The sequence below is a fragment of the Diplotaxodon limnothrissa genome, linkage group LG8 (genome assembly GCF_057381915.1).
Source record: "Diplotaxodon limnothrissa isolate DT_005_m linkage group LG8, D_limnothrissa_male_GT1.1, whole genome shotgun sequence".
Classification (NCBI taxonomy): domain Eukaryota; kingdom Metazoa; phylum Chordata; class Actinopteri; order Cichliformes; family Cichlidae; genus Diplotaxodon; species Diplotaxodon limnothrissa.
The window spans coordinates 5587270-5659358 of record NC_140603.1 but is presented as its reverse complement, the minus strand read 5'-3'; the positions used below and the strand labels follow the sequence as shown (position 1 = coordinate 5659358).

Below are 72089 nucleotides of genomic sequence, written 5' to 3'. Positions count from 1 at the left end.
GTTCATTGCTGTGACCATGGTGACAATGTTAAAGGGTCAAATTAAAAAAAAAAAAAAAAAACTTTCCTTACTTAGTTTTGTATGTCTAAAAAAAATGTAAAACAAGATGTAAACTGTATATAAGATTGACACAGCCAAAATTATGTCACTCTATAAGAGCCATTTCGCCACTGTACAGAAATCTGTCTATTAAGGCTGATTACTCATGAAATAGGGGCAATCAAATAAATCGCTAATTACCATATTGTGTTTTTTTCCCCATATAGTAAATCTTAATTCAAGTCTGGTTGGAAAATATCAACCACAAGAGCCCCTCCATAGTATGGAAGGGCTGTTTGGTCCAGGTGATCCACCCCGTTGGCCCTGATTGGCCCTGACATTTTCTTTGCATTTACATTTCTCCTGTTCATTCTGTTAAAGGGGTAAATCAGTGGTTTCCTGAAATCAAAGTTTGGATCAAATTGTAGATTCAAGCAACTGTTGTCAGTTTAATGAGTTTATTGAAGGCGGCAGATTGTAATCTGGCAACAGTTCATCATGGGAGTGCACACAAGAGCACTCCTGTGGGAGAGGGGTAAGGGTGTTAACTGCGTTCCAGGCAAAAGAAAACTGTTGTGAAGTTTAGCAACATTAGGATTATTTTTATTTTGGGGGGGACAAATTGAGGTTTAGGGGGAGCAGCAGGGAGATGCAGTCTTCTTCAGAGATGTCTTCTTTAGATAGTTTTCAATCGTCAGTGTATCTCTTGTGTTCGGCACTGATACTGTGAGTGTCTTTAATACCCCTGCCCCTGTGCAGTCAGTGTGAGAGCTCACAGTATGATCACTTACATGTACATACATAACCCACAGACTGCATAGAAAAGATGGACACTTTCATGTCTGATCATTGAAGCAATGCAGGAAGTTAAAAATGCATTCTTTTTAAAACTTTCCTGGTGATCTTTTCTTAGTCATTTCAAGTCTTATTGATTATAGGATATTCACTTGTATGGACCCCAGTGGTGTCAAGACAGGGTGTGCTTTAGGGCCATCCTACCTTGTGACTGACAAATCACTTTCTTAGTAAAATATTTGTCCAATAGCTGACATTTAGTAGCCAATAATATTAAATATCAGCCATGTATATCTCTGATATTTATAAAGAAAAATATCTAGGTAAGATATTCCAGAAAGAACCTCTCAGCAGTTGAAATGGTTGAATGGTGTGAGTGTAGCATGCTGTTACATTGAAACACAGTAAGGGAAGTCATAATGCTATGAAACTGTGCTAGCAAAATAGGACTTTAACTTGGTGGTGGCTTCTGAAACGTTAATTAGTCCAAGTTGTCAAACTTCTGACAAAGTTTTATTGGATTTAACTGGTGATTCAACAAATTTTTTATGTCTCAGTTACTATTAAAATTCAAGTTATAGTTCATTTCCTTATTTATTTAGATAAGGACTTCAAGATGGCTTTCAAGTTGTGAGATTTGCTTCTCAGTTGTGAAACTTGTATACCATGGTGCCATCAAGTATAGCCTAGCAAAACAGCAAAAAGTAATAACTCAGGGGGAGAAATGCAACCAAAAACTCTTCGGGAAGGAAGTCCTGTGGTATATGCTACTCCCAACCCACCTGCTCAACATTATCTTTTTTCACACAAGATGTAAAACTGAAAACTAATGCCTGGCGAGTACTTGGTGTGTTCAAATTTGATGTGAGTGACCAATAAACAACAACTTGCGAGTGAGAATTCATTAATGAACTATCCTCTGTTTGACAAGTTTATCTGGAATCACTGAGTATTAATTAATTGCTAAAAATGTAAAACCTAAATTTAGCTGTGTATTCAATATACAGATATGACACTAATATAAATTTTTTTCTGATAAATGGGAAGTTAAAAAAAATATTTTGCTGTAAATGCTGAACGCCTCCCCTTTGACAGAGAAATCTTGTGCATTAACCACATATATGTATGTTTGGACAACATGTGTGCCATCTCCCAGGCGTCAAAACTATTTATTAGGTACATCAATGATTTACATAATGGGTAGGATTTACTGAAGTTTGAGTAAATTGCTAATGATACTAATTTCTTGGGTTTGCATGAGAATTTACAGTAACAAAATTAATAAAATAAAGAAATGGTTTGACAAAATTAGTTATCACGAATTTTGAATGAGGCAATCATAATCAGGAAATCGCTTTTAATCATAAAAGAAAATCAAGTACAGGTACAAAGAACAAGTCATAGGGTATTAGGGGACATAGGACGTGCATGAAATTACATTCCTTGAGCAACATATTTAGCCACATGTTCTCCTTAAAATGCTAGCTGTCTCTATGGTGTCCAACTGTGCAGCTGTGTTCCCCAGGTGTGTATGCTCTGCTCTTTCTTGTTCTGTGTATAAAAGCCCTTCTTTGGGTAAATGCTGTGTTCTCCCTCTTGTTTCCTGTATGTTTGGTGTTTCCTGTGTAGTTGGGAAAGTCCAAGTATCTCCCTAGTTTACGCTCTCTGTATCTGGTTTTCTGTAAGTCCAGCAATAAACCTGTATTTTGAGTTCAGCTCTGCTTCTGAGTCCTGCATTTGGGTCCACACTTTGCCTGCCACACACAGTGTCACATGACATTGTGAGGAATCTTGTTAATATTTCTGACCAGGATATGTTTTTCAATGCCAATGTTAAATAAGTAGGGCTGTTTCTTTGTGTTTGCCCAGTATCTCTAAAATTAGAAATTAGGGATGGGTATCGTTTAGGTTTTATCCGATACCGGTGCCAAACCGGTACTTTTGAAACGGTGCCAGTGCTTAAACGGTGCTCAAACTGGTGCTTAAAGAATGAAGAACACAAACTTTGTCCAAAAACCTCTCATGTTTAGCTGTTTTTTGTTTTTTTTTTGTAAAAAGATAACAATGTTAGTCTTCTCTGCAGCTATGGGGCATATATGGTATCACTCTTGGCTGGAAGCAGTGCTTAATCAATGGAAAAACACAAACTTTGTCCTAAAACCTCTCAGCTTTTATCCAGTTTTTCTTTGGTCATTTTAGCCTTTTTGGCCAGGGTGAAGGAAGTATCTGCCATCAAACAAGAAGACAGCCGCATGTAGCTATGATGATGTTTGCTAGTTCACCTTACATGCATTAATGTAATAACGTGGTTAGCCTAGTCAGCGTAAATTACACACGAACAACATTAAGCTACTCACGCAGAGAAGAACGGCTGCTGCTGCCATCATCATCCGTCATCATTTCTGCTTCACTGGCAGGGCTAGGGGCCAGGACTCTGCTCTTCGGGTTCATGTTGCTAACTCTGGGTCAGATAACAGGCACCACACCCGCAGTAGATGTGCTCGGTGTGAGGTCTTGCAGCAAGCTATCAAATACGGCGCTTTTCTAGGCTTTTAAAAAAACGCTATGCGTCGCCAGGTGTTTCATCAGATTTGAGGTGTTACCTCCTTTGCACAGTATCACAGTATCAGCTTAAAGCACTTGTTGCAGGCTGCTGAGTTTGCATCTTTTGCTGTGAAGTACAGCCAGACCTTGACTGCTTTGCCTTGGGCGTTTTTAATCTGTAGCTCTGCTCTAAAAGAACGTACGTACCTGGGCCCGCCTACTACGCTTGCAAAGGTAAAATGATTGGCTAGAATCCAAAGTGTGTGACATCTCAGGGGAAAAAAAGCACCGAAATAAAGCACCGAAATAAAGCACCGAAATGCGCGCTGCTTTTCGGTCTGGTTACTACCGTTTACGTCAGAACCGGTGCCATTATGGCACCGGATACCGGTACCCATCCCTATTAGAAACAGAGTGATGCTGAAAAATTTGCTCATGTTCCCCACAGATTTCAGTTTCATGTGATGGAACAGTTTGTAATAATGCAGTTCGACTTTGGATTTGCACTCCACCTGGATTTTAATCCTCACAACCCTTTGTATGAGTTCAGTTCATTTCAGTTTCTTTTTTTGTTCTATATAGTGCCAAATTACAACAGCAGTTGCCTCAAGACACTTTATATTGCAAGGTAAAGACCTACAACAATACAGTATCAGAAGAGATATCTCTTAAATTAAAGGCATATTGATTCTCCTGCAGTCTCCTCATTTATCTGAAATGCCTTGCTGTTCTCAGAGAGAAACACATTCATAAAACTTGACCTTACACTGTCTTGGTTAACAGGCCTACCACTCGCTTTCTCATATTCCTCAGGTCCACTGATTTTTGAGCCTCTAATTTGCTGCTATCAGTAGTTTTCTGGTTAGTACTGAAGTGAACTGGCTGTACCTTTAGAAGATCACCCTGCAGTTATGGATGGCATCACAATAATTTGCTGCAATTAGGTGGGTGGATGGATGGATGGATGGATGGATGGATGGATGGATGGATGGATGGTCTTTACCTTACAACATAAAGCACTTTGAGATGACAGTTGTGGTTTTGCATCATAAGAATAGAATAGAATAGAATTAAACTAAATTAAACTGACGTTCTAAAGAAGTATAAACACAGTCGCCCACTGCAGATAATGTTGAAAAACCCTCAAAAACATCTACAAGGCAAGAAACAACTTATTGACAGGGTATAATTTTTTAAAATACAGTTTTTTCTAATGGAAAAGAGCCTCAGTAATGAACTTCCTAGTGATGCTCTGACAGCTCTTCAATGTAGGGCGATCCGATCAAAATCATGCAACACCATGAAATTTGGTCATCTATATTTTACGATAAGATCAGGCTGAAATTCTTGTCATGTTCCTGTAAGAGATGTAATTAACAGAAGTCCTGAATTAATGCAGAGATTAAAAACAAATTGCTTTGGAGAAAATGACACATACGACGTGTTTTCTCATTTCACCGAGTCCCATTCTCCTCACACAAACCCAAATGCCGTGATGACCTTGAAAGGACAGTTTGGCCATAAGACTTGTTTCTCTTTTTTTCTCCTCCACTTCATCTTCCTCTGTTCCCTCCCTCCCTATCCCTCTTTTATTCCTCCTCATGCTTTTGCAGACTGATTTATATGACCAGGGTGAAGACTATACCACTCAGAGAGGAGGGTAGAGGTGGAGGCAGAGAGATGCCGTTGACGTCACTACTTTCCGTGTCAGTTTTCCAGGGCTGTGTTAAAGTGGATATAGGAGATGGCTGACAGTTAAAAACAGCTTGTTGGGCAGATCTCTTTGGACAACAGCAGATCGGACATGACCTTTGACTTCAGAGAGAGATGTTGAATGTATACTGTGTGTAAATGCAGTAGGTGGGAAGCATACACTGAGTAAAAATGTAAGTAAATGTCTTTACTAATGTTCAGGTGGTGCTGATCAGTATTTGTAATGGGACAGACTAATGTGAAAGTTGGCATTCATAGTTATGACTGCAAAGAGAATCATTCATCTCTTCAGTGTAGCCTAGCCCTGGAGTGCTTTTAAGAAGCATCTTTCAGCTCATTGTCTTGGTTCTCTACCCTGCAAGATTACTGTTATGGTTCTCACTCAGTGATGCCATCAGCCTCAGTACAGGCAGTTGAAAAACTCTTTTTATATGTATGATCTAAATATTTTATGTATAACGTTTAAACTGGCAGTGAAAGTGTTGAATCCAAAATTAACTGTCAAATGAATATTGTAGTTATTTTCTTAGGTCAACAGAATTTTCAAGCATCTTTCAGCTCAATGTTTTGACAGTGTCAGGTGACGTGGGGTCGAGACAGAGTGAAGTCCCTCCTGGCCGCCCCTCATCATCACAGCTGAGAGGGGGTAAAAGATCTTAACATCCAGCCTTATGTGACTAAAATTGATCAGAGTGCTAAAACAGAGCCTTTGTCTATTTTCTAATAATAAAGGGTTTTTATTTTTAAATCAAAGGTATACCAAAGTTTGATCAATATATAAATAAGAATTGTAGTTTTAATAGTAAAAATTATTGTTCTGATGTCTGAATTTTGTGTGTGTGTGTGTGTGTGTGTGTGTGTGTGTGTGTGTGTGTGTGTGTGTGTGTGAGAGAGAGATCCAGCTTCAACCTTGGTAGTTTAGTGTATGACTGACTGGAGGAATGTGAGAAGAACCATCATTATACATGCTTTTAAATGAAGTAGGGGGTTTTAATGGGTGAACACAGAACCCAACACCATAGTTCATATGTGATTTTGCTGATAGTTAATTACTATACTGATCAAAATGAGTAGGTGTAAGTTTTACTCATCTAATAAATAAGAAAATATCATCTATGCAATGATTCTAATAACAGGCCCCGCTGAGAGCTGTACAGTCTGACCTTGGTGTGTGTGTGTGTGTGTGTGTGTGTGTGTGTGTGTGTGTGTGTGTGTGTGTGTGTGTGTGCCGCTGATTTCCGGGTATCTGTATTATAAAATATTTGATTTATAAGAATAAGTTGTATTAAATAAATAAACAAACCTAAATAAAAGTTAAGTGAAGAAGAGATACAGTGTTATAAATACATATCTATATTTTTGTCTTTTCTCCCATTTTAGAGAATTCAGGAGGATTTTGGTTTACATCAGCTGCTTTCATATTCCTTTCAATCGCTTTCAATTTCCTACAATTTAAGTCTTAAGTATTTAATTGTGGACATCAACTTTTTAACCTTTTGCAAAATAGTAAAGGTAATATTCTGAGTATTATTTTTTTATAAGTGCAAATAGCTCTTACAGGTTACTCTCGCACTTTAATTACAACATTCCCTTGGGGTCTACTGTCCAGGCCTCTAAAATTAAGCCCAGAAATTACAAGTGCTGTGATCAGTGGGGGAGCTACCATTAACAGGTGGGACTGATTTGACCTGATTTGACCGGGCGAGTCCCCTTGCCCACATCAGCTCCATTTGAACTCTGCATTACCTGCTGGGTAAGATTCATAGGACCAGAGGTTTGGAGTATCAGAGAGCTGATACATTCCTGTATACAAGTCGTGGACCCTGCAGATCGACAGAAACAATAAGCTCAGCTTACATTTCAGCAACCAGTGTGCTTATGTGTAGCCCTAACAACTCGAGCTACGCTGATATAAGAACCAAAGGGAACAGGATAAGCTTTGTCAGACCATATTATAAAAGAGAGACATGACAATTGTGACATCACCAATTGGTTTGTGAATTCCCATGCTGATGTCTCTGGTGTGTTTTGGGCTTTCAACCACATGTGGAAAAAAAAAAATTGCTTTGCAGCATCAGAGGTGCACTCCTTTATCTCCTTTTTTGAAATCAGACTATATGCCATGTTATTGTTTGCAAGCTTCTGATAGGTCAGGATTTCTATGCATTTAGGGTGATATCCTTACCTGACATTGTTTTTTACATTTCCTTGTGGACGGAGATATTTTTTAAAACAAAAACAGAAAATTCACGTCTTAAAAAATAGCCATGTACGTGTGGATGTAGCCTAAATGGTGAGGGGAAGGTCTGACTGTGGCACCACATGCTCATCAACTAATGGCTTTTCTTTTTTTTATGACTCAAACTTTATTCGATTTTAATATTTAAAAAACAAACAAACAAAACAGAAGATAACAGAATGGACATTCCCAGTCACAACAACAAAACAAATTGAGAATCAATACATATTCTCATCCAAAAAAACAAAATCCAAAATAACGTAAATACACACTGATGCCAATATTTCACATAGACCCAATTACAGGTATCATATTCAGTCCAACCTTAACTACTTTAGCCGGATACGTCACTAACCTGTATATGAAAGGTAATTGGCCCATTTATCATTATAATCATCCAGTCTATTTAGCAGCCTATATGATAATCTTTCGTAAGCTGCCACTTGTCCCAAAGAAATGTACCATTGAGAGAAGGTAGGAGTCGATGAGGCCTTCCACTCTTTCACCAACAGCTTCCTCCCCAGCATAATAGCGGATTGTACCCAATGAGCAAGAGGAATGGGTAAATGACTTGGCCTTGGCCTACAACCTTCTCTACTACAGTGTGAATATGAATCCAATAATCTTGGACTTTGGAGCACCACCAAAGCAAATGTAAAAGTGTACCACTATCCTGCTGGCACTTCCAGCATGCATAGTCAGTCACTAGACCCACCCTGTGCAACTGTGAGGGTGTCCAGTAAACTCTATTTAAAATCTTAAATTGAACCAATCTTGAACACAGTCCACGTGACATTTTTTTCAGATTCCTGAGGATGCCATTCCTCCACTGTAAAGCTGAGCTTTAAGTCCATTTCCCACGTTCTTTTGAGGGACAGTGTGTTAGGATCAGAAGCTAATAAAAGCATTTTGTAATAAGCTGATGCCTCTTGTCCACGCCTGAAGATTGTTTTGATTTCCTCCAGAAAGTCGCAGATTAAAGGGAGCTTTGTGGATGAGCCAAATGTGTTTACCATCAAATGTCTTAATTGCAGGTATTTCCAAAATTCCTGCCAAGGTAAATCAAATTCTTCTGCAAGTTTTCTAAATGATTTAAATATACTGTTTTCGTAAAGATCTCCCAGCACTATGATTCCTCTCTGGAACCAGAGCTTCCAAAAAAAGGGTAATTTGGCGACAGAAAGTTTGGGATTATACCAAATACCAGCAGATTGGTTGAGATGTGGGTCAAATTTGAATAACTTGGACATTCTTTTCCATACTTCTTTCAAATGAGAAAATACCGGATGTGATTGGATGTGGGGAGACAGATTAGTTGATAAGCTATATAATGGTGTGAATGGCGAGCAGGCAGTACTTTCAATGGAGAACCAAGGAGGCGCTTTCTCAGGGGGTAAAAACCAATGTGCCAAATGCCGTTGAGAAAAAGCATAATGATATAAAAGTAGATTGGGCATCCCTAACCCACCTCTGTCCACTGGTTTCTGCAATTTTCTCAAATTCAGTCTAGGCTTTTTATTACTCCATATAAATGCTTTGCAAAGCTGGTCAAATTGTTTGATGTATTTCAAAGGAACATGAATTGGTAGAGCCTGCATCAAATAATTGAACTTAGGTGTACATACCATTTTAATTACATTTACCTTTCCCCACATTGAGAGATACATCTGAGACCAACGATCAACATTAATTCTCATATCGCTGAGTAAAGGTTCAAAATGTATCTTTATCAGGTCTGACAGATGAGGCGTGAAGGTAATGCCTAAATACTTAATGCCCTTCTGAGGCCAGGAAAACATACCGGTTTGAAAAATGACCTAGGACACAACTAGTTAACGGAAGAGCCTCTGATTTGGTCCAATTCACCTTGTAACCAGAAATAGCTGAGAACGTATTTATTATTACCTGCAAGGACTTTAACGACTTTTCTGGGTCTGATATAAAAAGCAAAATATCATCGGCATACAACAACAGTTTATGACAGTCTCTCCCTATACTAACACCTGGATAATTGGGCTCCCTACGAATAGTCACTGCGAGCGGCTCAAGGGCCAGAGCAAAAAGGAGTGGGGAGAGGGGATCCCCCTGTCTGGTTCCTCTATCTAGTTCAAAAGAAGGCCCCATTATTCCATTTGTAAGTACTGATGCCTTGGGGTGTACATATATAAGCTGTATCCAGTTAATAAAGCTTTCAACTAATTGCTTTTCAATTACACGTGACAGTATGATTATGTGTTAGCACACAAAGTATCCTGCAATGCTGGGCACTGGTTAGTGGGTTTTCTGTGGGGGTTTTTTCATCTACTGAGTCCAGGAGGAGCTGTGCGGCAATTCCTCCCTCTGAGGTCGAGTCACACTTAGCTGTCCAACCCAGTATCAGTGTGCAAGAGACACCCACGTCCCAACCAGTCCACTGTGTCAATTTCATGCTCTGCCTCTTTAAAGCGTGATATGTGCATGCATGCAAAAGTTGCATTGACAATATGTTTAAAGCCAAGGAGTCAGTAAGGAGAGCATTAAATGTATGAAGTACATTCCAGGGTCCTTATTCGCCAGAAACAATTGAGCTAGGCGGCTAATATGTAATTACATGTAAATGTGTTAATAATGTCTGTTTCAAAACCTTCCTGTGATTAATTTCATGTTGGCTTGAAATAAAACATCTCCATCTGCTGTTACTGCAAATTACTGCAACTTCTGCAACCACCTCACACATTTCTCTATAATGCTGAATGATGCCAAGTATTGAATATAACTTCAGTTTAACTGTCATATAAGGAAAAGACAGTGAAGTGAAATTTAAAAAAAACACCTGTGGAAAAAATACTAATAACTACTTTATACAACTACAAACTAAAGAAGTACATAGTCCAAATTTCCCATGATCAAAGAGTGCTTTTTCCACAGACAGAATGTGATTCAGCTGTCAGTCGTACTGCTGGCTGCTGAGTTGAAAGAACAAAAATGTTAGAACTCATTAATCTACTTTTGTCTTTTTGAGCTCAAGAGTTTCACCGAGAGCACAATATTACCAAGAATGGAGGATTTGACTTTAGGATTAGTTTAATCTCCACATCCACCAGGTCAAAGACTCACATTTTGTCTTTCAGTGGAAGGTTGTCACTGACTGCGCATGTTAAGTTTATTTAGCTTCAACTTAGAATACATAGTGGTCACGCAATAGATGATAGGCTTTAAGAACAGTGTAAGAATTTAATAGAATCCAAGTGCATCGTGTGGGGAGAAAAAAATGTGTGTGTTCACATGTGTGGGTGACCGCGTATTTGTGAGAGTGGGTTGAAAGAAGAGCTCCACATTGAGCCCCTCAGGGATAAACAGGTAAGAAAAGTAACTGCTCTCCTGAAACACACTATCAGTTTTAATGCAGCCTTCCAATTTTGTACCCCAGGTGGGGAAAAGATACCGCCTCAGATTTGAAACCCCCTGCTTCATCGACTCCACATCCCTCAGTGGCTAAAGCCGTGTAAACATTTAATGAAATTACTCTGTTTAATCCCCCAAGTTCCTCAAAAGTCAAATGGCTCCCTTTTTACATTCCCAACAGGTGATGAGAAGCAGAAACGAAGCATGCTTGATCGAGGAGGAAGACAATAGAGGAGAATGTAATAGAGAGCTGGGTGCTTTTTGGGAAGCTGGATGGGTGGGCGTGTGGGGGGGGGATTGACTGTTTAAACGCTCACAGACACCCATGCATGTCGAGACTCCAATCCTCTGGGAAATCAGGGCCCGGGAAGCCGTCAGCCTTCCTGGAAAGATCCCCATTTCTAAGCACAGAGAGCTGACATTTTGAAATGTGAAGCAGCCAAACCACCTGCCACATCCAGAGGCTCAGATGAGACAGACAGGAATGGCAAATGGCTCCCATTTGTTACAGTTTTAGATCTCATTGCTGCCTTTGATGTCCTCCTTCTTCTTCTCTGTCAGCCTTCATCTCGTGATAATTGAGGCAGTAGAAGAAATTACTGATACACTGGATAAAAATAAATATGCAGTTGGTATTTTTGTTGACCTCAAAAAGGCCTTCGACACAATCAATCACTCAATTTTACTGGATAAATTGGAAAGATATGGTATTCGAGGGAAAGCTGGTAACTGGTTAAAAAGTTACCTAACAGGTCGGGAACAATATGTTAGCATAGGGCATTACCATTCAGAGAAACTTGGTATTACATGTGGTGTTCCCCAAGGGTCAGTGTTGGGACCAAAACTTTTCAATGTATACATAAATGATATTTTTGATGTTTCTCAAGTACTTAAACTCATACTGTTCGCAGATGACACCAACATATTTTTCAGTAGCGATGATTATACTGATCTTGTAATGACTGTAAACAGGGAGCTAAAATTAATAAAAAAATGGATGGACATAAATAAATTATCATTAAATATAAATAAAACTAAAGCAATGTTTTTTGGTAATTTAAAATATAATATAGAATTACCAATTATCATTGAAGGTGTACCAATTGATAATGTGAGTGAAAACAAATTTTTGGGAGTTATAATTGATAACAAAATTTCATGGAAACCCCACGTCAGACACATAAAAACCAAAATTTCCAGAAGCCTCGCAGTTTTGAACAAAGTGAAACAATTCCTTGATAAAGATGCACTTCGTACTCTGTACTGTACCCTGGTTCTTCCATATCTTACATATTGTGTGGAAGTGTGGGGAAATACATATAAAAATACAACTAATCCATTAGTCACAGTACAGAAACGAACACTGCGTATTATTCACAAGGCTGGTTATCTAGAACATACTCACAAATTCTTTCTTCAGGCAAAGTTACTTAAATTCCAGGATCTGGTTAATTACAATACATCCATAATTTTGTATAAAGCTTTTACTAAACTTTTACCGGCAAATTTACAAACTAGATTTGAAATTCGAGAAAAGGTTTATAATGTGAGAGGCTTTGGAGAATTCAAATTACCCAGAACTCGAACAACCCGTAAAGGCTTTTGTGTGTCTGTATGTGGTGTGAAAATCTGGAACAGTCTGAGTTTACAATTGAAACAATGCAAAAATATTCATAGATTTAAATTTCTCTACAAACAGTTGGTCTGGTCACAGTATACTCAATGATGGGTTTTAGTGTGCTCTGTAATGTCTGTCCTCTTACCATTGCTGGTATGGATTCCAAAATAAAAAATAAAAAATAAAGTGTGCGTATGTATGTACATATATGTACTTGTGTGTGTAGATATATATGTATGTATATGTATGTGTGTCTGTTACTTGTAGTTATTACTGCCTGTTACCTGTGGTAATGCAATTTATAATTTATATATTCTGTATTCAGTTATGAAGGCTCTAATTGTTGGTTGCGAGCTGCCGCTTAGATGCTTGTATCTGCCCGGGGCTGTTGATGGGTCTGTATGCAATGATGGGCGTAGCTGCGGGAAGTTTATTGGTTTTTTTTGTTGATGAGTGAGTATAGGGGTGGGATTTAATAAGTTTTCTTCGTCCCACTCCTTTTTCAGGCAAGTTTTGTTTTTTGTTTTGTGTATTTTATGTTCAATATAGGTATTTGTTGTGCCTGAAAATGAATAAATAAATGAATGAAAAAATGAAATGAATGAATCTCCAGATTCTTCATCACTGAGCTATAACTTTCGGAAGCAGCTGGGTGACAATAGCCCCCTTGATATTATTGATCTACGTCCTCAATTACCTTCCAACTTTCAATTATTTAATACCGGTCCAGCTACTTTACTTCCAGAAGTCGTTCAAAGAGAGAAAAAGCTTTAACTCTCCAATCACACCGTGTCACACATAAAGTATTTATGTGCTACACATCTTTCCTGATTGGTTTTACACTATAATTCAATCACAACAGTGTTGGTTTGTAAAGCATGTACCTCATCCTCCGCTCGGTGTACCCCTTGCATACTCACGACAAACTAAGAGAACTTTCGAGACAACAACATCAATCAAATTGTTTCACATCAAAGTGGAATGTGAGCATGTTGCTCTTTACACAGCTTTTATGCAGAGTGGAGAAAAACAAGTTCAGGCTGTTTTCACTCTCGCAGGAATTATTTTTAAAGATTCTTATTTTCTTGTTTTCATCTCTTTTGACTACCCTGGGGTTTGCCAGTCAAAAGACCGTTTTTTTTTTTCTTGTACTTGCTCTTTAAAATCAGTGTTTTTTATTTGTATTGATCTGACTCGTATTCATGTGTACCAGTAAAATTACACTTTACAGATATTTCCTTTTACATAAACTGCAAATAAAATCACATGAAGAGACTCAGTGACTGACCAACTGGAAGAAATGTAGCTTACTAAATATATTTTTTTCATCAGTGTATTGTATAGATACTGCACAAATGCATGTAAACAGCGGTGTCAGGGTATAACACCACTTCCTAATGTGGTGTCTGAATCAGCTTTACTACTAATTTATGTTTCACTAAATGTGTTTGTGTGTTTTTGTCAGTGTTTGTTAAATGTTATAAGCGCATGTCTTTGTTTTCTTATTTATTTATATTCTTATCTTTTATCCATGTTTGGATGGTTTTGTATCCAAGTCCAAGCAAGAAGCAAGAGTTATGTGCTAGCTAATTTACTGATAACTTTAACTTTTCATGAGTGCCTGAACATGATTCACATTATTGAATCATTGACTCAAAGTACTTGTTACCAACACACCTCATTTACCCAATCACACACACATTCATGCAAGTTGGAGTTTTTTGTATGTTTGCTTTTCTACACTTCAGCACCTTGTCTAACATTTAGACACACACTCATACTCTGATAGATGCATTGGCTACAGGGCCTGGGCACCTTGAAGTCACTGAGTTGACCATGAATTCCTCTGTATCCCACCATTTTCTAGAGTCAAATGTAAGCCCTTGGTGGAAACAGGTCATGCAGCAGGACAATAATGCCAAAACGCAAGCAAAGACTTTCAGTCCAGACCTCAAAGTGACTGAAATGGTGTGATGGGATGTTAAGAGAGTTGTATATAAACAAATTCCTGACATAAGTAGTCATTTTAAATACTGGTCACTGTTTTTTTTTATTGCCATATGACAACTGGGATAGCCTCCAGAATCCCGGCAATGCAGTGGAAGCGGATGGATGGATGGAAAACCGTGCATACACTGCTTCTCATTTCACTAAATTTGTTTTTGTTGTTGTTGTTTTTTTACAATTCTGACAGATTTTCTTTTTGGAAGAACAACCTGCTGTTAGCACCCAGTAAATTAGCAAAAATAACATTTACTGAATAAAGTCTGACCTGCAAAGTCTAATTTTTTGAACCTTTATTTAATGAGAGAGTGAAGTTCCTCAGATTGTGAGAATGTCCTTGGTGAAGTCAGGCAACATTAACCAAGCATGTCGTTTGTTTGTAAAGGAATAATTCACGCAAGGATTTTTGGACACTTTCAGCACATTTTATATGTGAAACATGCAGAAGGAGCCACTCTGCTATGAGACAGTGCTAACCACTGAGCTACTGTGTTTTATTCTTAAGCTAACAGCTATGCATCATCAGATAGCTGCTAACACTGTCCGGTCTTTTTTTTGTACTGAAAAAGGAAAGTGCAAGATCTGTACAGGCTCCTGCTGCAGCATCACTCCAGTGGAAGGAGAGCAGAGATTTCAGACATCCTGTGATTTTGAGGTACTGGTGATATAAAAATCATGACAAGTGAAGCTTTAAATAATTACATGTCTTTAACTTCTCATATGATAACAAATGTCAAATATTTATCACCATATGCTAACTAATAATTGAAGAAATTCTGACCTGCTCCATCTCACCGACGTTATCTGGCAGTACGTTATTCCAGAGGCCACTGCACTGCAGTGCATTCACGCAGACTTAAAAATGTAATCTTAGGAACATATTTTGATGTGTCTCCACATGTGCAGTACCATGTTTTCTCTGTAGCTCCACCTTTTTAGGCTTTTTAGGCAGCTCAGAATCAATGATCTAAAGTACTAATTTGTACATATCTTCATCTGCATGCACCCTGATGTGCAACCTTTGCATCGCATGTGCAAGAATTAATTTTCTATTTACTTCAAAGTCATTTCATTTTAAATTTCCTTGTAAAAATTGTCACTTTTCCAGATCTTTTACTTTGGCACTGCTGATTGGTCTTTGCAGTCTGCCTCCATTGCAGTGCTTCATGTAGGTGCGCCTGTGATTTGAAGATGACTGGTGCCCTCTAGCAGCTGGATTTATATATACAGAGACGCATGAAATAGGGGGGATTTTCTCTACATGTCCTCTGTGTCAGTCTTACTCTTACTCACTGTCAGTATACACTCATAAACATACAGCCCTGCCTACTAAGCAGGTTAGACTGTAACTGCAATCACCTGCAAGCTGTTAGGAAAACAACATGATCAGCCCCTTTTCACTCCTATGCTCGTGTAATTTTCTCTAGCAGATGCTTTGCATATGGCAAAGGAATTATTTTGAGCCATGAAGGACTTCACTGAAGGAAATCCATGTAATGTGCTGCGCCTCTCAGTTAATCAGGGAGCTTAATAATTCATGAAATCATTCATAGTGTGACTAGGTTGCAGTTTCAATGAGCCCAACCCAAAGAACAGCAGAGGGGTCTGGGGTCTACTGAGGAGGAGAATATTTATACCTTCAAGCACTGCGTGAAGTATTGGGGCAAAATGACTGCGCACAGTTTATCCAGAAAAGAGATGAAATACAACCAAAGAAGTAAAGAGGATTTTATGTTATTGTTGTTTCATGTGGCATTTCAGACCTCACTCACAGCGTTTTCCTTGATTAGCACTCAGTAGCTTCAGTAATAGGAAATGCCTGCACAGCAAAGTAAAACTGACTTCTTCATTTTAATATTTAAAGTGAGGTTTGGTCCCTGCATTATGCAGCCTGTACTATCCTTAATGTGATGTTAAAAGGACACAAATGTGGTGTACTCCAAAATGTTATAATACTCCACCCATTCAGTGGAAAAGATTGGGGAAAAGCACAAAATACTCACTTTTCTTTTATTACTACCTCTGAGGTGCCCTTTAGCAAAGCCTTTAATGTCACCCAGACATCACACCCCACCCCAGCGGCTTCAGTGGAGCTGCTCAATGACCAGTAGGGTCAAACTGGGGTTGAGTTCACATTTTCCTTTACTTTTTATTTCTATGTTTTATCTTTCTATTTCATTTTAAGTTATTTGTCAGTAGGGCTGTGCGATATGACCAAAATCTCATATCCCGATATAAGAATTCGATCGTCCCGATAACGATATAAATCACAAAAATGTAACATTTTCTGTAAATTCTGTGAATCTCGGGCAGCTCGTCTTGCCTGAAGTGTTTCCAGCTGCGCGTCATCTGGAGTCCAGTGTTTTAACTGATGCATGAAACTATACATTTTTAGACATAAGTTGTAAAGGCCGCCGTTTTCTTTGTGAGTATTTATCACATGGCGTGCTGCGGGGAAAAGCCTGTTCTAACGTTTGAGTCTAAGGTTTATTTTTTAGCACCTGGCGGCTCTTTTTAATTCTCATCCGTAAATAATCTGCTCTTTCACGTGATTTAGTTTATTTTGAAAAGTCACAACAGCATCTTGAGCTTTATTGTGAAAGGTTTATGTGGAACATAAACAAGCGGACACGCGATGGTGTTACCGTAGTTGTTGCTAATGACAACGCATAAAAACAGGCACTTGTCCGTCTGTAGTGTGGTTATATAAAATGTAAGAGAAAGAGAGAACTTTAAGAAATTAATATAGCCACTGCATTGACCATCAAAACGATGAAAAAATATTGTCTTAAACAGTTTATTTTGTGACACCACGAAACAAATGATAGCGTAAAATGAAACGATAGACGTTTTTATATCGTCATCTGATATATATCGTTATATCGAACAGCCCTATTTGTCAGCATTTATTAAAGGTTTGGTTTTGATCAGACTTCTCAGCGATCACTTTGAACTACACTATATGAAAAGTGTAGATTTGTTAACATTAAGTCACCAACTTTTGATATTGAGCTCATTATGATAAGATTTTTCAAAGCTAATACAGCATAATGCATTTAACTTTAACTAACACATGTTTCTTCCTAAAAAAAAAAACATTATTTTGTGTATAATTCACACAGAAACATTCTCAAATCAAACCTGAGATATGTTGCACTCTACAAATATGTTGCTGTACACAAGAAAGCATATTTTATTTAAAACATGATTTTTGTCTCCTAGGGCAGCGGTCCCCAACCTTTTTTGCGCCACGAACCGGTTTATGCCCGACAATATTTTCACGAACCGGCCTTTAAGGTGTCGAGGATAAATACAACAAGATTAAACTATACCGATACCGAAAAAAAGATTTATTCATAACACACGTGAAAAGACCCAGGAAAACCGAGTTAACGATAAAAACGATAACAAAATAACCTGAAAACCGATAAAAACCCTGAAAACCATACATTTCACACCTGAGCCTCAACTCTCGCGGCCCGGTAACGACTCACGGACCGGTACTGGTCCGAGGCCCGGGGGTTGGTGACTGTCCTAGGGCAATAAAAATCAGTGAATATGACATATTTCAGAGCTTTAATGCTTAGATAACTATTTTTTTATATTAATAAGACGTTTCAAATCAGATGACGGTGGTGTTACACAATTAAATTGTGCAGATAACACACCAGACTAAACGTGCACAACATAAATAATGAAACACACAGATACAAAAAATATGTTTTATAAATCTAAGCAGCAGCGTGTTCAGGTTAAATCCACCTGACAATCACTGGACAGCTGAACTTGCAGCTTGGATGAAATGACCCTTTCATCCCGATGTAGGTCTTATTTCCATTGTCTCCAGACGACCAGGTATGGAAATTTACACTGTGCATCTAAAAGTGGCATTAAGCACAAGCTACGCTTTCGAGTCAGTGACGTGGAATCAGGGCGGGGTTTGCGCAGTTGATCACCGCACAGGTGTAAGAGTGTGGAAATGTGCGTGCTGAAGAACAAGTTGTTTGAGTTACTCTGCGCCCGGTTCTTGACTCTGCTCTGGGATGGATCGCAGCTTCGTGGGGAACTGCCCGCCGTTATTCTTCCTCGCCCTCATTTTTGACGTTATTGGTCTGATTGTACTGTTGGTCGGGATTTTCGGAAACCTTAAGCTGGACGGCCGCTTCTATGGAGATTTCCTCATCTACACGGGCTCACTCATCATTTTTCTCAGCTTAGTGTGGTGGGTACTGTGGTACACGGGAAACGTACAGCTTTACTCGGCTGACAGGACAAACTCCATCAACTTAAGGTACTGGGCCAGGAAACTGTCCGAGAGGCTGTCCGTGAGCGGCAAGAAGCCCATGGAAGCAGATGACTTCAAGAAGAAAAGCATGGGGAACGGGAAAGAGATGAGCGGCACTGTGCGTGCGTCTGCGCCGCCTCGGGTTATGTGGGAAGGTGGCAACTTAGTCTTGTCCGGCCATGACAACAAAGGCTTTGATGGAGGGACTGAGTGCGCATCCCTAGCATACAAAAACATGGAGCTGGGGGTGCTGAGGAGCTCAGATGTGGGTCTGCAGGCACAGGATTGCAAACCAGAGAGGCTGCTCTGACAGATCATGGTGCGTATTTCACCCAACAGCAAACCAGAGGCCTTATTCGCGTCCTTTCTGTCTTGAGTCTATTATTGGAACTTGTTCAGTGTTGCGGAGACTTTGAAAACTCATTCGCTCCCTCCCTAACCTACTGAATCTCCTGACACTGTAACCTGTTACATTCTGTAAAAGTTAAAGCAAACTGAAAAATGAATGATCCCCAGACTGTGTGGAACCCAAAAACAATTCTAATTGAAAGTCATAAATATTCAGCACGTTGCCCTGCTTTCACCCTTCCTGCCACTTTGCTGTTGTTTTGCTTGCTGTTAGCTGCTCACTGCCACAACATTAACTCTTTCATCAGTGATGTTGGCATCCACATTGTCTTACATAATGACATGGCAACCCACTCGAACTGCCGTCACCCCAGTTATAATTATCAGATATTTTACATCACACTACCCTCAGATGTCACCCACAGGGAAAGGGGAGGAATGGGTGCCCTCAGATTAGAGCTCTGCCAAAGAGTGGAGCTCAACACCAGCTCCTCCAAAGAGTAGCTTTCCAGGACCTTTCTCAGCACTCAGCGCATGAATAACTGTAATAATAGATTGAGGGGTTTTTTCTTTTCTTTTCCTAGCTGCTGTAAAAAAGATCTTCAGTGGCCTGTGGCAGCTTTTAATTAATGAGCCTGACCATTTCTACTCACCTTCACAGTTATTATTTTAGCTGTCAGTTTGCTTGTAACTGGCTGGCAAGCCAGACCTTTGGGCCAAAACGAGCAATTGCATTTTAATGGAACAAAGCAGCACTTTTGATCCAGTGAAATGGAGTGCGGTAGATCGGTGGGTGGGTGGTTGTAGGTATGGTTGGGCACCCGGCCACAGAAAACGAGCAGGGATCATATACGAATCTGCCTTTGCCCATCCAGTAGTTCCATGTAGTTAACTCTAATGGCTCCTAGCCAGAGTCCTACATTACCTAACTTGACTAATGATCTTGAGATATGGAAATGTGACAAATGCTGTGGTCACAAAAGCAAACACTATATTCGCAACAATAAGGCTGTGTTCTGTACTCTGACTTTACTGCGTTTGATGTAAGACAAGCAAGCACTGAGACACTAAACTAAGGTCACGTCCCATGTTTCTGGAAATTCAACACAAGAGTCAGTATACCTCCACTGGAGTTTATATTTTTCTACATTTACAAGGTTTCTGGTACTAAATCTTAAAGCAGTTTTTCCATACATGGATTAAACCTAGCCCAGGCCCAGAAAAGAAAAATTCAATGAAGAAAAGTTTGTTTAGTCAGTGAGGCTCAGCTCCCAAAACATAGACTGAGCCCACATAAGCATAAACTTTTTTTCAATAAAAGTCTTCTATTTTATCCAACATTTATACAATGACATAAAAAGGGTTTTACAGTTTATTTAAAAATGTAAAAGCCAGGAAGCTGACAATTTTAAAAATCAAGACTTGATGTTTATTAAATTAGACTTTTGATAAATAAGATATTTACTCTTTAGAAAAGTATTTTTCAGACAAACATCCAGCTGTAATTGGGGGGGAAAAGACCAGCCATCACAGGTTAATTATAAATCATAGCTACTGAAAACTATGTTACTCCCTCACTAAACTGCAGTCAGTTATGTTTAGATAATATTCTTTTAATTTGACATGCTTCATTGCATGTCTTTATTGCATTTTAAATTTCATTCATCTAAATCTATTCTTTTTGTAATTAAACCAAGCCCCCTTTAATCGTACACTTGTCTTTTTACTTCAGTATACTGAACTTTTAGTTCAGTATACTGAACTGTACATTCCTCCAGTGATCACACACCTCCACCTAAGGATAACATTGCTTTTGTAGCAGCCACCTATTCTTTATATAATGAGTCAGCGTGTAATGTGTTTATCAGTTAGATTTGATATTACACTGTGGACCTTAAACTGCAAACAAGATATTTCATAACATACATTAATCCTGCCATTAGCAGTTAGGATCAGGATTTGGTGTTGAGCCGTGCATGTACTTGTTGCTATAGTAGGCTAATAATGCTGAATGGATTCACTGTTTGTTTGTTTCTTTTGTTTCTTTGTTTGTAGTAAACATCTAGTTCTTTCAAAGGTTAATGTATTTTTATGTATTTTTCGTTTCTTTTCTTGGGGGTTAAATAGCAGATAATAATCAGTTATTTATGTTAGTTTATTATTTAAAATTTATATTCACATTCCGATCATGAAAAAAATATTTATACAATTAACTTGGCTCTTAGTTAAATAATGGTAATATCCTATTACCATGTTCTGAAAGTCAGTTGCAATTGATACTTTAATTTAATCTGGTTCTCAACTCGGCCAGTAAATAAAAGCCTCATCTCCTCTTCTTCTTTACAGGTGATGACCGACTTTCCCATTGTTTTGAAGGGTGGTTCTCGCTCCTTCACCGTGCCTGAGCCACGTTCCGAAAACTCCAACAAACTGAAAAACCTGAGCCGATGTCATTTTTAAAAAATATATTATTAAATAGGGGAGACAGTTTCTTAATCAGGGAAGAGCCCCACATCCACATTAAGGAGACGGGCTGTGCACATTGGAAGAAAAAGTCTTGGACATAGTCTTTTTTTTTTTTCTTTCTTTTTTTTTTGTGCTCTGTTTTCATGACAGATGTCAATTATTTTTTCAATAAAGTGTATTTGAACGTAGTCATTGCCTGGTTATCTTCATGGATGACTGCTTATGTCTGATCCTCTCCTTTTTTTGAGTTCACCTTCTGTTCTGTATGTCTATTTTTTTCTCTCATCATTGTTGGACGCTGCCTGGTGTTTTTCTTTGTTGCTGTCTCCTGGATGCAGTAGGCTTTGTCCTCTTCTTCTTTGGCATTTTCACTCCCCTCGACTTCTGGGATTTCTTTGTCTTCTCTGGGCCACTTCTCATGTTCCTCAGCCTGGTGTTGTGGATCTTCTGGTATCTTGGAAACCTAGAGGTACCAGTGGAAGACCTATTACATCACTGAGATTCTCCATTTGTGTCATAATTAGAAGCACAAAGCAGATTTCTGGATGGTGATGTTGGACCATGGAATCGGCGCTAAAGCTTCAGGTGCAGATCTTCACATTTAAAGCATTATGTAGTCGAGAATAATTTTCCTTTAATAAACATCTCTATATTCTGTAGGGTGAAAATTCTGAGCTTCATCACAATCTCATAGGTGGATATTTGATTCACCAACAAAAGAGATGGAACCTTGACCTGAAATGCTCCCTGTATGCTGAGCACCTTAAACTCAGCAGCTGCACATCAGCATGTAAGACATTCCCAAAGTAACATTAGCAAGAGAGAAGAGACTAAAAGAAAAGTGCAAATCACAATGCTGTATGCTTTATTGTTGTGGTTGGTTAATACTTCCTTGTGTTGCTTGTTTTACTTTACCTAACTTTGTTCTCATTTTGGTTCTTGTGATTTTGCATGTTTGTTTGGGGTTTTTTTGTTTTTGTTTTTTACGCTGTTTGGTTTCTTACATTAAGACAGTGACATGGTAACGTCTTATCACCTTCTGATCAGGGACATGTCCAGAGGGGGATCACTTCGGTCCCCCACCCTCAATCCAGTCCCAATACCAGCAGGCTTAAACTACTACAGAAGAACAACTAGCAGCCAGTGTCAGAATGTACTTTACTGAAATATAGTTATAATGTACTTCAGCTTTATTTTTGTGTTGTGGCGATTTCTACTTTAACCAATTTTTTTTAATCCGTTAGTGCTCTATATCATTAACTTTAAAGGTTTAGATTATCATTTTGCAGATTTTAAAATATAAATCCATTAATTGATGATAATGTGTTATTACAGATCAAACTATCCAGAAGAATCAAAGTAAATCAAATCCAGCTTAAAGTTTGATAAGTGTTACTCAATCAGTAATTATGATCCAGTAATCTAATATATATGATTCTGCATAAATAGTATTTTTAAATATTTTTGATCATAAAATTTTTGTACTATTACTAATTAGGGACAATGGATTTGTTTCCAACAGTTATTCAATACATACTATGTTCAAACTCTTTATCAGTGCCACTTTTTGTGTCGTGCATCTAAATGTGGGCACAGAGCCTGAAATTCATGCCCAGTGTTTTTGACACTATATTCATCTCTGATTAAATATTCAGATTTCTTGTGGGCCCTTGAATGCCATGTTTTTAGACCCCTGGAAAAATCCTGCAAGTAAGTGTTTGGGTGCACTGTGGTTGTGCTTATTCTAGCTCTTCTCTGATTCTCCAGCGTAACATGATCCTGTTTTGATTGTTTTGTTTCTGTTTTAAATAGTGTTTCATTTATTTCATCAAATTTTTGGGATGTTAAATGTGTTTCCTCACTCTGACCTGGAAATCAGGAGACTGTCCTCTATTTGCACATTTCTACTTCATTTACATCCTGATGAGATTATTCATGTTGTTCCTTTGTCCCCACTGATTTCCTTCTAAGGCTTGTGCTCGTGATTAGTCTCTGTGGTGATTTTCTTGTTGTGAAATCTAAGAATTGGTCACACAACCCATTTAACAGAAACCAGCCAAACTGGGTCTATTAGTTACTGGGGCAAGTGTGCTCTCATTTTACAAGAATTTGTTTGTGTGAGGAGAAAAGACAGGAAACATTTTTCAGTAGTCCCACACATCTGCATCCTTACACATATGGTGGAGTCAAACTTTTGAACAGAGGTTGTTTAGAAATATGTATTCTGACGTAATCTTTACCAGGAATGAGGTACAACTTGTTTCTCTGTCATACACCTTATTAACAGTCTAAGCTTATCACCACAATAATCCCCAGGCTTACAATACTGACAACAAGAATAGCACTGCAACACTAAACTGTTATCAAGTACATGTGATGAAATGACATGTTGAACAAAATAATGGATTTCGAAATGAAGCTACAGTGCCTCGTTAATCTTTGCACAATCCCTGTTTCCAACTCATAATCTCTTTTGATATAGCTGTTGTTTTTCAAGGAGCAATCCCACGCAGTCATTTAGTCTCTCACAAGGGAAGTCTTTGGGAATGTGTCAGCATTTCATTACTAATTCATAACTTTAGCCTCGTTGCTCAGACAGGTCCAGGAAAATTACTGTAGAGATGGTTGACATGTGATTCTAAGGTGTTGCAATCTCACTTTGTGTCTGTCTGTCTTCTTGTGTCTCTGGGGCTTCAGGTTCCACCTCACACCTAACGTGTCTCAGTTACCTGTTGTCTGCCTGCTGAACAATGCCCGGCCAGCACCCACATGCAAACACACCTAAGTTTGGCCTGGGTCAACTGACACTGTTTGCCTCAGTGCAGTGGTGACAAAGGCTAAAGTGATTACGTTCTAATGTAGTGTTGTGTTGCAGTCAGGCATGCCAACAATTCATACTGTTCTCATTTGATGTCAAGCAGTCTTGCAGTCCAAAGTCCAATAATGGCGTTTAATGGTACTTTTTTAATGGTACTATCCTCCAAATTTAAACTAAAACTTGCATTATCAGGGCCAGTGTTTCCCTCGTTAGTGAGCTGAGACATTTTCAAATTTGTGCTTTGACTTTTCATATTTCTTTTTAGCCCTACGACCATTTCCTCAGGAGGTTTTGCTATTTCCAAGTCACCAAGGTAAATAAAGATGTGTTCTAATGTTAACCAGGCATGGTTAACCTACTTTACATTGGTGTTGCACACATACACGGCCCAGCCATAGTTCAACTGATAACACTGGCTCGATTGAACACAATACTGTACAATCATTGTTTCTTTATATCCTGCTGACAGGTCTAGTTATTTATGGGCGGTGTTAAGCTATATTTAAATACAATGAACTTCCTTTAAGTTCACTGAAATATAATAGTATTCTACTTGCTTACAGTTTGTCCTACATTTCACTTCATTAACAAAAATTAACTGAATGTGAACAGGTGTATTGTAGCAGATTGACCTTTGGAAAAACTTTAGGAATATGACAGGAAAATACAACATCAACAAACAAAATGTTAAGGAAGTTGGAAATAAATCATTTAAAGCTACTGTGTCTGAAATATGTTGGTATTCCATAGCTTTATCTTATGTTTCTTATATTTTAAAAATAGACATCCTATATTTACTGATTTTTAAATCTAGATTTTGTTTTCATGTGGATGTGGACTGTGAACATGGTTATAATATATTATATATTCTAACTGTATCTTCTCTAACTAATTAGCTTCTTTGACAAGAAATAGCTGTTTTTAATCATACGAGAACAGCAACAATGTAGCAGCTCATCTAGCTCATGATGCATCACCAAACATCAAAATCTGAAAAAATTCTAGCAGTAATAATGATTCTAGTGAAAATGGAAAAGTAATTGTAAAACAATCAATATGACCTTGACCTGAAGCAAAACTTGGTTGACCCCTTAGGTGATCATTGTGTGCAAGTTTTACTAAAATCTGACCAATATTATTGGAGGAAGAGTGAACTGTCAACTGTAGATTGACAGCTGGATCGTCAGAACCCTCAACACTGTATAAGCTTGGCTGGATAAACTAAAAATGACCAACAAATTCATGTTTTTTAAGTTTGAAATGGTAAAGCAAAATTTACATAATTTATATTTGATAAATAAATTTGATAAAATTACGCCTTGTAATCGGAAGGTTGCCGGTTCGAGCCCCGGCTCAGACAGTCTCGGTCGTTGTGTCCTTGGGCAAGACACTTCACCTACCGCCTACTGGTGATGGCCAGAAGGGCCGATGGCGCAATATGGCAGCCTCGCTTCTGTCAGTCTGCCCCAGGGCAGCTGTGGCTACAACTGTAGCTTGCCTCCACCAGTGTGTGAATGGGTGGGTGACTGGGTGTGTAAAGCGCTTTGGGGTCCCTAGGCGGGACTAGTAAAAGCGCTATACAAATACAGGCCATTTAGCAAAGATAATTTTCGAGGATTTTTGAAATAACTTATAACATTGTTTTTAATCAGATTTGTGCCTGTGCTCGGAATAGCACCTGGGTGACCAGACTTTGAGTGACAAAGATTTTGCTTAAGTAAAATGTAACTGCACTTTAGCATTGTAGAACAGTAAAAGGTTTTGTTTAATGAAAGGCAGATTTACAATTTTGGAAACCTTATCTCTTGACGATTTGATGGTATCTGTGAACTGTTCTGCAGCACAATCAACGTAGCACAGAGAACAGAAAGTTCACTTTGAAGCTAAGACCAAGGGTGTCCCATATTTATTATATCATTTGTTTTTTGTACAAATTAAGGAATTTAATTTAGTTTTCTTCACATCAAGTCATATCCTGGTTGTTCTTTTCATTTTTGCTTTGTTTAAATTATTAAACTATTTTTGTTAATGAATATCTAGTTTTTCTACCAATGAAGAAGTACTGAGATCACAACAGTCACAAACTGCTTTAAATATGGTGATAGTGTTTTTCTATTCAGGTATGCTTGTATTGCATTAGCAGTGGGTTTAGAATCATTGCCAATTACATGGTTTCCTGATGGCATTGCATGGTGGCTCAAAATCTCACAGTACTTTTTCCATTCATTATTAATAATAATAATAATGGATTGGATTTATATAGCGCTTTTCAAGGCACCCAAAGCGCTTTACAATACCACTATTCATTCACTCTCACATTCACAAACTGGTGGAGACAAGCTACGGTTGTAGCCACAGCTGCCCTGGGGCAGACTGACAGAGGCGAGGCTGCCATATCGCGCCATTGGCCCCTCTGGCCAACACCAGTAGGCGGTAGGGTAAAGTGTCTTGCCCAAGGACACAACGACCAGGACAGAGAGCCCGGGGATCGAACCAGCGACCTTCTGGTTACAGATACGCTTCCCAACCCCCTGAGCCACCCCTTCAGCCTTTTCTGCCTTTTCTTAAACATGACACCAGTTCTGATGAAGCTAGGTTTAAGTTTCATTTTTTTTCCACGCCTGCCACTTCTTCTTGATATCCAATATTCAAAGAAAATTTCTTAAAAGATCTTCAGAAAGTCTGGAGATCTACTGATCAAGGCTGGTTTCAAATATTACAGGAAAGTCTGCCTCTGCAAAATATATAGAAATAAATGTTAGCTCTAGACTACGTGTTAGTAAGGGTAGTGTAGATGCTTGCTGTGCATCATTTCATTTTGATTTTATTTAGTGGTGGACATTTAAGTCAGCTGTATGACTGGACTTTTGTGTGGCAGAAAAAGGGAACCAAAGACATAACATCTACCTATACTAATTTCACACTTATCCTGACTCTTATGTTACATTCAGTACCCTCCAATCTAACAATTTACATTATGAAGCTGGTCCTGTTTGACCGATTTGTCCCCACAGCACGAGTGACACACATAAAGACACATTAGAGGATGAGAACAGACTTAGGTAGCAACAGTAAAACACAGACACGAGGACATAGAGACACAAAAACAGGCGCACACATTGAAATGATGTTTGCTTTTATTATAAGCGCTCTGCAATAAATCCCACCCACCCACAATGCAACTGCATTTCCCAGTTAATAATATTATTATATCTGGTATTGTTCCTGGTCCACAGAAGTCCAAAAGCAACCAGGTGTCTTGTGAAGTGTAAATCCAATTAAAATTTCAGACTAAGTCTTCTTCAAATAGTCGTACTCTTTAATGAATATTGCATTGCAGCTATTTCTTTACCAACTACAGCTGCTTGAATCCAATCAGTATAACCTGATATGAAAGTCAATTTTGCTGTACACATTCAAAATTAATTCCAAAAATTGTTCAGCTGTGTTTCCTGTAAATTAACTCCTGGCTCCAGGACCTAATTTATCAAAGTTTCTCTTTCACTGCATTGGTGCAGGGTCCTCAATATGTTAATGAGGTTCTACATCACTAGAAAATACTTAATTAGTCTGGATTCTGTGGAAAGAAAGAAGAAAAAACCAAAGTGAAAAGTCAGTCATTAAAACTGAAGGATTACACTATTTAACTTTCATCTGAACTCTTTACTGAGTTGTAAAATAAAGCTTGTTTGTGGAAGGTTTTTGTTTGTTTCTCCTTTTTTATAACTACAGTAGTTACAAAGCAGTCTTTACTGTCAGTTTACACCTATGCTACTTTTTACAATGATTCTATTGCAAGCTATTTAGTGCTTTCTAAAACATGATATTAGCAAAGATTGAAGATTAATAAATCAGTTACTACTTTAAAAATCACTCATGATAATATTAATAAAAAGTAACCTTTGTGCATAAGATGTGTTGATATAGACTGAGCCAAGAACATCCTCATCTTTTCCTTTACAGATGCACAGAAACATACTGGTCTTAGTATTTGTGGGGATAAATATTTCAGGACACTGATTAATATTGCACTTCCAGACCTATAGTCATATAGAGCATTTCTACGCCTTGTATGAATCTACCTACCTGCTCTCTTTTATACAGCTGATAAGCTGATATGATTAAGAGATATGCAGGCATACACTTCCTGAGCACTCATCATATAAAGACGCCTCAGATGTTGCAGCATCACCATATAAATCCACCAGGTGGCAGCACTTGACTTATGTTACACTACCTGCTGTGACTGATACCCCATACACATGTAGCACACACATGTGGACATATAACAATAATAATAATTATTGTTATTATTATTATTAATGGATTGCATTTATATGGATTGCATATAGCGCATTTCGGGGGCCCCAAAACGCTGTACAATTCCACTATTCATTCACTCTCACATTCACACACTGGTGGAGGCAGCTACAGTTGTAGCCACAGCTGCCACAATTGATTGTTGGTTGAATTTTTACCAGATCACAAACATAAAAACCTAATTCTGGTGAAAATGAAGACACATGAACCATTTTACACTTTAAAATTTGAGGATGTATATTGCAGGACAACTTAAGGTGATGCACATGTTCATCAGTTTGGTCAGTATGTTGTGATTATGAGCCAAAACTTTGTCCTTATACAATTATTACTTGTGGCATTAATCTGGTTGATGAAAATGCCACTAACAAAGTTTAGCTGGCATTAGCACTCCAAACAAATGTCAATCCAATATCACCTCTAAATCCAAAAAGCCTAATTCAATTCACTTCCATTCGGTTTTATAAAACCCCTAAAAACAGAAGACTTGTACTCTGAGCAAGCATTTGGCAACAGTGGAAAAGAAAAACTCAATTGTTGCCAAAGTTGAGGTATCGAAACAGTAATGCACAAACGTGTGAGAGATGCCAAGCGGTCTGCATCACCTTTTTCCCCCTAGAAAGTTCCCTGACTGGAGTCCTTGGAAATAAAAGTTCTGTGGTAGAAATAAAGCAAATTAAACGTGGTAATTCAAATTTATTCTGCTAGCCTACTTTCTTCACCTCGCACATTTGGAAAGGAACCATCAGTGCTTAAAGGTAGGTACGTTTTAAGGTTTGCTCCTATTTAGAAGATTTAAAGGAAGGCCTTCCATGTATCAGCTAGACGGTGATAAACCACATCTAGTTCAATAGCATGGTTTCCTCGTAGAATCTGGGTCCTGATCTGCCCAGAGTCCAAATAAAAATATCTGGCCCATCATGAAACCGAAAATAAGGCAAAGAAGACACTGTTAAGACTGTTGAGAAGCTACCAGCAACTGGTCTCGTCAGTTCCCAAACATTAGCTGACTATTGTTGGAATAATATATTTTTCTCACAAGTTTATACATGTGACATGTTTTCTATTGCTTCTATTGTGAATTAAATGAGTTTTGTCTTGTTTTGAATTTTACACAGATTACCAGTATTTGGGGGCTGTAAATGGTGACGCCCATGCTGTTCCAATTCTTGTGGAAGGAATCAATTAATGTTGGCAACTTGATAATAAGAAGAGTATGTTAAGTCCTCCTTTAGCATAATCTGATCATAGTAAGAACCTGCTTTTTCACTTGAGGAACATTTCAAAACTTAGATCCATCGTGTCAACAAGTGAACTCGAGATGATAATACATGCTTTTGTCTCTACAAGACTCAACTACTGTAACAGCCTGTTTACTTGTCTAAACAATAAAGGGCTAGCTTGTCTACAGGTTGTTCAAAACTCTGCAGCGAGGCTACTGACCCAATCGAACAAGGGAGCTCATATGACCCCTGTTGTAAAGTCGCTGCACTGGCTACCAATCAGATTTAGGTTCCATTTTAAAATTCTAGTTTTAACTTTTAGAGCATTACAGGGACAAGTCATTATAGCTGATTGGATCTAGCTTGGCTAATATCATTCTCATTTTGTTTGAAGACCCCAAGAAACCAGGTTAGCGTCAAGATCAGTGAGTTTTGGATCACCCAGTTGATCCTGAACCTTTTAAGCAGAAAAATTGCTATTTTTTTATTTCCACATACCAGTAAAAGAGTGGTTAAATCATAAATCTCTCAATTTACCAGCTCCCCTAACGTCTCAGCTTTCAAGAATGTGCTCTGTTTGGTTTTATCTGACATTATCAGAAATTTGTTTTCTGTTCTGTTCTTTTGTCTGTTTCTTGTCCCTTTGATTTTTTTTTATATATGTATGGTCTGAATTTAATATATTTGTGTTAAGTTCAAAAGTCTGAAAGCCAGCTTTGACTTAATGTCACATCTGGCTTTGAGAGGAAAGTATTTGTAGGTTCAAAATCTATAGTTCCAAATGTTACTCATAAACCTCGTGAACGGTGCATTACTCTTGGATTCTTGCATTACTCTTGGATTACTCAGTTCAAACTGATTACGTCATTGTGAAAGAACACGTGTAGCATGGTGCATGGCCTTTCTCAGGGCAGTACATTTTTTTGAATATTGATGACATCTCAAAGAACGTGCACATACTAGCATCAGACGTCTAACAGCTTGTGGTGCTAGGCCCCTGTCTAAACCAGTCTACGTCTGTGGCAGTGTCTACACAGAATGAGTGATTTTACATGCATTATTTAACATGATCTTCATATACAGACTCTGTCCTCACAGCATGGTAGCTGCTGTACTACAGTTAGTAAACTAACCTGATGCACAGAAACCCTGGTCTGGTAAATTACTGCATGGAACTGGAATTATGCAGCAATAAATGTAACCAAGTCTTTACTGCTTTTTAAAAAATCTCCTATGTGTAGAATATGTCTACTTTTTATTATTATGTTTACCATTTCCCATTCTCATTAATATAAGATATAAGAACAGGAAAGAAGGATGATTTAAGTAATTTGGAATGTGGCATAGCTGTTGGTGCCAGATCGACTGCACTACTGGGACTTTCCAGCACAATCATCTCTTGGGTGTACAGAGAATGGTCTTCTAAAGAGAAAAAATCCATTAACTCTAGGAGAAAATACCTTGTAGATACTAAGTCCAAGGGCAGTTGCCAGACTACTTCTAGCTGATAGATGACAACAGTAATTCAATTAACTACTCAATTAAACCAAGGCAAGCAGAAAAGCATCCATTAATCCACAACTTGTGAAACCAACAGCAGCAGAAGACCACATCTAGCAACACTCCTGTCAGCCCTAAGAACAGGAATCTGAGGCTACAGTTCACAGAGGCTCTCCATAATTGGACAACAGAAGGCCGGAAAAATGTTGTCTGATTTGATAAGTCTCAACTGCAACTCAAGCATGGATTTACCCTGCCTGAACCATTGTGTACATCAGTGGTTAAGGAAATGGTGTGGAGAATATTTTCTTGGAATGTTTTGAGCCCCTTTGTACCAAATGAGTATTGTTTTATTTAGGACTAATTAGTAGGTGTGTCTCTGTGTTGCACCTGTATATCCCAAAAAGTTGATTCTGTTCATCTGGACGTAGCGTTTTCAGTGGGAGAAACGTGACTTCTTCAGTGCCAGCTGACTGCAGGTTTCCACAACCTTATAAACAGTACATTTGCACAATGACTGAAACTAGAACACTGAATGAACAATGGGCTGTGAGGTCAGTTCCTTGATCATTAATATGCAAATTGAGACCACTGAGTTTTCACTGGCCTGTAGGTGTTGTCACTTGGATGAGTGATGAAATGTTTCTCCCACATCCAGGTGAACAGAATCAACCTTTCAGGATTTACTTACCTGGATGAGAGAGCATGCACAAGACATTGCACCTGTATAGTTTATGTATGCAACTAGTTAATCAAGTGTACTGATAACTTGTCATAACATGCTGACTTTTGGCTACAGAAAGCCAAATCTTGGCAGCCAAAGCAAGAATCTCGTTTCTGGCCAGGTGAACAATGTATACATAGATTAGATAGTTAGTGCACAATTGACTATGAAAAAAAGAAAGAAAGAAAAAAATTGTAATTTGGCGTCAAATGTGTTATTCTGGATTTATGAATGTGAGATTTCGGGAGGCAGAAAATTTAGTATTAAATATAAGACACTGTCTTCATTAGGTTCTGTTAGTTTATAAAATATAAATAAGGACGAACATTAGACATTTTTGGGACACAGCTTGTATGTACATTAGACTCCCCTCCTGCGCCGCATTTTCCATCTCTCCGTCCATCTGCGTGTCAGCCTGCGCCGCAACCGAGCCCTATTTTATACGGCTATTTTTATTATTGTTGTCATTGGTAAACGCCACGCTTGTGTCTATAAAACCTGCTTTCCCATTGGTTGAAAAGATTGTCTGTCACAGTACTTCCGTCCGTTTGGCCGTTTTTGATTGGTCGGTACGCCTTTTTTTTCCTCTTCATCACGGCGGTGGGTCGGAGCCGCTGTGTCCCCGGGCTGGCACGTTCCTAGCTAAATTCTCCACAGTATAAAATTGGGTTCCCCTCTATTTCACAACCCGTCCCCCTAAAAAAATTATTTGGTTCCCTGCAACTGTTTATATATTTTCGCTTAAGACAGATTTCTAAATCCCCTTCAGATATCTTAGAAGATGGCGGTGGTAAGCGGGATGTCAGGGTTGGCGGTAGCCCGGCTGGAGGGCCGAGAATTCGAGTATCTCATGAAGAAAAAGTCCGTGACCATCGGCCGGAACTCTTCGCAGGGCTCCGTGGACGTCAGCATGGGACACTCCAGCTTCATCTCCCGCCGGCACCTAGAAATATTTACCGCAGGAGAAGATGGCACCGGCACGGGGGAATTCTACCTCCGATGCCTTGGAAAAAACGGGGTGTTTGTTGATGGGGTGTTCCAGAGAAGAGGGGCTCCACCTTTACAGCTTCCGCGAATGTAAGATTGATATTCCCAGTTTGCTTAAAGTGCGGGGGAAATCGAGTTATTTCTGGAATCGTGTGTTGTTGTTTTGTTGTCCCGCTGCGGTGTTGCACGTGCTCTGACAAGCAACACTAAGCTGGTACGTGCAGCTCGTGTGTGTGTGTGACCAAAGGAAAAAATGGTCAACCGACACGCAGATATGCACGATAATGGCAGAGGTAACTACTGGAAGCGCACTGAACCCGACTCATAACCGCTGATTATTTATTGCTGGTTTATTCGGCTTGTGTTTAGCGAGCTGCTTACGTCAGTGAGACGTCAGATAGTCATAATTCAGCTAAGAGTCGGTGCGTCATGTGGATAAGATAAGATAACCTTTATTAGTCCCACACGTGGGAAATTTGTTTTGATGCTAGTATTCTACTTCATTGTTGCATTTGTTTATATGTATCACGTGTTTTGGATATGCCTAATTACAGAGAGGCTTGGCACAGCCTAAAATTTGATAACGTTCATAGTGCTGGCTTGTACTAATAGCTATGTGTATGAAACATCAAAATGGCCGAATTATAGTAGAATTACGTTGGAATTTCACAAAGCGAAAAAATTCTTGTTTGGGGCTATAACCCTCAACAGCTGTCTCTCCCATGTCAGGAACACAGGCTAACTATTAAACTTGCGTGGGTGGTGTTTCTGACATAATACAGAACAGGCTACAGTATTTTCCCTCACAATAAAAGGCTGGTAAAGAGTTATTATACACTAGTTTTACTCATGATGCAGTGTTCCAGCGCCAGGTGCATAGTTAAAGTTGGCAAGTTAAGTACTTGCTTGACTTCATGTTCCCAACCTTTGCTCTGTCATTATTTGTCTCAGTGCTGCTCATGTGCTTACATTAAAAAAAATCTATGGGTATGAATGTAACCATGCACTGGACTGGAAGCTATTCATGTTAGACACGAGCTGTTATATAATGGAGGATGTCCCTATTTAAACAGTGTGAAACTGAATCACAGTAGTTGGACCTCCTTGGCCTGCTTGTCACCAGCTGGTCTGAGCAGTAACATTGTAATAAGCACTTGATTGACTGGCAGAATTATTTCACACATTTAAATAGTATAATAGTTTTTTGGTTCTTTTCTCCTTCTCTTAGGTGTTGTTTCCGCTTTCCCAGCACAAGTATAAAAATAACGTTCACAGCCCTGTCCAATGACAAGAAAGAGCCAAGGAACGTGCCAGAATCACCGATCAAGCCTGTCCAGCCCCAGATTTCCCCCCTGACCATCAACATTCCTGACAACATTGCACACCTCATGAGCCCGCTGCCTTCACCTACTGGAACCATCAGGTAGGACTGCTTAGTTGTATGTAAGCAGATTAGAAAACTGTGGCTTTTTTCCCATCTCAAATCAAGACATTTTAAATATCTTTCACAGTGCAGCAAATTCTTGCCCATCAAGTCCACGTGGGGCAGGACTGTCCAGCTACAGGACATCTCGCATTCTGACCTCCGATCTTATAGGAGACAGCTCCCAATCAGAAAACGACAAGGAGGCCTCAGGTGAAGACAGTCCAAAGGTGAGAGGAAATGCATAATGTGAACAGGGCAGGAAGGGGTGAGTGCTTACAGTTAGTCTATCTGCTTGATTTCGAAATGGATTCAGACTAAATGTCTGAGAAGAACCGTGCGTGATGAAGGCAGCAGACTTCAGAGAAGTCTCAGTGGATTTGAGGACTCTGAATATCACTGTTACTCATTGAAGTCTAAAAATTGCCCAATGTTTGCAGTAGCAGCATAGACTTTAGAGTACAAACCCTCTGTGTCAGTGTGCATATGTGTGCTTTTGACACACATTTCCTGTGTAATAAACTTCACTTTATGTCTCCTGCAGGATGACTCCAAACCTCCATATTCATATGCACAGCTAATAGTTCAAGCTATCACCATGGCTCCGGACAAACAGCTAACACTGAACGGAATATACACCCACATCACCAAGAACTACCCCTACTACAGAACAGCAGACAAAGGCTGGCAGGTCAGTTTGGTTATAATACTGATAATACTAGTAATAATGGTGTGCTTGCGATTGAATAGTAATACAGACTTGAGTTGGTAACAGTTTGTTTTTTTTAATCTAATTATTGGCTGAAGAGCTTCATAAACTTATTTATTCACCATTCCAGCTAAACCACTGTAGTTCAGAATAGTTAGAAATGAAATACAAGGGTTTAAGTTAAAACAGAATACATTTATGTAATTGTGAGGTACAGATGGATAGTCTGTCCCCCACAGCATGACCCAGTGATGGAGGACCAGATGCAGTAGGGAAGCATCCCTGTTTGTCGTGGAGAGTGAGCCCCATTATTGAGCTTCCACATATCAGTCACTCAAGATTGCAATTATTTTCCTTTCTCAGCATTGGTAAGCGTGGGTAGTTTGCCTGACATTCAGTTAGGGTGTGCAAGTGCATGAGTGTTATACCAGATCTTATAGTTTGTTCACCAAGGAGCTACATGTTTTCACCAATGACTTTTGGCATTCTGATGATTAACCTGCATAGAATAAACAAAAAGCAGTTTTTGCTTAACCATCAAGCAAAACATTCTAAGCAACAAAATAACTGTATTGTTACTATACTTGGGCATCATAAAGTGAAATTGGAGCTGAGCTTTCATTTCAGCAGACATTTATTATTAGATTATTCACTGTTCACAGCTTCACCATGATGTCAGGATGTTTTTCTTCTAAACCATTTGAGTTCTGGATGAATCTCAGGAGGTCACTGTTGGAAATTGTGTGTGATAAATTAGGGCAGCTATTTTTCATTTGTTGAAATAAGAAGGAAATGGGGATGAAACACAGGGGGGAAACACACTTTCACACTTTGTCTTACTGTGTTCTCATTTAATTCGGAGGGTCTGCCATAAAGTCCACTTTTACCATGTGCTTTAGCTGTGGAGCACTTGACCCTATAGTATGAAGCGAGTTCAACATACCTAGGGTATCGTTCCTATCTGGAACCTACCCTTATCACCTGTGTAATCACATGAAAGATGGTCTTGGCAGCATGTAACCAATCTAAAGGGGGCATTTCACAGATCATATGACTATTATCCACAGATAATAGTCCCTATGAGTGCCACCTACTTCAGAGAGATTGTCAAATGCTGATTAAAAATCCATAACGAACATAGAAAATACACCGGTAAAATGCAACACTCCTGTAAAAAGGACACATGATTAATAATGGCAGAAAATCTGGCGATTTAGTGCACAGAGCAGGAAAATAAACATTTTAATTCCAGTTAATCATTTTATTGCTGTTTGTGCTCTGTGTTGCTGTTTCTTAATAATGTGACACCTGCACATTAGAGCTCTGAACTGTTAAACTGGATCCATTTACACAGTAAAGCTTACGGTCCCAAGTCTAATAAAAAAAATTTCACTTCAAACAGGTATTCTTAGTGTGCCTTCTAGTACCTGCAGTTTCAGTAGTGTTAGAGAGAATTAGGAGTGGATTAGAATAAAGTATAATAACATGTATACATTTTCTAAATCGTGAAAATAATACCCACATAGGGCTGGGCCATATTATACCGTTCACGGTAATACCGGTATAATGTTAGGCAACGATAGGAAAATGAAATATCGCGATAGAATGGGAGTAAAACGCGCACGCGCAGTGCCTTTGTTTTCATACGCACATGGCCGATTGTTGAGTGAAACAGATGAACCAGAATTGGTTTGTAAAAATGGTGCAACTTCAGTGATGTGGAACTGGTTTGGTGTTTGTCCGTCAGATACACAACAAAGCACATTTTTTTGCAGAACATGCAAGCGGCTGTTGTTATTGTCATATTTGTCGGACTGAGATGCTCTTAAATCTGGGAGTAATCTGGGTCCTAAACTCCGTATGTTTCAGGTCAAACAACACTGCAGCATCACTGAGAGTTAAAAACTGTCTAAATTCTTTCATCTTTAATAAAACGATCAGCATTGCTGCTTTACCAGGTGTAACTATGAAGTTTAACTTCCAGGCATCCATGAAAACAAAAGTTATTACATTTAACGGAGTTAGAAGTTAGCAGGAAGCTAGCGGAAGTTAGCTCGCTAGTTTCGCTAGTTACCTAAGCATGATATAGCACATTCTGACTGAGAGATTTCTGAAAAAATTCAAACGTACAGCTCTGCTATCACTTCCAACATAAATGAAGACAGGAAACTAAACAGCAGTGACGTTTGTAGGGTTACTGAAGTTTGGCTAGCTGGTATATAATGATGTGCTACGTGATCGCTAGCGACACAGCTATGTTAGCATAACATAAACAGTGAAGCTGGAGGACGAACACTAACACTTTTCCACTTATAAAAGTTAACGTGAAGGTTCCTCATGGTTAGAGACAAATGCAATCGCATGGCAGGATGCTGTAAACGGACCAAACTTCAGTCAGGAGAACAACTGAGATAATCCATCCACAATACGAGGTTAGTCATTAATATACTGCAACAACATGGGAATAGAGCAGCTGCCAGAGAATTCAACATTAATGAATCAATGGTACAGAAGTGGAGGAAGCAAGAAGAATGAGTTTAATAAAGTTTGATTTATCTGACTGCTTTGTTTCGCTTAATGTGCCTTATAATCCCGTGCACCTTATGGTCCGAAAAATGCGTACTGCACACTGCAGTTTAATGTTGCAAAGCACCTCTTTTTAACTTCAGTGGATATTATACATGGTTATGCTCAGGATATGTCAGCCCATTTCTACTGGAAATGCCTTTTGGTTAAACTTTCAGCAAGGAATTTGCATTTGCACTGTTACATTTTTATAAAGCTTTAATGTACATAAAAACCAGCTTCTTGTTTAAGTGAAAATAAATGGAAGGTTGTCTTTTTGCGCTAGTAATGTTGTGGAGTTGTATTTTGTCTCGCATTAATTATATCGTCAGTTATATCGTTATCGCAAATTTTCAAATATATATCGTGATAAATATTTTTGGCCATATCGCCCTGCTCTATACCCACATATCCATCACTATCTGATGCATAGCTGCCGCTTCATTCAGTGGTTTCACTAAGATCTAGCTTAACAAGCTGCATATACACAATATAGACATCTGAACTTCATTATTTTATTGTATTTGTGTTATTCTACCCCCATAATGTTTGTAAATGGAAAGGGCCATAGTTTTAATGTAATTATCTCGCAGGATCTGTTATTCTTATTTCCAGGTCCACAAAACATCTTATCTGGCTTCATCTTACTCTCTAGTATCTCCTCTGTCAAACCAACCCTCCGTCACTACATCCACGAATCTTCTCTGTGGTCTTCCTCTTTTCCTTCTGCCTGGCAGTTCCATTTTCAACATCCTTTGTCCAGTATATTCACTATCCCTCCTCTGCACATGCTAAATACAGCTCAGCCTTGTCTCTCCAGTTGTTTCCTCCAAACCACTCAACCTGAGCTGTCTGCCTGAAGTATTCATTTCTAATCTTGTCCATTCTGGTCATTCCCAGTGAAAATCTTAATATCTGCAGCTCTGCCACCTCCAACAATTCCTTGGTCTTTTTGTTAGTGTCTTCATCTGAAACCATACATCATAGTGGTTTTCACTTCCCTTTCACTTTTGCTGCTATCCTTCATTCACAAATCATACCTGATATTCCTTTTCATCCACCCCAGCATGCCTGCACTCTCCTTCACCTGTCTTCTGCATTGTCTGTTGCTTTGGATGGTTGATCAAAGGTATGAAACCCCTTTGTCTGCATTACCTCTGCTCTTTGCACGTTCACATTTCCACCTGTGTAGCTCATTCACATCCCTTCTAGTGACTTTTCACTACAGATAACAATGTCATCTGCAAACTATAGTCTCAATTGACTATAGTCAATTGAGACTATAGTCAATTTGACTATAGTCAATTGAGACTCCTGCCTCTTTATCTGTTTATCGATTCTCATCTTCTGTCTATTACCATTGATAACAGGAAAGGGCTCAGAGCTAATCCCTGATGTTGTCCTCATACGTGTCTTGTACCACCCTGTATACTTTTCAGCCACCCCCAACTTCCTCATGTAGTACCACAGTTCCTCTCTTGAAACCCTATCATATGCTTTCTCTAGATCCACAAAGACACAATGTGACTTATTCTGGCGTTCTGTGTACTTCTCTATCAGCACTCTCAAAGCCAACCTTGCATCTGTAGTTTACTTTCTTAGCTTAAAGCTGTACTTCTGCTCACTCTTCGCACCTAGTTTCAGCATCTCTTTCCCATAGCTTTATGGTTCAGCTTTATCTCTTTGTAGTAGCACATCACAATCGGTACCAGTACACGTCTTCTCCATTGCTCGGGCAATCCTCTCTCTCCAGAATTGTGTTAAACGTCAGTCTGGTTGAAAAGTCAACTTCCCTCTCTCTTAGAGGGAAGTTGACTTGGCAGAGCTGCATACCTCCACAGGTATGCCATCTGGACCAACTGCTTTCCCACTCTTTGTCCTCTTTCTAACTGCCCTCACTTCCTCTTCACCGCTACACACTCTCTGATTCATTAACTTTGCTCGATCTGTCCTACTCTCTCTCATTTTCTACATTCATGAGCTCCACAAAGTACTCTCTACGTCTTCACTTGTTAATTACATTTACATCTCATTCCATTTGTATCCCTAATCATCCCAGTCTGCTGCACATCCTTTCCAGCTGTATCTCTCTGCCTAGCCAGTACTAGTCCTTTTGTCCTTCCTTAGTCTCCAGACTCACATACAAATAACAGAAGGCCTTTTGCTTTCTCTTACACCTAGCCTCCCAGTACACCGGTCTACTTTCTTCATCTAGTAGTTCTGTTTGATTCAGTTTCAAATATTTCTTGTTTTAGGGCCTCAGCAATGTGTACATTTTGAAAAGTGAAATGTATCCCTTTTTAAAATGTACACATTGCTGAGAATCCCAGCAAACCTTGTATAACTGTTGGGGAATGGAAGCAGTGTTCAATACAACCAATGACCTGATGCCCCAGGCGAAGTTAGATGGCCAGCTGTTAGCTCATTCAGGCCAGTGACGGTGTTTCCACTAATCACAGTTAGTAAGTGAACCTGTAAACTGGGTGAAGCAAACCCTGACTAATAAATGGTTTCTGTTTTGTTTTTGGTGTGTTGTTGGGGGGTGCAGAAATAAAGAGATGTTGCCGACTAATGTTGCGGGATGAGGATTTGTAAAATGTGCTTATGAGCATGTGTGTTATAAGATTTAGCCCAGATTTAGCATTGGTTTCCCTGACAACAAGGTTGAGAACATCAGTGAAGTTCAGGCTATCAGCAGTATAGTCAGTAGTGGTTTTTGATTCGGGCGACACAGGCGGTTGCCCGGGGCGGCATCACGGGCATCGGCAAAAAAAAAAAAAATTGCTCGTACTCATGCTGCCCCGATATCAGCCAGCGCATATTGGGAATGGCACAGGCACCGATCGGTTTTCTATCGCCCATTTGCTGGGAGTAAGGGTGCCCTTCGTTTGCGAGGTGCGCCTGCTGCTTGCGGCACAGGGAGGAGAGGGCGTGGCGGCGGGGGATTCTCTGGCTGGCTGGAGCAGCATCTAATAACCAACTCGCAAAATAAAAACAAAACACCTTGGGCGGCATGGTGCTAATCACCGTGCTGGTGGTTAGCACTGTTGCCGCACAGCAAGAAGGTCCTGAGTTCAATTCCACCATCAGGCCGGGGTCTTTCTGTGTGGAGTTTGCATGTTCTCCCCGTGTTTGCATGGGTTCCCTCCGGGTACTCCGGCTCCACTGTCCAAAGACATGCAGCTTGTGGGGATAGGTTAATCGGATAATCCAAATTGCCACTAGGTGTGAATGTGCGAGTGAAAGTGAGTGCGAATGGTTGTCTGTCTCTGTGTGTTGGCCCTGCGACAGACTGGCGACCTGTCCAGGGTGTACCCCGCCTCTCACCCCATGACAGCTGGGATAGGCTCCAGCGCCCCTGAAAAGGAGAAGCGGAAGCAAATGGATGGAAAAACAAAACAACAAACACGAAAACACCAGACATTATGATACAGACTTATAATTTGCACCGATGTTTTTTCGAAATTCTATTCTGGAAAAGTGAGCGCGAGAGCCCTCGGTGCGCCTGCTCGCTGCTGAAGTCAAAGTAAACTTTATTGTCACCTCCGCTACACACAGTCCAGTATGTAGAGACGAGACGACGAGGCTCCAGTTACAGCAGTGCAAGTAAACAAACAATAAATATAAGAACAGTAAGAAAATAAATATACGCTTTAGGACTCGGGGTAAAGGGATCAATAACAATTTAAAATTTATAATTTACGGTTTGATGATTTAAAGTCTCACACACAACCCGTCAAAAGGGGAGGGGGGCGGCTGCTTCCAAACAGAGTACATTTCATTCATAATGTTGTAAATTATGTATTCATGATTTGAATCCTGGGTTGTGTGAAATCCCAGAAATACACCTTAGACAAAGTGAATCTGTGAACTAAGGTGTAGGTCTGTTAGGTTATGCTGTGGTGATCCTCGGGTTGAGGGATGGGTGTTCATACTGGAGTGCAAAACTAAAACCAATGGAAGATGGACAAGAAAAGTTCAAAGCCATCTGGTGCTCAGTTTAGAAAAAAGAGAAGAGGAGGAGAAACGAGCGAAAGATGCAGGTAAGCAGATGTGTCATTGGATAATGGCAGGTCATCCTGAAACAATCAGATTCAGAATCAGAATCAGAATACTTTATTAATCCCTAAGGAAATTATGTGGGTTACAGTTGCTCCAAAAAGAAATGGTAAAAATAGTAACAGACTAAACTCCAAACATTATGTTACAGATTTTAATATTAATTAGTCCTTGTCAATTGTTGATTTGTCCTGTTCTCATTGTATGACGAATTATGATGGCTGTTTGGTAGCCGTTTGCATACAATGCATACTCTCTCTCTCTTCGTGTGTGTGTGTGTGTGTGTGTGTGTGTGTGTGTGTGTGTGTGTGTGTGTGTGTGTGTGTGTGTGTGTGTGTGTGTGTGTGGTGAATTTCGACAACAGTTTTATGTTAATGTACAATCCTTAATATGTTTTGTGGGGGGGGGGCAGCAAAACAGGCTACGACCGCCACTGAGTGTAGTTCATGGTTGAGCTCAGCCTTTCCTCTCTAAAACACATGTGACAAAGGGCAAAGAGGCTGTACTATAACGTCACTGAATTAAGACAAAGTGAAAATCAAGGCGATGTGAAAATAGTTCACATCAGATTTCTGTTAAACTAAACAAGCAATCTATGTTGCAAGCTAACAACAGCTGTCCTCAGTCTCCTGCACTGGTGAGAGCAGCAACATGCAGGGGTGCATTTAAAAGGGAGGCAACGGGTGTCATTCACCTAATTTAAATGTATTTTCACTGATGTTCAGTTCAATACAACACAGTACTCTTATACAAACAGTTACAAACGCGTGTCTTTTTATGTTGACGTGTCTTCCGCTGTTACCTGTCGTCTGCAGCATACTAGTGTGTTTTAATTAGCATTGAGAGCCAGATGCTGCAGCTTTTCTGCTCAGACGTTACAAGACAATGAACTAGGAGGAACAATGAAGCGCTCATACAGAGTATGGCTATGTCCTCAGTGTTAATGAACACGAGAGGCATGTTTGGGGGTTTTGTTGTATTGTGTTGTCTAAAGCTGAAAGTACACCTCTGATTTCTATTGTATGAAGATGCCCCAGTTGATTTAATACATGGATCTAATTTATGCTCTGAACTTTGACTGAGTGACTTTTTTTTTTCATTGACAGGATGCAGGATTTAACAGTAAAATGCTGATATTTACACACATGGGTGAGGTTTGACAAATGCGCCTCAAAGTGACTAAAAACTGTGTTACTGTCGCAATAAAATGGAAAATCTAATTGCAGTTTACACCAAGCTAAAATCATCCTGTACAACAACATGGGCGTGTTATGCATTATCAAACATGGATACCCCAACAAAATCTTCAGTTTAATTAAAGTTCTTAATTTTATTTAATTTTGATTCTGTAGAATTCAATTCGCCACAACCTGTCTCTGAACCGGTATTTCATCAAAGTGGCTCGGTCTCAGGAAGAACCAGGTAAAGGCTCATTCTGGAGGATCGACCCCGCCTCTGAAGGCAAGCTGATAGAACAAGCCTTCAGGAAGCGCAGGCCCAGGGGTGTGCCCTGCTTCAGGACCCCTGTGGGGCCATTGTCCTCCAGGTAAAGCATCTTGATGCTACGCATACATGACTGTAAAAAGTTTCCTGTACAGTTATATAGTGTGTTTTTTATGGCTGGGATGAAAACTGTACTTTACTTTTACTTTTCCAGGAGTGCTCCAGCTTCTCCAAGCCACACTGGGGCACTGTCAGCCCACTCTAGTGGGGTCCAGACCCCAGACAGCCTGTCCAGAGAGGGCTCCCCAGTCCCCATGGAGCCAGAGCCAACTCCACCACCAGCCCCAACCCAAGCCACAACAATCCAGCCCAAACTCGCCGTCATCCAAGAGGCCCGCTTTGCACAGAACTCCCCAGGTAAAACATTGGGTTTAGGTTTTTACCTTTTTATGAACCATATAACATCTAGTGTGTGCAGAGTGATCACATGTGGGCCTTAACAGATGCATTCACATTTTTCAGTTTTTCGTGACAAAAAAGACTGCAGTACCACCACCACCCCATATTAAACCCTTTTCTGTGACAGTGTACAGTGTTTGTGTGCTCCTGCACATCTTTATCTGAGTGAATGACATCTGCTTTAACCTTTATCACACCGTTTGACAGGCTCCCCTCTCAGCAATCAGCCAGTATTGATCGCTGTGCAGCGCCAGATGCCTCAAACGACCATGAAGCCTGTGACCTATGCCATGGCCACACCAGCCATTGTTACGACTACAGTTAGCTCTGCCCCTGTCATGCAGACTGTGCATGTTGTTCACCAGATCCCAGCTGTCACCATGGCAACTGTTGGTGGACAGCCTGCTTCTGCAGTGAGCAGCGAACCTCAGGAGAATGGAAGCGGAGAGCACAAGGAGATCAAAGGTGGTGCTCTTTTTGTTGTTGTTTTGGTTTGTTTTTGATTCTATGAGCATGTCTAATTTTTGATATTTTTGTGTGCAGTAAAAGTGGAGCCGGTCCCATCCATTACAGCCTCCTCCATAGGTGGAGTCAGTCGTATCATCCAGAGCTCTCAAGCTGCTCCTCTGACTACGGTTACCATCGTGCAACAAGCTCCGCTCGGTCAGCACCAACTCCCAATAAAGGCCATCACACAGAATGGTACCCATCTGGTCCCCATTAGTACTGCCGCTAGCACAGGTGAGTCGGACACACACACAGTCAAACCAGCACTTCATTAATAAAGGCCAGTTTTAAAAAACCTACAGCATGGTTGGTGGAAGTGAAGGTTTGAACTAGAAACCAGGTGAAAATAGGAATAAAGGCCTGCCTCTACCATTAGTCCTAAGTATCTGAGTGCTTCTTCCACCATTCCTTGTCATGTCTCCTGATGCTTCATATCTGAGACTGACTGGTAACTTATTCTTAACAAATAACCTGGTTGAGAGCAGGCTATGTTCAGAGCTTTGGTTTAAACAAATTCTTTTATGGTCAGCATGTGTCTGTGTTGGACAAATACATTTTATATGTGCAAGTTGTTAAGCTGTACCTCAAGCACAACTGTGCATTCACTGGAATTCATGTAATCAGTTTGTGATGATGAAAAGGTGTATATGTTGTTTATACTTGATGGTAATCTACCAGTAGGTCTCATTTTAAATTGCTGGAATTGCAGGTAGTAGGATACAGATTAGAAAATTGCTTAGTTGTATTTGGAGGCAATTTGTTACCAAGGATAGCTGTTCAATCAATTCAATTGATTTCTCTTTGATCTGCCACCAAACAAAAGCAGTTTTCCACACCTCTCCTTTATTGGGCTTTAGGAGAATAACCTTCATAACATTCACCTTCAGTTATTTTAAAAAGGTTATTTTATAGCTCTCTGCACCAAATCCACTTTTTCTTTCCAGGTAGTTTATAGGTTGTTGATGATGTTTATCATCATTTTATTATGCTGATCTGATACTGTCTGATTGGAATAAGACTCACTCACCTGGATCATTTGTTCGGAGAAGAATAATCACATGACAGTAATGCCTCTTTTTATGAGGGTGCATAGAGCCCAAAGCAAAAAGCCCAGCTTAACAGAGAAAGTTAATCACCATCATTAACACCTACCTAACAACTACTTCTGTAGTATGCCACTGAGATTTCAATCATCTCAGCCTGTACTGGAGAAACATGCGTAGTAGAAACGATTGCAGCAATCCTCCCTGTAAAGTAAATGATCAGATTGAGTTTAGGTCTATATTGATACCAATGGTATACAAAGATCTCTGCTAATTATGGTGCTTGTAAGTAGAATTGGAGCACAAATTATTATATGAACATGCTGACTCAAAAACAACACAGATTCACACTTGTTCCATTTGAAGTAAATGATCTGAAGGCATGTTTGAGCACCTTGCTGTATATATTGCAATCGTAGTGATGTAAACCTTATGTAGCCAGAAGATGGAGATGCTATGTTGAGGATCTCCAAACATTGCCATATAACCTAGCTTCAATGATCTACAGTCTCTCTTACCTTGTGACTAATGTGAGTCCACTTCAGTTTGACATGTTTTACAACCAACGTTAACCAGCAGGGTCATTTCCGTTGCTGTTGTACATGCCTGGCTTTTGTAATTGTCGGTATGCTCTAGTGCACCTCAAAGACACGCATGTTGGGTTAATTGGTAACTCTACTGGGTTTTTGCAGGGATGGCATCATGATAGATTTGTCAACATGCTTCCTTGTACCCTGCCTGTCACCTCTCACTAGTTATTATGAAGCTGTAACAATACTTTTCAACGATATCACGGGAAGATTTTGAGACCATCCTGCATATAACAGTGAAAAAGTTAACTTTTTAAATTTTTCAACTAATTTTACCAGTTGTAAGTTTTAGTGAGTATTTAAGATTATTTGTTCATTTTACAAATGATTTCGATAACTGCATTACAGATCGCGAGGTGAAATATAGTTTAGAACCTATTAATAAAGAGACTACAACGAACAAGAGCTACCATCCAAAAAATGTAATTAATGGAAATCTAATTAATATAAATGGAGCATTATGGAATTAGTGGAAGTGGTTCTAATAAATAAAGAGCGCATTTACTGTGAAATAGGACATGAAACAATAGATTAGATAGAACTTTATTAATCCCTCGGGTGGGTTCCTCTGGGAAATTCGATACACACATACAGGCTAATTATCATCATGGAGCTCTGCTCTCTGACATAGATGTAACTCTGTCTGTGAAGCTGGGTTTAAGAAATAAGGCTTAAAGTTTTATAAACATGTTTAGCGCCATGTTCTGTCAGCATGACGTCATGTGATTGTTTGGTTAGTTGCAGCTAATAGGCTTACATTAGTTTATGTTAGCTAACCAGTGACAGAATCAATTACTGGGAGTAAAATAACGACACTAAAACTAGAAATCAGTTTGAAGGGGTCACTTTTGTGCTGCCCTAGGCTGCAACAATGAGTTTTATGTTAAAGCCGAGAACATACTGCCCACTGTCTGTGTCTCTAGCAGTAAGTGGCTGTTGGCTGTCTGGCTAGCTGCGCTGAAATGGGGAAATCTAGCTGTTAGCTGTAATGTTCAGGTTTGTAAAGCACTTTAGTGTTTGTTAACAGTCTGATTGGCCCAGGAGAAGAGGCTGTTTGTGAGTCTGGAGGTGGGGGACCTCACTGACCTGAGTCCCTGACCAGAGGGCAACAGGTCAAACAGGTGGTGGTAGTAATGCTTTTCTTAAGACAGGAGGTGATGGCCTCCAGTGGTGGCAGAGGACAGCCAGTGATTTTTTTTTGTTTTTGTTTTTTTTTGGGGGGTGGTGTTAATTACCCGCTGCACAGCCTTCCTGTTCTCAATGGAGAGCTCTACTGAGGAGCGGTAGAAGGCCAGCAGCAGCTTCTGGTCCAGGTTGTCGTTCCTCGGGACACAGATGAAGTGCAGCTGCTGGTGGGCCTTCTTTAACAGGGTGATGATAAAGAAACCTGAAGGTGGAGACAGATTCCACCTGTTCTCTATTTATAGTGAGAGGGGAGTGGACCTGTCTGTGCCTCCTGAAGTCCATTATGAGTTCTTTTGTTTTAAGGACGTTCAGTGTCAGGTTGTTTTCTGAGCACCAGTGGGACAAGTTCTCTACCTTCACCCTGTACACCGTCTCATCTCCATCAGAGATGAGCTGAACCATAGTGTTGTCATTGGCATACTTGACAAGGGCTGTGGGGGAGGGGTGGCTTCAAACCGAGCAAAGAAGGTTTGAAGCTCAAAGAAGGTGTTGAGGTCCTGCGAGTTTGAGGCTCCTGTCAGGGGTTATTACTAAACTAAAGTGAAAGAGTGCTGCTACTGTGCTACAAGGATTCTGACAGTTTGCATAACTCTGGGGCGTTGATGAGCTGTTACTACTTGGGAAGTATTATTGTTATTATCATTATTATTAATAGCTCTGATCTTACCAGAGTACAAGGAACATTGGAAATTCATTCTTTGTCTTGGTCCTAGTTTGGATCATTTTCTCTCTGTGTAACTCTCTGAGCTTGACTCCTTCTAGAAGTGGTGATAAGAGTCGCCTTTCAGGAGCTTCTGCCATTGTTTGGTGATACCTTCCACATCAGTATCAGTGCTCCTTCTGCCTCGATCATGTCTTCTCATTTTGGGTTCTAGCCAGTGTGAATGCTACATGTATTATTTGTACCACCTTGTGGTAGGAATTGGTATTGCATTTTTATTGTAGTAAAGTACAGTGCAGGCCTGTATTAACCAGAGCTGATATCTCCTCAGCATAGATGTTTTGGATGTTAAGTCCAGCAGTTGTTTCTTCACATTCTTGATGGCTTCAGTTTGTTTTGGAAGTTCCTAAACTAATTTGAAATACAGGACTATAACACTCCATATTGAACCTTATTCATCTTCTCTTCTTTCCCACCAGCTGTTGCAAACCCTCTGCATCTCCTGGCAACTCACGCTTCAGCCTCAGCTTCCCTCCCCACTAAAAGGCAGAACGGAGAACTGCAAGACCAGCCTGAGACAAAGAGGGTGAAAATGGAGGAAGAGGAGAACGAAGCAGCGGCTGCCAACCGCAACAACGGCACCACGGACAGAGCGGGAGAAGGAGGGGTCAGTGAGCAGGTCGGCGACAAGTAGCCCGCCCGCTCCCAACGGCTCCCATCTGCATCCTGACCCCTGCTCTCCTGTACGCATTGAGCCACACATCTGACCTGGTGTCATTATCTTACTCCAAGGTGCCAAAAAGCGAAGGACTACAGAATGTGCAAACTCTTCTCGACCTCTCCTCCATGTATTTCCGACCACGAAACGTGATGCAAAAACTAAAAGACCAAACCTAAAAATGGAATTGAGAGAGTTACTGACGACTGTAAATGCCCAATGTTTGAGACCCAGATGGCGAGAGGAAGCACAGAAAGGAAAAAAGATTTGAAAATCCACATTAAAGGAAAAAAAGAGGCTTTTTTTTTTCTTCTTTTTTTTTGTATTTTAGCAACAATGAGTCCCAAAACTCACCCAAAGAAGACAAGGAGTCTTATCCTGGTAGCATTACAGACAAGCGCTTAACTGTGTGTCAGATAGAAACAGCAAACAAGTGATCTCACCAGTAGTGTATTCCACAAGGGGAAGTGTGTGTGTGTACGTGTGGACATTCCCATCTTCGGCAGCTAGCCTCCATGTCGACCTAGCTAACCCAGTTGTGAGTAGATATGCAGTATTCTGTTGTACAAGTGTATCTTTGGATATTTTGAGTCTTTCTCCATTTCCCGAGGCACAGATACTATCTAGTAATAAGATAACTAAAGCTATAAGTGGCGTCATTACAACATTATTTTTCTTTTTGTTTGTTTGTTTTTTTTAATAATTTATTTTTTTTAATATTGCTGTTTTTGTATGTGGGCTCTGTTCGGTGAAATGAATGTAGTCTCCAATTTTTTTTTCCTTTTATTGAAAACACTATGGAGTTAATGCCTGTTTTTCTGCTCATTCATGCAAATTAAATTCCTTTAATCACTGTACATCTACAGAATTTTCATATTTTACAAATAGCCTAAGAGTTAAAAATATATTCCCATGTGTATTTGACCGTATGCTTCATTGAGCTTGCATGTTATGGTTCTAGAAACAATGTACCTGAGCAGATTATCCGACTATGGAACTGAAGAAAATTTTGACTGGATCTACACTGATTCTGACCAGTGCTGCACTTAACCTCTAGTTCTTTCTTCTTTTTTCTTTTTTTTTTAAATTGCATTTTTTAATTTGTATATTTCTAGTTTTCCTTTGTTTTGTTTTCCTGTCATTATTGGCTGTTTTTTGTTACCTTTGTGTTGAAGTTGGCAGTCTGTTGGCTGGATTCTTTTACTCCTTTCAGGCTACTAAAAAAAGTCTATTCAGATTGTATTCTATGTTACACAAAGAAAAGCAAGTGATAGGTGTTTGTTCTGCTTCAGTGGAAAAATGCTTCTTTTTTTTTTTCTTTTTTTTTTTTTATAAATTTATTTAAAACACAATCTCCTAGTTTGTATTTCTTTGAGTAAACGCCTTTTCTGCTGGGCAAATGATGCAAACTCACAGTCTCAGTTTTTTAAAATTTTTGATGGAACGATGGGGACATCTGGGGTGGAGGTGAGGCATGTTAAGTTTTGTTAAAGGCTTCAGAAAGCATTCCTCACATTAAATTGTCCAAGGAAGGCAGTGGAAATGTCCTTTTACAGTTTTCCTAAAGGAACAAACACACTGGCTCACACATTTCCAGTCTGAATGTGACATTTATGTTTATGAAAAGGTGTACAGGTATACTGGATCACCTGTAGAAACCCTTAAATTTACAGTTGGTTGAACTGTAAAGATATTTTAAGAAAATTCCAATCAGTCAACCATAGCATTCAAATTTAGGACATTCTCTTAATTATGAATTGGATGCATTGAAATGTGATTAAAAGGAAGTTTAACAAAGTCACAGGTACAGTTGTTTCTGGTGTATTGATCAAGCGTAGGAGGGCTTGTTTTGGTAGTGCTTAGAGCTTTACACAGCAAGTGCAGTTTATGCATTTTTGACTGAATATGAAGGATGGACATGCCCGTTCTGATGTAATGCATTGGTATTTACTTTGAAGACTACAGTTTAATATTTTAGCCAGATCTATATTTTCTGGAGCCAAAAGTGTGACCATATATGGCTAAGAAAGTGGGGGCATTCACTGCAGTTGAGCCAGGACCATAGCAGCGGTTGCTGCTATGATAGCTCTCAGTGAAAAGCAGTGAACTCAACTGAACGACACAAATATTTATTTGGAACTATTGTTTTTGTTTTGACAAATGCATTATCAATAAAACATCTTAGTTGAAATGAAACACTGAAGACTTCCCTGTTTTTAGGGGTAACCGTGCCAATCAGCATGCAGCAACACACACTTGATGCCAACTGTAAATGATTACTTCATGTGTAGTTAAAGCTTCCATTTGTTTATGAGAAACATGGCTGCAGTAGCTTTAGCAGGACATAACTGTAAGAAGTTATTGCTCCAGAAGTGAAATAAAAAATGGCAGATTCAGTGGTGTAGCTCCAGGTCATGTTGCCAGGCAATTTAAATACTTAACTTTATCATACTATAGGGATTAGTTTGACACAAAGTTGCCTTTGTAGTGCAACCTCTGCTCTGGCCATTATTCAAAGCTTCAAGTTACACAATTTTTAAAATGTATCCATACTTCTATGACTTTCCAATTCGCACACTTTTTAGTAAATTTTGTGCCCAAAATGCTGATCTTGTTACCAAATGTATCCTTAAAATATTAGTTAGCTGCAGGGCCAGTGCTGATGTGATTAAAAACAGCAGTAAGACAGTCAACAGTTACACAGATTCAGTGTGTTACATGTGGTTTCCACGTCACAGTAGGCATGAAACAGCACATTATTATAACTGAAAAATTTTAAAAATTTTATTCACAAATTTAAATGCAGGTTTTACAATCATTCTGCGTGTGTAAGAAGCAGGTTGGCTTTTCAGTTTGTGCAGCATCCCTCCTGTAGTCAGTACCCGCCAAGTCCCGTGTATATTCAGCGTTACACCTACAAAAGTACAATGCGACCCAAAAAGGGACACACGTGATGTAAATTTTGCAATGAATCAACAAAATGTTGTCAAGCAGCTGACAAATGGAGAGAGAGGGGGGGAAACAGCACCCATTAACAGCGTGGCTTATACAAGTTCAACCGAGTTGGATCCACACTGAGATGTCCCATTTATGAATGAAAGATGGCGCCGGTGAGGTCGGCTGCCGTCACGACTGCTCCGACCACTTTTTCTTTATCTTTGTTTTTTAAGTTAGTTTTCAGCGTTTCTAAATCGGCAAAATCATCACCATTGGGTACATTAGGTATGACAGTGACACTCTTGTTTCTATTGGTATACAATGTACTCACAATTCGAAGTTTTTAACTCCGGATCCGAGCTGGCCGAGTGAGATCTTACCCTTCATTCTAATTTGTGTTGTACAGTTATTTCATTTTTAACCTTAATTTATATTTTATTCCTTCCTAGTTAAATTTACCCTTTTTAATTTTTCATATTTATTTCCTATCTTATTCATAGCCTTTTCCTTTTTTGTTTTCTTTAGGTCACGAGCAGTTGTCCAAGCATTTCACTACATATCGTACTGTGTATGACTGTGTACGTGACAAATAAAATTTGAATTTGAATTTATGGCCCAACAAACAACACAGCACTTCACTTTGCATTAGCTGAATTAGCTTCAGAGTGAAGAGGTGAAGTTACTTTTACCAAAAATAACGTGGTGATCTTTAGGGACATTTCTGATTAATCATACTGGGCTGAATATTGAATACAAGTGCATTCTTAAAGCAAATTTTAAATGTTACAGTTGATCTCAGCTGCTGCTAGCAAACTTTTTTTTGTTATTTATTAAGGAAATATATTTGTTTGGCTATTAAGCTCCCTGTTGTGGCAGAAACATTCACTCAACATTCACTTTTAACATTTCAGCATTTTGGTAAATGTGGATTTTTTGCAAAAAGATTTGAATATTCTAGAGGTAAACAGAAAACTAAGGCTAGCAGCTAGTTAGCTTTTTCTTTTTTATATTATACACATGCAAAAATAAATTTTCTATTTGAACACTTAAAGTTGTTTCATGACCTCAATTACTGAACTAGAAGGTGTTTATTAGAAGGGCTGGTTAGTGACTTGTTTTACTTTTCAACAAAGCTGTGCTAATTATTTCCACTCTTTCTGCTTTACTTAGCTAAACTGCTACCAGCCAAAGCTTTTGATTCACCGTACAGACTTAAGAGTATTACTCTTTTCACTGAACTCCCACTTTGAAAAAAAAGAAAAGAAAAAGGACTTTGCTTTCACAAACTGAACAAATTAAATAAATAAATAAATAATCAAAATGTGGAGATAATGCTGAGTCACTTGAATGCCAAGGCTTCATTATCTATCGGGTAAATGGGATGCTAAGACTAGAAGCCAGTTACCTTAAATTAGCATAAGTTTAAACAGGAAAAACTCTGCTAGTTTCTATATAGAGAAATTACAGTCAACTAGTCTTCTGTCATCCTCTTTTTGAGTTTGTAACAAGAACTAAATGTATTTATTGTCAAAGTGCAAAATGTGGGCCAAACCAACTGAGAAAGTATCAATTTTGCTGGAACTTTTGTTTTTACCTTTAGTGCCCGGGAAACTCTTTTAAACTCTTTTAATAACAACCAATAATTTTCCTTCTTTCCATTTGTGAAAAATTAGTGCCATTAAAAAAATGTCATGTCGTTTGCTACAATCAGTCAACAAAGCTGACATGTCAATATGTTCCTATGGCAACAAAACTACTACTACTAACCAAAGTGGTGTAAGTAACAGTGACAAAATGTGTTATTTTTACCCTTTTGTTTAAACAAACTGAAAAGCACTGATTGACAGACTTAGACACCTTCATCCAGACCTTATGCTAAGCTAAAGCTAACCAGCTGTGTTCTGTAGCTTCACATTTACCATACAGACATGTATCACTCTTCACTCAACAAGAAGGTAGATAACTATTTACAAATATGCCAAATTCTTTAAGCTGTGTTGATCAGGCAAATATAAAAAAAATCTGCAAAACAAAACAAAAAATAATAATTAAGGAAATTATGTATTGCACAATGTCAAGGACGAGTGATTTCTTTTGCTACTATTCTGTACAGTTTGTGAGTAGAAGTTCTGTCTGGCAGGTTGTGTATATACAATGTCTACAAGAAAATTTAGTAATACTAAGGTGGCATTCTGTTTGGGGCTGTAGATGTTTCTGCAGATAATTAAGACCAAAGTGAAGAAAAACAGTCATCTTCATTCTGATCCTGCTTTTAAACGCTTAGTATGGTACACTAGTATACACAAATACTTGATATATATGAGACAACAATATGTGCACACATACAGATTCTCTCCAGTTTCAGAGGCACTCCCTATTGTTAGGTCAGGTGGTGTTAGTTGACAAAAATCTCTAAATTCTCATTCTAACTATCAGAATCATCTGTGTGATTAAAAATATCCATCCTTTGTAAATTCCTCGGAAGACGTCTTAAAAAGCGGCAAGTTGTCCTTTCAAAAAATAACTTTGTCTTTTATATTCCCCTTGTGTTTTGTTTAGGAGGAAATCGTCCGTGTCCCTCAGTGCAGGTCGATGAAATCTGAATCACTGTTCATACCTCCAGCCAACCACCTTTCCATAGAGGCCCCCTCCCACCCCAAAAAATTCCTTTTTTCTTTTTCCTTGTTCTCCCTTCATTTAATGCTCTTTTTACAGAGTCTGTCAAGATAGCGAGAAGTGAAACAAAAAACTTCTCTAACTGCCTTGAAAATAAAAAGACTGTAGAGAAAAACAAAACAGGTTGTTTAATAGGAAGTCTGAAGAGAGGTCAAAGGTCATATTTTCTCATCGGTCATCTCCAGGAACTGGGCATACACATCTCTGGAACACTCTCCTTTTTGGTTGAACAGAAACTTGTAGTAGCTGCCATCAGCACAAATAGCTATAAATTGAGGAGAAGGAGAAAAAAATTAAAAATGAGTGTTTGTACCAATACCACACACAGAATTCACCACATGGTACTACATCAGATTAGGAAGTTATAAAAATTACAAAATATTGCTTTTTCATGATTGACAGACTATTCAATTCAATTTTATTTATATAGCGCCAAATCACAACAAAAGTCAGACATGACCAAACACTGCTCCTCAGTGAATCAGGCACTAGCTAGTTTCCAGGAAGAGAAGGTGAATAGCTGATGGGTACCAAATTCACAAAGGCCTATTTACTTGACTCTACTTGGCTTTTAGGGTTTTCCATTAGGTGGTAGCACCTTACCAGGTACCTAGTAGTGATGTCACTGAATGAGTCATGAGAGTGCCTCCATCACAAGAATCAAACCTGCCACTTTTAAACCTGGCAATGAAGAAAATAGTCTGCCTTGCCATAACGACTCAAGGTGGTGTTCAATTGTAATTGAAAGCTACAAACAAGCAGAACAGAGTTGAGTGGGTTCTAGTGGAAAAGAGGCAAAAATAGGCAAAACTAAAATGTGTAAAATGACAGCATCTATAACTTATGTTATGTAAAGACTCTACAATAATACAGAGGAAGCAGAGAAAACCCCAACGATCATATGACCCCCTATTAGCGAGCGCTTTGCCAACAGTGGGAAGGAAAAACTCCCTTTAAACAGGAAGAAACCTCCAGAAAAACCAGGCTCATGGAGGTGCGGCCATCTACCATGACCAGCTTGGGGTGAAGGAAGGAAGACGGGACAAAGACACACCATGGAAGAGAGCCAGAGAAGCAGCAGTACAACTAAAACTCAGTGACTGATTGTGCGCTTTGTGCCCATACAAGTCAATCTCACAAGAGTGAGAAAAGACCAATAAATTCAAACGTTTGTTGTGATCTAATGAGCTCTCTCAAATGCAACATCAGGTTTAGGCAATTAGGACACAACATGAAATAAAATCATAGCAAACTGTCCAAGACACCCATTTTTGTTCATCTTATTCCTCACATACAGAGTCTTGAACGATCAGCCCCACCAATCATATAGCACAGATTTCATCGTATATTAGTAAATAAACCCAGTATAGCACTTCACTTTTAGACTGCAGGCTGACATATGGGTCCTAGAATTTCCAAAAGTAGAACTGAGGCAGAGTCTTCAGCTGTTCTTGTGGAACCATGATCTTCAGGGCACCCTGAATATCCATTATGATGCTATGGGCTTTGTTTTGACAGTTGAAGATAAAAGAACCAAACACTTAAAGCAAGTTTTTCGTCCATGGATTAAGCCATGAAACAACATGTGTGTAATCAAGCTGTTTTTTAATGAGAGCAGCACTTGAGCCTTAGCTGAAACGCTTAGAGCTGAAGTCATTTGTGGAACTACAATCTATGAGGAAATGTTAACGTGTCTGGAGCTGAGTGTGAGGAGGAAAAGAGAGAAGTCCAGAACATAAACTAAAATGTTTTTAAAAGAAAGATATAGAGAGACAATAAGCTAGCTACAATAAAAATACATTTTAAGACGATATTTTGTTATAGCCATCCAGAGTTGCTGTGTAAAACAGACTAAAATCAGTGCCATCCCTCCCCATTCTGCTGGTCAGATGATATTAAACTAGAGCTTTGTGGCCACAGAGACGCTGCTTATGTTTGGAGAAACAAGGAAGAGGCATCTAACCTATGGAGCACTGCCCCACAGAGTGAAACACGGTGGAGGTATTGGGGATGCTTCAGTGCATCTGGAACTGGGAATCTAACAAGGTAGAAGGAATCATGAAGAAAAAAGGATATGTGAAGATTTTGAAAGAAAACCTGAAGCAGTCAGGAGCAAAACTGAATATTCTTGTTTCTGTGTGCAAAGTAGAAAAATGCAAACATCCAAATCAAACTAGGGTGTTTGGAAAAGCTGTTAGAAAGCATTCACTCTGTTTAACAGGTTGGGGTAATAATTCTGTCCTCGTCTGCAACTGTCAAACACTGTTACATGATCAGACGATGAGTTGGACATTACAGAAAATATCACATGTGTCTGGAACCTACCTATGACGGCATTGGGCTCTGTTCCAAAGGCACACACACAGGGAGAGCCTGAGGGGACCTGGAACTTGGAGAAGCTCCACTTAGAGCTGAAATATTTAGGCAGGAAGCTGGCTGAGGCCAAGCTGCAGAGACAAAGATAAACAGGGTGTTTTAGGCTTTATGTTTATAACACTGCATCGGATTTAATTACTACGCAACAGATTCTTCTCATCATCCAAGTTCAGAAAAAAGAAACACTTAAGCAAAGACCAACCTTGACTGTTTGTTCCTTTTTGGGTCCTCTGCAGCAAATATGTGCACTGTGCCATGGTCACTGGACACACAGATGAGGGACGCGTCCTGATTAAAATTAATGCTGAAAAGACAGTAGACCAAGAAAATAACACACTTTCAGTGACTCAGATACACAGAGGGACAAAGTAAAACCTGCAAACTGGTTGCTCTATTAATGAGTGTGCGACACAGTAAGTACATTCCATTAAAGCTTTGCTAGACAGGCACTGAAAGATATAGTTAAAGCTTTCAAAACAGTACAGCCCATACCCTGATTTCTTCCTAAGACCAAATTATATGGGAATCCCTCCTGTAGACTCATCACCAGCAGGAGGGACCATACTGCCCATTCTGCATATTGTCAGGTGCCCTGTTCAGTCCAATCCCTGGCTATAGAGGCTGGGCTAGGACAAGGAACCTCACCTTTTGGTGGGAAAGGAACTTGAGGCAGTGTGTCAGGGTGAAAGGCACTGGCTAGATAATATTCAGTGTTCAACTCAAGCTAGGACCCTAGAACCAGTCTCTTGAACAGGAGCTGCGTTCCAGTCTGGAGCTGCATTCATTAAAAGGCAACAGGCAGTGATGGGTACCTCGGCTCGGCTCAATTGACACCCCTTCTCAACGAGAAGTCTGGGCTCGGGTGAGGCTGACTGCTGAAGATATCTACCTATTCGGAACCATGATAACAGGGTTCTGGCGGATCGGAGCTGGCTTGGCCCAGGCTTATCGAAGAATTAAGGAAGCGGAACCGGCTGTTCAAACCCCACAAGGCTGCCCGCTGGGATTGAAATGATGGGAAGAGGCGTGAGTTTCTCAAAATGGGCTCATTGAGTGCAGCACGGAGAAGATCTTGGAGAACGCACGGCTGCCGTGAATACTCAGAACAAGACCTCTGAGTGAAAAACTGGATTACATCTGGAGGGTCTAGCTCGAATAACACCTTTGAGCGCAAATTCGATCACATCTTGGGGAAGTGCACTGCGGTCGTGAGTTCTCAGAACCTGCTCTTTGAGCAAAAAGAACGACAACATCACGGAACGTAAGTTTGGATAACATCATAGAAAGCTCGCGGCTCTCCAACGGGAGATTGAGAGACCAGTGTTGGACTGTTAGAACAGCTCTGAAATTCATATGAGTTGTTCGCACTAAAGTAAAAACCATCATCACTTCATGCGGAGACCCTCTCGGCGCCAGCGGCGGTCTCAAGCCTGGAGCTGAACAACAACACTCTGATAACGACTGTGTTGAGTCTGTTCCTTCCCATTCCATGCAAGGCCACCTGGGTTGGCTGGAAGACTGTTTACTTAGCCTAGCAGGGCGAAGGACACTGTCTCAGCTGAACTCTGGACACGCACACATACATATACACTGATATGCACACACTCATCCCCCCTCCCTTTCCAAACGCCTTCGACGCTTATTCCCTTCCGATGCTGACGGTGGATCAAGGAGACCAGCGCACAGGCTGCAGGCCCGGATGTACTGTCTAATTCGGCTGTCTCTAACCCTTTACCCACCCCTGTTGCTTGTCATGTGTTTCTTTGGTGTATTAAGAGTTTTTTCATGTGCTATGTGCAGAGGTGTCTTTTTTTCTGTTCTCAAACTGAGCCCTGTTGGAGCTCAGTCTGGGGGGAGTTATTTTTTTTCTCCTTATCTTTCCTCATGTGGTGCATTTTCCATTGTTATACCTCTCTGACCTGTCTTCCCCATGTGATGTTTGTGTAATGTATGTATGGTCAGAAGGGTAAGTCGGCGCTGGCAAAGGTCGGCAGCCTTAGCCCAATTTCCTTCGGGGTCAACCTTCAGGATCAATAAAGTTTTATTGAATTGAATTGAATAACTGTACAGTTACAATGAAGGCTTGGTCCACATTGTTAAGTCCAAGCTGGACTTATTCCCAGCGGGTGGCTGGACCTCGACAAGAGCTGCCTTTTTTCTCTGATTCTTTTCATAATTTTTATGGACAGAATTTCTAGCATAGCCAGGTTGCAGACAACTTTAGTGGGCTCAGTATCACATCTCTACATTTTACAGATGACATGGTTCTCTAAGCCTCGAGCTAACCTCCAGCTAGCACTACGGCGGTTCACAGGAGAGTGTAAAGCGACAGGAAGGAAAATTAACACTTCCAAATCTGAGGTTATGGTTCTCAGCCAAAAAAGGGTGGAGTGCCCTGTCTGGGCCAAGGACAAGCGGCTGCCTGTGGAGGACTTAAGTATCTTGGCGCCTTGTTCACGAGTGAGGGAAGTGGGAGATTGAAAGACAGATTGTAGTGGTCCGCTGTGATAAACAAAAAGCTGAGCATAAAATCAAAGTTGTCGATTTATTGGTTAGTCTATGTTCCTACACACAGAATGAGACTGTTGATACAAGCAGCAAATATTAGCTTTCTCTGAAGGGTGGCTGGTCTTTGACTTAAAGATAGGGTAAGACGTTCAGCCATTCAACAGGAACTCAGAGTAGAGCAACTAGCCCTCCACATTGACAGAGCTAGCTTGCTAACTTATTATTTAATCATTTTGACATGTTTCTCATGCTGTTAGCATTGTGCTAAGCACTTACCAGTAAATGTTAGCTGCCTGTGAGCCTCGTCTTAGCTCCTGTATGAGCTGACCTGCAGATGTGTCAAAAATTCTAATGAGTGTCCCCTGTGGAAATATAACACAGAACACAGGTTAGTAAGAAATACAGCAAAATACACAACTGAAGGAGTGTCCCTTTACTACTACTTTACTTAATTTTCTAAAGTCCGTACTTTCTCTGATGCAGTAGCTATTCTTGTGCCCTGAAGGTTGAGCGCTATGCAGCACAGTGCCCCCTCATGGGCAGGGATGTCAACTGGAGGCTTCTCTGTGTTGGCAAGGTCCACAATCTGTACGTGGCCTGAATGCGTCCCAGGAAAGGCCAACAGAGAGTTGTTGCTGTTCGGACACAGCACACACAGACCTGAGGAGGACAAGGAGAGAAAGCGAGCAAGTGTTGAAAATGTCACACACCTGAAGAACAGTACTTCCACAAAAAAAAAAAAAAAAGATTTGTTGCTCTTAAACAAAAGGAACATTTTTAGCCACTGAGCTCAGTTTTTTTTTCACTTATTCTTTTGACCAGAGCAGTAGAACATTTGGGACTACAGTTTTGGTGATTAATACGTTTCCAAAGAATCAGCATGGTTTAATAGCTTGAGCAAGTCACAGTTTTATTCAAAGGGTAAACTGACCTTTGGGATTGTAGCAGGTCTCAAACACATGTAGCTGATGTGGGTTGTGGGTAAAGGTGAACACTTTGATCATTGAGTCAAGGACCACCACAATCCTAAGAACCAGGGACAACCGACACACAAGCAAAAATGTAAACTATTAAGTAATGCCAAAAAAAAGGAAAAACAAAATTTAAGAGTTCATTTTTTGGATTTAAATCTTTATCAGCCTGTCTCACTGATGTTAAGATCCTTTATTTTATTCATTTACTCTTTTTTTAAAATGGAGTGTGAATAAAAACAACCACGCTATCAGCAAACAAAAAGATCAGAATACAAAAAAGAGAAACAAAATCATTAGAAACTGCTGCAATAATAACTGAGCTACCTGTCACGTCGAAGTTTCACTGCTTTTACTTCTGTTGAGAACTCAATCTCAATGACAGTCTTCTTCTTCAGGTCATCCCAGATCATCACTGGAGAACAAAAAAGCCGTCACATATATAAAACATACTGCATGTTCTACAGGAAGTGGCATTTTAGTGTTGCAACATATACAGCATTTAACAGACCTTAGTCATACTGTGCAAAATGTGAAAGTATGGTGGAAAAGTAAAACAAAGGGTTATCTGCCTTGGACCTGGAGATATCCCACCAAACTGATATGTGTTTTGCTTCTTTTCCATTGTAATTTCTCAAAACATTACTTTAAGTACTAACAGCAACATCCCACTGAAATCCATAGTTAACACCCTTTGGAACAAAAGCTGCAGAGTGGACAGGTGAATGTATGCATTTATAATCTGTGGCTTTTAGTACAAATAGCAAACAGGTGAGATTCTCACTGTGTATGACAGAAAAAAAAAGAATCTTTCTTAATATCTAAAAGTGATCATTTGTCAGATTACAGGACTGATTTAAATCCAGTATTGACAGTAAAGCAAACAAAGCTGACAAAACATACCTTTGTTAGTTGGGTACTTGGGTTTCTTGCCTCCTCCCACTAGTGCTAAATAGTTACACCTGAACAGCATCTCCACGTGGCCAACCCCACCCTCGAGGAATTCTGAAAATGACATTAATGGGCAGTAATGTAAAATACTGTAAAATACAGTAAGTGACAGTAGTAGGTAAAAAGAAAAAAACAAACAAAAAACTGCACTGCTTGCAGTCTCTTAACTGTGGGTTAGCTCAGAGAAAGGAGAGACTGCAGACCTAAAGCAGTTAAATTTGAGTTTAAAGAAGTGCAGGTCATGTGCTTGGTCACATGCTGTCTTAGCCATGTGCTGGGTGAAATGTCCCCATGTTTCAGGACTTGCAATGCAGTTACAACACTGACTTCCTGTGAGCAGCATCCGCCAAGTTCTAACAATTATTTTGCCTTTGTTTTAAATCACTGAACTCTACACTGTATGGTATTCATCGTTTACATTCGATTTAATAATATAAGACTTTCACTCAGATACTGTTTTTCTCTTACTCTATTTTATTGAGCTATACATTGTTTGGCTTTTTTGTGTTGTTTTTACTGCTGTAACACAGGAAATTACCAACTTCTGTGATAAAGCATATCTTATGATTTATTATGTACTAAGAAAATTATTTAAATCAAACTGTAAAGTAAAAATATATCATCACTCAATGTGCCTTCTCATGCAGACAGCTGTATGTAAAGATCTCTGGGTTTCCCCACACATGGACTTTAGTAGGGTGTGTTACCCAGCTATAAAGAAGGCTCCCCAAGTGTACTCTGATACTGGACAATGCCCTCACTCTTATTTTAGGGTCACTTGCTGCTAGACAGCCAGTTCCTGTCCTTCCTATCCAGGCTTTTCAGGGTGCTTTTTTGGTGGTCCTCATTTTCACTCAACTGTCTTGAGTCTTGCAATCAGATAGACTCCAACTCCACAGTCTTTGACTGCAGCCGACAATCCACTTTCACAAGGAATGTCCATCAAGAACTGCAAAAACTGAAGGGGGGCTACTGTCACCAGCTGCAGCCCATGATGGTAGAGGATTTTACTGGAAAGGCAGCACTTATACTCATATATAAGTATGATACTTTTTAATATTTCTAACAAAGTATGGGTGCTTATCCATTCACGTGAACAGACAAGTATGCCCATTGTTAGTGTTAGTCCATTTTTATTATATTTGTCCTCTTCAAATTAAACTAAATCAAGGAATTCTTGTGGAATTTCTTTTCAAAGACTGTTTTCCTGTCACTGACTTCTTTTTAAAATGGTTTAATATTTCCACACTGCTTCTTCTAATCCATTATCTAGTATGTGAGCAAACCAGTGACTGTAGAAAATAGTATTTACAAAGTCTGAGGCGTAAAATCCCTACCAACAAAAAATATGACCAATCTTTGCAGTCATGTTACCTTGTTTCTCCTTCTCTTTGAGAGGATCCGTGTTGTACACACGAAATCCATTCTCCATACCGCAGGCAAAGCATCCTGTAGAGAGACACCGAGGTCAAACAGCAGAAATCACAAGATGAACACAAGGTTAATCCACTGTTGTTGCCATACAATGTGGTTCTCGTAAATGACTTTACAATATCAGGTCATCTCAAGATTTACAGTAATGAGAACGCACTACATGAGGACACTGGGAAGAATGAGATGCATAGACAAGTGCAGCCCTTATATAGAAAGTGTTTGGATCTCTTCTGGAATTCATATGAAACTGCCGCATCATATGTTGACAACGACGACAGTGACGTTTAGTGCCATGGCCCCATAGTGTAGTAACAATAAGTTAACTTCAATCTTCACAAATGTGGCTGACGAGTAACTTTAACAAAAGGTTATGATAGAATCACACTCCAACTTTACGGCCTGTGTAAACGTTGGTGGGTGGGGAGCTAGGAAAATGTCGATTTAACGTAAACTACAAATGAACAACATGTTATCTGTATTTTAGAAAATGGACAGTCATAACGAAAAACTGATCACCGGGAAAGCTAACATAAAATTATGCAATTAAGGTGCATTAATGTCGGTTTAACGTTCATTTACCGAAGGGAGCTGTTAGCATTGCTTAGCTAACACTTGCTGACACCCGTTGTGGTCACAGTAATGACTAGTGCGATAAAAACTTAGCTTATATTAGCATTTGTGCTAAGTTTAAATACAAATCAGTTAGTTAATTTCCTCGTTATAGAATTCGACCATTTTTTATCATGTCTGTACCAATTTTTCTAGTTTCTAATTAAGACTCGATAACTGGTTAGCTGAAAACAAAAACGCTAACTATTTTTCGGATAGGTTAGCCTAAGCTAGTATTAACGTTGAGCGCTTAAAGTTAATGTTTCAAGAAGAGAGAGCACGTAGCCATATTTTCACAATGGACTACAATATGTGAACGTGAAAAACTGCAGTTGTTATTTTAGGTTTTATATTTGAAGACGCTGGCTCAGTAGTGATAGATTAGCATCAACGATGCTCCCAAATCACGTTTGGGAGGACAAACCCCCCACCACGACGCTTCATACCATGATCCTGGTTAAATCCAGCATAGAGGAGTCCATTCCCGTGCGGATTTGAAGGCAGTAAATTCATTATTGTGACAGAACAACCGAATGCCAAACAGCGGTAACAAGTTAATCCAACAGCTGCTGTCTGAGAAGCTAACTGGCTACCATTCCTCCTGACTGTGCTGAATAGGGAGGAGGAAAACAAACGAGGCTGGTTCCTTCTCAGGAAGCGCTGTCACCAGTCGGGAGATCAAAGAGGGTTTGCACCATCCGCTAGCGCATTCAAGAGACGAGAGCAAATGCTGAAATAATTGCAAAAACTTCGTTTTTACTAAATGTTGCTTTCCGACTTAACTAATAAACGCGTTTTTAAGATCCAAGGGAAAGTCCATCAATATGTAATCCCATCCCATTCTATTGCCCTACAGTTATACGTAATATATACCAAGCACCACGGTTTAATCTGTATTTATCGTCACGATAGTGCATTAAAATATTGTATTAGAAATCATATAACAACCTACCGCCGATATAGCCCCAGTGGCCTAATGGATAAGGCACTGGCCTCCTAAGCCAGGGATTGTGGGTTCGAGTCCCATCTGGGGTGATGTATTTTAAAATGAATTTAGTAAGACTTGGTAGAAAACTTGAAATTTAGACCAACACAACTGCTGGTTTATGATCAGCGGAATCCTGGAGGGTCGCTCATCTTTATTTAATAGGGAACTGTAGCATTACATAGCCTAATGTGGCAGTTCTCGAAGTGAAACATGAATATATAAATACAGCAAAAATAAAACGTCATCAGTGTTCAGTTATGTTCACATGCTGTCATTTAGGGCGCGTTTTTGTTCACGTACTATCGGCGTTGATAGTACGTGAACAAAAACGCGCCAGACGCCCTAAATGACAGCATTTGCTCCAGGAGCTGCAGCTGCAGAGCGCCTGTCCATCTGCACGGTATGGCAGTCCTTTATTGATACTTGTGCTAATAAATGCTAAACTATTGTTTATACACTGCTAACATGGATGTGGTATGCTATCAGTGAATGCCATCGGAGTTTACTGATAGCAAACTGTGGTATGGAGACGACTGTTTATAATATTTCTAGTGATACTAGACTCATCAAGTCCCGATTTAATTCGATTTATGCTGTTATCAGTGTTTGCAATGATAGCATGGCTGTGGTGTCATATCAGTGTATGCTCTCGGTGTTTCCTGATATCAAACTGTGGTATGAGGACCATTGTGGGTTAATCTTTGTAGTGATACTCACTCCTTTTTGTTTATTTAGACCTGGTTTAATTCTGGTATAGTTGAATATTTGTATATAATCCCCGCAGCTGTCAGACTCTATAACAGGGGTCACCAGCCTTTCTTAAAACTGAGAGCTAGATAAAATTGTGAACAGTTTGGTTCACTTTTAGCTATGTGGTTCTATCTAGCATATTGTATCATGATAAGCTGTCTTATCACGGGTTAATTTTTCAAAAATATTAACAATGATTTAAGCAAGGAAAGGTCTACATGTCAACATACAACTCTTTATTTCTATTAATGTCTTACTTCATTCCTACCTGATTGACATTGTTTTATTGTAACAACCAACGATTTATACAGGAAAATAATGTCTATTAACAAGGTTGCCCAAACTTTTTGCATCCCACTGTATTAGTATATTTTGTCATTAGTATAAAATGAAATAAAGTCGTGTGCCAACATTTGCTGTGTAGTAGAACTGAGACATCAGTCATTATAAAAATTTATTTGAAATAATATTAAAATTCTCAAACAGAAAATCATTAAACATAAATATATAAAATATAAGTATTTACAGAGAGACAGGAATAAAAAGGACCAGCTGCTCTCCAGAGCAGGAACAAGGCTGAGGAGGAAATGCTCCATTGGAGACTGGTGTGGACTCTTCAGGGACACCAGGATGGCCAGCTCCACCACCGATGGACCGTCCTGGGACCCGTCCCTCATCCGCCTCAGAGCTGTCCTCCTCTGTGGGCCTGTAAAACAGCACAAAACACAAAGAAATGAGAAGGCTGCTACTAGATTTTCATTTTCAACATTGAAAAAAACCAAAAAAAACCAGGATCTAATCAGATTGGTTGTAGATATTTAGTAAAGGTGATCACAGGCAATCCCACAGAGTAAAGAGCTATCAGTGCTTGCTGTACATACCTGTGGGTGCAGCAGCAGGAGCTCAGGGACAGGGGATGCTCTGCTGCAGAATCAGTTGGTTCTATCAATACAGTATTAAATGTTAACAGGTTGAATACAATAATCATAGAGAAAGTATATACAGTGGTCCCTCCTTTATTGCAGCAGGGGTTCTCAGAATAACTAGCCCCTGGCCACGCACTTTATACACTTTTTTCCACACACACACGAACATTAGTCACAGTTCTCACAAGTTGATTCTCAAAGTGCAAACCTTTGTCGATTGCAAAACGTAAAAGTATTATTATGCCGCATTTTGTCTTCATCTGCCCACCACTTTCGTGCGCCTTTTTCCCTCGCGGTGCAGGTGTCTATTTCCGAATGAAGGTCATAGTTATGGGTGTTTTTGTGCTGTTTTTTCTATTGGACGTGATGGTTATCAAAACCAAACATGATAAATTTGGCAAGCGCAGGAGACACGACATGGAGGAGATTTGTCAATCAGGCTGCAGAATGCAATGCTGTACTGTGCAAAAAAAAATCAGCGAAAAAGCGAAGCAGTGACGGGTGAACAGCGGGACCACTGTGTGCTGTTTATTAATAAACAAAATATATTCCTATATGACAACATGCATAAGAGCAGAACAGCATTTGTACATCAGTGGGAAAATAGCGGTGGCTTGCTAGCTTTTGTGCGGCTTCCCCGGCTCAGTGAAAAATTTCTAAAGACAAATGAATGAACTTACCAGGTTGCCCGATCTCTTCACATATCTTCCTCCAAGCTCGTCCTTTATATTCCTGTCTCGGTACAGAAAGCAGCTGGTGTCATACAGCTCCGGGTGGTTGATTAGCCTTTCCTCCATACTGAATGAAGTATGAAGGGCTTTGGCTGGATCTGCACCTTTGACCTAGGTCAGAGCCACATCACCAGGCTCCTGATGGGTTGTCGCGGCGCGAATTGACGCTGGAGTTCAGATTTTTCCAACTCGAGCGGTAGACGCGATACCCGCGTATGCACAAAATGCAACACAAAAACTGAGGCGCGTGGTTTTATTCGCGAGTCAAACGCGCCAGACGCACTGCTGTGACGCGCGTTTCAAGCGTTTTTGCGTTTTCGCGACGCAAATCTGCTTTTACATTGACTTTACATGTAAACCTGACGCTCTGGTCGTGTCTATCGAGTTACCGTAGCCAGCTTAGTTTTCTTCACAACTCCCGTGGAAGCCATGTGTGGAATATGATTCTCTTTTATCTTGTTTATTAGATTAGGGTCACTTATACTCACCTTTGAAATATCTAGATATACCACCTTCTTTTAATTTGGCATTTTTGATGATTTATCACTGCACTGACTTCTAGGTAACATAAGATAAAAAATAAAAAAAAATACCAAAGAGCAATTATTCCAGTGCAGTGGTCCCATATGGACATAGAAATCTTAAAATTTTAATTTTATTATTTTTGCCAGCAATCCTTTACATTCTCTAAAATGTTCTAAATGCTTAAAACCAAGTTAGTTTAGTAATCCTGAATTTGCTAATAGCTATTTTATTCTGCCATTTCCAAATTCTGTTAAATAATTGTAATTATTTAGGTTTTCTAATTTCATAAATGCAACAAACATGGTAAAGTTGATAGCTAGCTAGTCACATATTAAAATGTTTTATTTACAAATAGTAGTAATGCTAATTTATGACTGTTATCATAAGACATTCGTCTTTGGCTCTCAGCAAAGGCTGTCGCACTTTTTCTCCTCTCCTCCTCTCCTTTAGCTTCCCTGCTTAGCCTTTTATGTCCTTGTCTGGTCTCGTGGTTTTTTTTGTATTACTTTTCCCTGGAACACTCTCTCACAGTCTGTTCTCTAAAACCTAAAAGAGGAATTATGGATTTGGATTTGATCAACTGGTCTCTGAATGCAATTGACACCCCTTCTCAACGAGAAGTCTGGGCTCGGGTGAGCCTGACTGCTGAAGATATCTACCTATTCGGAACCATGATAACAGGGTTCTGGCGGATCGGAGCTGGCTTGGCCCTGGCTTATCGAAGAATTAAGGAAGCGGAACCGGCTGTTCAAACCCCATGTCCATGCAAGGACACCTGGGTTGGCTGGAAGACTGTTTACTTAGCCTGTCGGGGCGAAGGACACTGTCTCAGCTGAACTCTGGACACACACACACACATACATATACACTGATATGCACACACTGATCCCCCCTCCCTTTCCAAACGCCTTCGATGCTTGTGCCCTACCGGGGAAGATGGCAGTCAACTGGACCAGCGCAGACATGCTGCAGGACCGGATGTACTGTCTACACCGGCTCTCTTACCCTTTACCCGCCCCTGTTGCTTGTCTTGTGTTTCTATGGTGTATTGATAGTCATGTGCTTTTTGTGCTGAGGTGTTTTTTCTGTTATCAAACTGTTCTCCCAGTAGGAGCTCAGTCTGAGTGGAGTCTTTTTTTCTCCTCCTCTTACCTCATGTTATGCATTTTCGTTTTTTTCCTATCAGCCTACCTTTCTGACATGTCTCCCCAATGTGATGTTTGTGTAAACTTGGTCAGAAGGTTCCTTTGTAAGTGCGCATGCGCCATTAGCGTGCTGCCTGCTGTAACCCTAATTTCCTTCGGGATTAATAAAGTATTCTGATTCTGATTATTTCTGATTGTGTCAGCATTTTTCAAATTAGCTGGCAACTAACCATTAAAGGCTACTCTCCTACGAGTGCTGCAGCAAAATCCTTTTTGAAGAAAGACCACACAGGAGATTCATGGATGTTGTAAAGGAGGACATCAAGAGAGCTGCTGTGACCTGTTCTTAGCATCCTCTGGACACGTCACGATGAAGGCTTCCTAAACAGAGCAGCTGAAAGCAGACATATGCCTGATGCAGCTTTTAATTTTTTAGGTCATCTAAAATTTTAAAACCTTTAGATTATGATACAAAAACCTTATTTCACTTATCTATCTTTGGTTGACTGTTGGTTGTCTAAGTTTATCTCAAACTGTGCTTATAAAACTTTTGTGGTTTACAATGCAGTCACTTGTAAAATTCATAACATTCTAATAAAAACTCTCCTACGTTTACGAGAAACCACCGATCCATCACAATCCACCGTGTTATTGCTATACAACAAAGATGAACAAGTCACCAGCATTACGGACTGACTGGCCAGATAGCTGCACTGGTGTTTTTAACCACATAGACCGGTTGTTTGCTGGATTTGGGGCAAAACAACTTACAATTTGCATTTTATACATCAGAAATGAACTAACTGAAAAGATGCAGCAGACAGTGAAGTTAATGTAACATTGTTAAGACTCTGAAGTTGGGTGTTCCTGACTGGTATTCACCTGCATCTTTGGCCATCTAGTAATACGATGGGGGGAAAACCCCATCGTATTACTAGATGATATGATATTGAAATTACTTGTGTTAAATAACTGACACTTGGAATCAAAGGTTCAATTTATTACAGAAAAACATAATCAAAGGTCCCATGAAACCCACTTTCAGTGGAAACATTTTTATAATCATGGAGGTGTAAAATCAAAGCTGTGAAAATGTAACTACTGCTATTTGTCTAGCAATCTCACAACCTCTTAGCTTTACAAGCTATAAGAATTTTTTCCAGTAGCCAGTTTATTTCAAAGTTAGTGAAAGGACAGAATGTTGCTTACATTGTAAATGTAGGTTGATGTAGATGCTCTGATGTTCACTGCATGATTTTCACAGCAGTCATTGTAGCCTAGTCTTCTAGCATTAGGTCGTCTGATGTTCCAGGTTGGTGATCCAAACAGGAATATCAACATGGACTAACCCAACAAAGAGACCCATATCAATTTTAATGAAGACTACTTGTTTGACAGCCCCTACTGACAAAGAACTGAAAAAAATTTGTGCTCTCAGTCAAAAGCCACAAGACTGCTGACAAACAGTAATTTTTCCTCAAAGAATGCAAACTCCTGATCTATATCGCAGCCGCCAGAGGTTATTTTGTGTGACTTTTGTGTTTGTTTTAATATGTTAAACAGCTGTAAACGAAAAGCTGTGTTGTGTGATGTGATGTTGTGTGAGGGTTGTGTGACAAGTAAGCCTCCAAATAACCTAGTAACCTAACCCTGTGTGATACCTAAACACTCACTGGCTTACTTTTATATTCTGTTCGCATGTCACCACTACAAAATGAGGAGGGGGGAAAAAAAATAAATAAATAAAAAAATCACATTAGCATGGTGAGTCGCTAATCCGAATATCAGTTTGGTTTGAACAAACACAGGTCACAGCTATGTGGGGGAAAACAGCGATAGCAGAATATTAGAAAATGTGAGAAAAGAAAGAAAGAGTTAACAAATAAACAGTGATTGGGTGTGGGTGTCTGTGTTTCCTTCCCCTGAAACGTGCATAGGCAACTGCATTTCTAATTCATCTTAAAGCTGCACTTGCTAAAGCAGAGCTCAAAACCAGGAATAAAGAGGCAACAAAAGAAATATAATATGGGACCTTTAAGGGTCATCCCATTTATACATACAAATCTTATGTAGAACAACAAATGTCTCTGTAAAAAATACAAGTTACATTTTCATAATGCATTTTCATAATGCACAACGCAATTACACACATTCTAGCAATCCAAAGCTGTGCCAGCCATAGGAAGAACAATAAGGCTGATAGTTTACAGAAAATGTCCTTCAACTGGAAAACTTAGTCCATCTCTTCGTCAGCATCAACAAAGGTGTCCTTTCAGTGATAGGTCAAATCATCAGCTCTTCACTCTTTGCAAAGTTCTGGTCTACACCTAACACCAACATCCTTCAACATGGGCTGGTTATGCTAAAAATCCTTTTGGAAATATGTATTATGTCACAATGATCTATGCATGAACAAGTCTCCTGTGTCGTTTTAAGCCATGCAGGCTTGAAAACCCCTTATTGCACACTGCACAAACATATGGCCGTTCTCCAGTGTGGGTTCGCATGTGTAAAGTAAGAAAGCAAGATTGAACAAAGCCCTTTTCACAGATGTTGCACTTAAATGGCCTTTCTCCAGTGTGGTATCTCCTGTGTATCTTTAATTCTGCTGCAGATCTAAATGACTTGTCGCAGTCGTCGCACTTGAAAGGCCTTTCGCCCGTGTGTATCAAAGTGTGCCTCACCAACGCGTCCTTGCCAAAGAAGCCCTTCCCACAGTGCTCACACGGGAAGCGCAGCCCTTTGTGATGAAAATTGTCGTGCTTCAGGAGGCACCTTCTTGAAGTGAACGTCTTCCCGCACTGAGGGCAGGTAAAGATCGGCGTAGGTTTTTCAGTCACGGGTTCGCCAGAGTGATGCACACGCTCCACATGTCTCGTCAGCGTGATGCCATGCCGGAATTTCTTGCCGCACTCCCAGCACAGGAATGGGTATGCCTTAGTGTGTTTTTTCTGGTGCTCCACAAGGTCAGAGTATGAACGGAATCTTTTACTACAATGGGAGCACTGAAATGGTTGGTAACCCGTGTGCTTCCACTCGTGTCTAATGAAACGCTTCAAACTGGCAAATGTAGTCTGACAGTGGGAGCAGGTAAATGGCTCGGTGGGGTTGTGGACGTCGATGTAGTGCTTATGAAGGGCCTTGAACACTGGGAAGTTCTCCTCACAGCGGTTACACTGAAAAGGTGTGTGGGATTCTTTGTGCATGGCCAATGCTTCTGAGTCACGTACCAGTTTCATACACACCTCACAGTAGAGCGGGTTGTGAGTCTGTTTGTGGGAATCCAAAGTTGATTTGTATCTGAACGCCTTGTCGCATTCATCACACCTGAAACAATGCTTAACATCATCAGGCTTCTCAGGATCAACCTGCTGCTCATTGTAGCAAATGTTTCTTAAATGGAACCTAAATGTTTGTTTGCACTTGAACTCGACACTGCAGTGAGGACAGTAGAATGGACCCTCTAACACACTCTTCTGTTCTTCAGGGCTCTTCTGCCCTGGTTCTTTGGAAGCCCTCTCTGCAGGGGGAGAGTAATCAGGATCCTGGGTGGTATTGTCAACTGGCTGCTCTTCATTTGTGTCGTCGCAAGGAACCCCGCTTGATGACTGTTCGCCTTCGTCTGCTGGGGTGTCTTGCTCCTTGGCTTTCCTAACAGCCTTTGCCTTTGTCATGCTTGCACATCTGTGCTGCTGCAAGGAACGTAAGCTCTTGTAAAGCTTCTTGCATGAAGGACATGTAATGGGCAGCTCCTCGGAGTGCTGACTCATGTGTCGCTGCAAGAACTTGGCATGACTCACCACCTTGCTGCAGACTTTACAGGTTCTCTCATCCAAGTCGTTGCTTTTGGCTGGACCTTGGGGCCCGGCAAACTTTTTGGGTCCACTGCTGGTCGTACTGGAGCCCGGTGTCTTCCCAGATTTCCTCCACTGTGATAAGTACCGTTTCATCTTGAGCCCTCTGTTCTTACGCACTGATCTTTCTAACAGTGCGTCACTTTCTGGTGTTTCTTTTTTGCCCGCCACTGCACTTTCCGCTTCAAAGTCTTCATCTACAGGACGTTTCTTTTTTCTCCCACGTCTGTTTGGCTTCTTCTCCACACCATCCAGCACAGTCACCTGGCCATCCTCGCCGATGATCAGTGTTCCTGATTGGTTGTCATTGCGGTCCTCTGCCATTTCGCTTTCGCTGGC

The 72089-nt window shown here is 39.9% G+C and overlaps 4 protein-coding genes and 1 non-coding gene across 5 annotated transcripts in view; 3 read left to right on the top strand and 2 right to left on the bottom strand.

The window, feature by feature from the left end:
• Positions 1-18379: 18379 nt before the first annotated feature.
• LOC146626166 (transmembrane protein 238-like) lies at positions 18380-18931 on the top strand. The gene has a single exon (XM_085360352.1). The coding sequence runs from the start codon at positions 18380-18382 to the stop codon at positions 18929-18931; it is 552 nt and encodes a 183-aa protein (XP_085216478.1).
• A 13663-nt stretch (positions 18932-32594) lies between these two features.
• On the top strand, positions 32595-49628 carry foxk2a (forkhead box K2a). The gene is made up of 9 exons (XM_085361179.1): positions 32595-33097; positions 34236-34430; positions 34519-34660; positions 34975-35121; positions 43116-43309; positions 43421-43623; positions 43873-44130; positions 44209-44406; positions 48131-49628. The coding sequence occupies exons 1-9, from the start codon at positions 32802-32804 to the stop codon at positions 48343-48345; spliced, it is 1848 nt and encodes a 615-aa protein (XP_085217305.1). The 5' UTR covers positions 32595-32801; the 3' UTR covers positions 48346-49628.
• Positions 49629-52160: 2532 nt separating this feature from the next.
• On the bottom strand, positions 52161-63464 carry wdr45b (WD repeat domain 45B). The gene is made up of 10 exons (XM_085360351.1): positions 63278-63464; positions 62163-62237; positions 60741-60842; positions 60165-60252; positions 59798-59892; positions 59336-59526; positions 59143-59228; positions 56561-56662; positions 56308-56429; positions 52161-54247 (listed from the first exon to the last, which is right to left on the bottom strand). Exons 1-10 carry the CDS (start codon positions 63342-63344, stop codon positions 54141-54143), a joined length of 1035 nt encoding a protein of 344 aa, XP_085216477.1. The 5' UTR covers positions 63345-63464; the 3' UTR covers positions 52161-54140.
• Positions 63465-63793: 329 nt separating this feature from the next.
• Positions 63794-63866, top strand: trnar-ccu (transfer RNA arginine (anticodon CCU)). The gene has a single exon. It is a non-coding gene; the product is annotated as a tRNA-Arg (tRNA).
• Positions 63867-70046: 6180 nt separating this feature from the next.
• LOC146626162 (uncharacterized) overlaps positions 70047-72089 on the bottom strand; it is a 6122-nt gene continuing 4079 nt past the window's right edge. Inside the window, exon 7 of the mRNA XM_085361177.1 lies at positions 70047-72089. This exon is cut by the window's right edge and continues 278 nt beyond it. Coding sequence (XP_085217303.1) covers positions 70299-72089 — 1791 coding nt within the window. The 3' untranslated portion in view covers positions 70047-70298.

Excerpts from the sequence above, each read along its gene's own strand:
- LOC146626166 (XM_085360352.1), top strand. The coding sequence starts at position 18,380 with ATGGATCGCAGCTTCGTGGGGAACTGCCCGCCGTTATTCTTCCTCGCC.
- wdr45b (XM_085360351.1), bottom strand. The coding sequence starts at position 63,344 with ATGAATTTACTGCCTTCAAATCCGCACGGGAATGGACTCCTCTATGCT. Across the intron at positions 59,893-60,164 it reads GTGAAACTTCGACGTGACAG|GATTGTGGTGGTCCTTGACT; the intron begins GTAGCTCAGTTA and ends CCTGGTTCTTAG. Across the intron at positions 56,663-59,142 it reads CAGGCAGCTAACATTTACTG|CATTAATTTTAATCAGGACG; the intron begins GTAAGTGCTTAG and ends CTGTCTTTTCAG.
- foxk2a (XM_085361179.1), top strand. The coding sequence starts at position 32,802 with ATGGCGGTGGTAAGCGGGATGTCAGGGTTGGCGGTAGCCCGGCTGGAG. Across the intron at positions 34,661-34,974 it reads CAGGTGAAGACAGTCCAAAG|GATGACTCCAAACCTCCATA; the intron begins GTGAGAGGAAAT and ends TGTCTCCTGCAG. Across the intron at positions 44,131-44,208 it reads AGAGCACAAGGAGATCAAAG|TAAAAGTGGAGCCGGTCCCA; the intron begins GTGGTGCTCTTT and ends TTTTGTGTGCAG.